The sequence below is a fragment of the Pseudomyrmex gracilis genome, unplaced genomic scaffold (genome assembly GCF_002006095.1).
Source record: "Pseudomyrmex gracilis isolate BER0280 unplaced genomic scaffold, ASM200609v1 scaffold_13, whole genome shotgun sequence".
In the NCBI taxonomy this organism is placed as follows: Eukaryota; Metazoa; Arthropoda; class Insecta; order Hymenoptera; family Formicidae; genus Pseudomyrmex; species Pseudomyrmex gracilis.
Genome location: NW_018020597.1, coordinates 89,313 through 161,401, shown reverse-complemented (window position 1 = coordinate 161,401; position 72,089 = coordinate 89,313). Strand labels below are relative to the sequence as shown.

Here is a 72,089-nt window from a genome sequence, read left to right as displayed (position 1 = left end):
AAATTTGTCATATACGTTGGAAATAAAAAATTCTATAACGAAATACTTCAATCGTGATCCGCGCTCGAGTCTCTGTAACCGCTTCTGGGTTCTCGTTTGAGTTCTCTGATGACTATCGTCGTCTGGACTTCGGAATCCTCGTCGTCGGTCACGTGCTCGACGTCCCTCGACATCTGTCTTCGCTTTCTTCTCTTCGTGCTGGGAGTCTGCGGCCTCGGTCTGTCCTTGCCGCTGCTTGACTCGACGATGATCTCGTCGACGACGGCGCTCTGTCTTCTGGATCTGCGGCCGAGGGAAGTTCTCGAATTCTTGGATGGATTCGTGACGTGCGACTGGTCCGTCTCGCAGATGTTGCCGCTGGAATTGGTTCTCTCCCGTCGTATTCGCAGCTGTCGGCGTTCCTCCCTTCTCAGCAGATCGTCCTCGCTCTGGGTTCGTTTCCGGGGCGTGCGTTTTCTCGATCTTCTCTTCTTTACTCGTAAATTGTCCACGGAATTCACGGCGCGCAAGGTGTCGTTCTCGACGGAGATCTCGTTCAGAGCGTCCAAGGAATGAACCAGTCTGGGCATCTGGACCGCTTCCTCGTAGCTAGGCGGACCGACCAATTCGAGAGGATTGATCCTAGGTTCCGACGGTTCCTCTTGCTCGACTATCTCTTCTTCCGAACGATAATTCCTAAAATCACGTGTTTAAAAACAATTCAAAAACAAGACTATTACATATCGTAACTTTCTTAATATTGTAATACAAAATTTATATAAATGTTCGGAGACAAAAAGCATTTGTGTGATAATTTGAATTTTTATTTGACAACTTCAAATAATACGATCGAAAAATCGCAGCCACGTCGATAACGCGTTACAACTGCTCGTGCTTTAATATCATCTCTGCAAAGGCTATAATTAAATTAATGTACCGACTTGCGAAATTGCAAATTGCGAACGTGAATCTGCGCTTTCGACTCTGGATAGGACAGATACCTGTCTTACCTGTTGCAAGTACTGACGCATCCATTGTTTAGCTTTTTAATCAAACATCTTCGCTGTGATAGTATTTTTTTAAATTTAAAGAAATCAAAAAAGAAAGCAACTACATCAAATTACTAAACTGTCAAATTGTGCACTTAAATTAAGTTTATCACAATTATATATGCATCAATAATAAACTTGGTATAATAATTTATCGTAGTCTCAAAGATTCTTACCTTCTGTGTAGAAGTCTTAATCTTTCTCTCTCTTGTGCTAATTCGAGTTGTCGCCTCTGTTCGGAGGCTCGTCTTTTTATTCTCAAAGTGTGTTTGATCGATACCACGCTGCCGCTGAGAACGACCAGAATAACCAGAATGACCATTATTATTCCCCACGTTCTGTCTTTGCTGTGATACAAGTCGTTATGCCAGTCGTTGAAACACGCGGCCTCCCACGAATAACCGGAAACGTTTGACGGGCTCTGGCAAATTAAACTCGACGATACAATTTTGGGAGGAGGACTCGTTAGATATTCAAAAACGTTGTAAATTTGCTTGCAGTCGCAACGCCACGGATTGTCCTCCAAACGGACTACTGCCAGATCCGGATTGTATTGAAACACACCGGGATCCATTGCTTCCGTCAAACGATTTCCTGTGAATTAATTAAAAAAAACAACGAACATAACGAAAAATGCTATTGAAATAAGAAAAAAAAAAGAAAAATTAGAATTGCGAAAAAAACGTTGATTTTGAAATTGCAATAATGGGCGAACATTCAGAGAAGTCACATTATCAGAAGAATAATGGCCAATTAAAGTGTCTGATGTCTCGATTCTATTATCGTATCGTTCGCAATCGAGCTGTGCTTCAAAATCAAATATCTCTGCGTCTCGTATTTGTCTCAGCTTCTGTTCTAATATTCAGTTAGCTCTCGTGATCTTACCTGACAAGTCGATTTTTTGCAGAGACGGTAATTGAGTGAAACTGTCGTTGCGCAGCTCGACGAGTCTGTTTCTCTGCACGTCCAGTATCTTCAACGTCGTCGATTTCAAGCCGCGCGGAAACGATTGCAGTTGATTATCTCTCAAGATCAGACTTCTGATTCTGCTCGTGTTCTCCAGAGAATCCGCTCGGAAGCGGTTGATTAGATTGACGGACAGATCCAGCAACGTGACGGCGGTCGACAGATCCGGAAAGTATTGCAGAGAGTTGTAGGAAAGATTCAGAATTCTGAGATCTATGCTCTCGTGAAACGCTTGACCGTGGACCTGTCTGAGACTGTTCACGGACAGATCCAGCACCTGGAGCTTCACCAGACCGTCGAACGTGCTCGCGTTTAATTGGTCAAGACCGTTCGCGTTCAGATACAAATGCGTCAACTGTTTGTTTCTGGCGAAAATGCGATCCGGCAGAATGCGAATCATGTTGCGAGAGAGACGTGCGTACGTAAGCGAGACCAGACCGTGAAGACCGGGTCTGTCGAGATTGCAGCTCGACACGTCCAGTCTCTTCAGCTTCAGATGCTGCAGGGTCGAACGTCTGCAAAGACGTTGCTTTTTGTTATGTCTGCGATTATTATTTTTTTTAACAATTAAATCTTATTGAAGCTCGATAAGTTACTAAACTAAGAAATAATACGGTCATCCGAGCCGATCGCAGGATGTTGTGCGGAAACTGCGTATATATATATATATATATGCATATATATATGTATTTGTTCGCGTGTAAATTTTCCAAGTGCCTCGGTAGCCTAACAGGGAAGGCGACGGCCCGGAAAGCTGGAGGTTCCAGGTTCGACTCCTGGCTGAGGAGTATTTTTTCGCAATATTTTCAAAATTAGTTAAGGGGGTAGATGGGATCTCTCATATATGTGATGCAAATCCAGCATCCTATATGAATTTTAAGAATTGATATTCAATTCAAAAACTCGCGTGTAAAAATTTACACGCGAACAAATATATATATATGCATATATATATATATATATACGCAGTTTCCGCACAACATCCTGCGATCGGCTCGGATGAGTATTATTATTTTTTTTTGTTGATGTAATTATTATTGTAAAGTTACCAGTTAGTGCAGAATTTTTGCATTTGTTTGTTTTCTTATATTGTTTAGTAAGAGTTTTGACATTTTGTTGTTTACAGTGAACATACTTATTCCGTAACCGCAAGTAAGATTTTGTGTAGGTTTCATTACCGAGTGCTGTACACTAATCGAGGATTATTGACCAGTCGCAGCTCCTCCAGTTCCGGGAGTTCGCTAAAAGTATCCGGATACAGATAATTTAGATCACAGTCAGACATGTCCAACCATCGCAGTGTGTGACTGACGGGTGTTCGAACATTTTTCAGCGGGTTTCCCACGAGACTCAGTGTGACTAGCCCCGGCAATCCGTTTAAGGACGCGTTGTCGAATGCTTGTATTACTGAAAATACACGAAGAAAAATGTCTGTTTAATTTCTTAAATCAAGATTTTCAAGTATATTTTCTTTCATAATGCGTTTATAGTTTATTTTAGTGCTTTTTTTTAAAAAAATATCTCATATTTATTGTAATTGAACTACGCACAGCAATGACCCGCATGCACCGCCTGAAGCGTCTCGCTGGTTAACCCTTTCAAGTCGGCTAATGGATTCCTTGAGATGTACAGAATTGCGAGAGCCGGCAGCTGGCTAATGGAAGCAATGTCTGCCGTGCTTTCGATATTGTTCTCCGACAGATCTAGTCTTCGCAGCTGTATTAATTTCTCCAGATTGTGCGGCAGGAAAGCGAGTTGATTTTTCGCGAGGTTCAGGTACTGTAGCTCGATCAGTCGATTGATCTCGTCGGGAATCTCGTTCAAGAGATTATTCGACAAATCCAAGTGCTCGACCTTCGTATTTTCGTGCGGACAATTAATTTCAAAAATCAAACATTTAAAATCTTATCGGGTCTGATTGTTAAAGGAATTTGTTAAAAACACATATTTGTTTTTCTTAACAACTTAGAATAGAAATATAGAATAGAAATTAATACTTGCGCACGTATATGGTAAAGTGTGAGCGCGTGCTACAATATGATTCACTCTTATCTCGATTACGTATCTTTTTTATTCGTACACCGGGTACACGTTCATTTCGTTATCGAGGCGCAGCTATTTTACTTTAGTTATTCGATAAGTGTTTCATATCTCACGTTTTTGATATTTAGCACATTGTGTTCTCAATCGCGACACAATTTGGAAATCGAGAGAAAATTATTTATTGAGGTCATTTTGTTTTAAAGTTGCGTACTCACAATATCGCTAACGTTTTCGGGAAACGTCAGTAATCCTTGCTGCGAACACTCGACAGTCCTGGGCACTTGGCTGAGATAACACAGACACCTGTCGGGGCAGGCGCTCTGACATCCTGCAATTGACAAAATTACCAGCCAACACGTGATCAGAAGTCGCACGCCGCGTTGCATCATCGATTGTTCCTCCATGTTCGTTTTTCATCACCGTAGTGAATCAGATCGAACGCGATCGAATTCACACACACACACAATCTCTCACAGCGATAAATTCACTTCGCCACTTGCATCGAGGTGATAATCGCGAGCTTCTGATCACGCAGTGCCATCGTCGTGCGATTTACCGCGCCGAATTTCGCATGACGAAGAAAAGAAACTTCAAAAAAATCGATCGCCGAAAAGTTTTTCACCGCGAATCGAGCCGCAGTACTCCGTGTCAGACGTGTACTGAGTTACTAGTTATCTTTGATAAGTAACGCAGGGTACGCCGTCACGATATCTCCGTAAGATAACTCGTGCGATGCCGCGTCGCGAGGTGACAAGCACGAGATATTCCGTACAAAAGGGACGAGAAAAAAAAAAAAAAAAAAAAGATCAGACGGAGATACAGTGGTGAATGCACCTTGCACAATCTGGGCTGCTCGACATTGGCTTTATTGCATAGACGCGAGGCGCGATATCAGAAATGTCTGTCTATTTATCTCGACGTTTCTGCGAAGAATAAAATCAATCGCAAGTAATATATCGAGAGTTATCTGCTAATATATTTAGTCTCTAACTTTTTCTTTGACTTTTTTAACGATAATACTATAGAGTGAGGAAATAATTCTTAATTAATAAAAGAAGAGAAAGAGAGAGAGAGAGAGAGAGAAACACGCGATAACGTTTGATCGAACGTTAAACTTGTATCTGTTTGATCTCATAATTTTTTTATTATTATTAATAAATTAATACATATCGCTGAATTATTGAAGCGTGGATATTTTAACGAACGCTTTTGACGTACAGTTAGAAATGGCGATCCGGGAAAACGGGTTTCTCTCTCTCCTCTGGAAGAGACATGAATGGAAATTTGAATGGGCAATGCCGCGGAAAATGTAAGACATTAGATAAATATCTCAAGTATCCCGAAAGCCGATATTGAAGCGAGCATCTCCGCGGGTCTAAAGCCTCTCTCGGCTGACCCATGCGGATATTTTCCCCTTCCTCGCTGCTGTCGTCGCATTACGATCTTTTTCTTTTTCTTTTTTTTTTTTCCTTTTTTTTCCCATCGTTTTTCCGATCCGACAGAAAACCCGTATCTCTCCGAAAGCGACATCCAACATAGAGGATTAGGTCAGAGATGCAAGAGAGTTCGTTAAATTTATACCACATTTCTTCGTGCGCGCGCGCAGAATCGATTACAAAATGCAAATTTGCATGTGCGGAGAACGCGTTTTCGCGCATTCGCTTTTCGAAATAAATAAATTTTATACCAATTTGTGAGAACAAGCAATTGACGCTGATATTTCGCGTGAATAACACGAGAATGAGAGGAGAAAGCTCGACCGAAAGCTCCACCCCTCTGGTAAAAAAAGATTTAAAAAGACCTTATCCGCGCAGGACTGACTCGGCTCTCTTTTTCACACGTCCGGCCGAGCCAATAGCGAGGGCAGGTCACACCCTCGGGAGGGTGCGAGAGGTTTAGCCAGCGCCGGCGCTTAGCCCTGAGCTTATCCGGTGGGGAAGAGGACGTGTTCTACCTGTTGATACCTAAACCAACCCCTTCGTCGCGATTTCGCAAATCCGGAGTTTCACGTAGCGTTTGTAGTCACGCCCTCCGCGCGCGGCTCAACAGATACATCCGCGATATGATTCGTCTAAGTTTTTTCAAATCTACGTGTCGCAGTAAAAAAATATCATACTTTTTTCAAAGATGTGATAATATATCATATTATGTATTTTCTGTATATTTAGAAAAAAACGTGAACGTTTTAAGGTTCCGCGTGTGTGAGAAATAAAAAGAGTATAAATCGCTTTCTCTCTGTCAAACTAATTATCTTTTCGATCGAATCTCTTATGTTTATATAGTTGCAGAAAAAAGAGACGGAGGAGAAAATAATATATTTCCAGTATGTAACACACACAGATACAAAATAATACATCCTTTTTCCTCCATTTACCTCTGATGATATTCTATTAAGTCGAGAGAATAATTTCTTAAATTATAATTTCACAAACCGAACGCGCGAAATCTGTTCAATTGTTTAACAGAAGTGTAAAAACGAAACAACTAAATCTCTATTTCTTGTACATTGATTTCTCGTAAATACATATTCATTTTGTAACAGCGTATTGAGCGAGTTTTCTTCTTCTCTCTCTCTCTCTCTCGCGATAGGATCTCGCGTACTTTAATCAATACAATTAGGCGCGCGATAGCGCGGTTGTGAATATTCACGTAATATCGAATTCGTATTAGTTGCAGTAACCGCCGCGAAATGAAGATTCCCCAACCGCGGCAATGGCTTCGGAATCGATCATCTCGGGACGCACCACCGATTCCTCACCCCGTTTACCCGTGCGCGCATCGAACACCAGCAAACCAGGTACGGCAGATAGCTATAATTAACACGTTCCGCGTGGGTCGTATACGCCCCACTCTAGACTTTCCGTTTAGGCCATATGCTATTTTCGCTAATGAGCGTGACATTATCATAAAATATTTTCTAAAATCATATCGATGCCTAAATATCATATACAATATAGTTATTACATCGTGGACAATTTAACTACTTTTTTCTTGATAATAAATGATTTCTGCAATCGTAGAAATATTATGAAATACATATGTCATGAACAAAATTGGTAGTCTCGAAAGCGTGGGATGCGTACGACCCACGCGGCATGGAACGTGTTAATTATAGCTATCTGCCGTACCTGGTTTGCTGATGTTCGATGCGCGCACGCACGATGGGTGAACGGGTGAGGAACGAAATCATCGAAAATCGGACTGGCACGGAACGTGTTAAAAGTCGATCAGGCCCTCGCAGATAAAGAACGGTGCGGTACAGTACGTGCCAATAACGTGATCATCTCGACAATCTTTGACTGCCGCAACCTCGAAAAATAAGAGGCAATCTTGAATAAATATTTCAACAATTTTAACAATTCTGCATTAAAATATTCTCAACAATTAAAGATGTTCTATAAAGTTGTTAAAAACAAATAAAAAAAGAAAAGATTTTGCAGAATCTCTCGAAGACAAGAGCATAATGACGATTTTTTTCAGGTTTGTTTCATCTTCGATATCTGTCATCGTTTCTGCTACAACAAAAAACACAAGATAATTAAGCGATCATTTGCTGTGCTTGTTGCAACAAAAATGAGATGATTAAAATTGTTTACTGTTTGGTCGCTTTGGTGCTTTCTTCCTCTTTCTTTCTCTCTCATTTTTATCGGAATGAGCTGATATAGTACCAAACCCTCGGTTCCCTCACATCGCGAGACGTTTCGCGCCGGTAGGATCGGTCTCTTCGTTACTATTGAGGGCACCTGTACCGGCGAGGATATAATACCGGCGCGCGCTATCTGGAGTATATTTTTAACGCCTTCATTTCCGGCCGCGCTGGAACACCGGAAATAGCGGGACGATACCTCGCGGTGTTTCAGGTATTGATCAGTTCGAGGAGCCGGTGCCATCCGCCCATCCCCGGCTCAGATGAGGAAGGGAGGTGCACGGCTCTGCAGATTCGAAGCTTCTACCCCCTCCCCACGCGCGCAACCCCCGTCGCAACTCTCCCTGCCGACCCCCGCCGCCAACGCTGGCGTCCCGCTGGCGACGCCCCTGGTCCGCCACCACCCCCAACCGCCGGTAACGGCAGCGGCGTAACGTCGAAGACGGATCTTTAGACATCTCCGCCGTCTGCGCTCGGATCTTCTTCGGACTACGCTCCGATGGCTCGCAGCGAAAGGGGGCGGATGTGCTAGCGGGGTGCGAGTTTTTAGGGAAGAAGCAAGAGACAGAGAGAGAGAGAGAGAGAGAGAGCGACGGAACGAACTTTGTCCGCTTCGCGGTACACACCCGCCGCGACATGTACGCGCGAAGGAGAGGGTAAAAGGGGAAAAAGGGGTTGTGGTATCGATGGCAGCGTCGATGACCGGAATATGGTTTGCCGGTGGCAAAGTCGCTGAAAGCTACGCGCGATGAAAAGGCACCGAACGAACCGGAAAGAATGCACGGCGATTGCATTAAACTCTTAGGAGATGTGAACGGGAAAATATTCTAATAATTCTGTCTAATGAGATTGCGCGCTGTACGAATGTTTAAAAACAGTTTTTTTTAGACATTTATAACTTATATAACAGTAAATAGAAATATACCGAAAGGAATTACGAGTTTAACGTGTTTTGAAAGAGAAAGGCTTCGAGGCAGTGTTACGCGTTCTCGAACGCGCACAGCTATTTCGTTAGAATATACCTATGAATGTGTGTGTGTGTGTGCGTGTGTGTATGTGTGTGAGCATTTATATAGATGTGCTCACACAATACGCAACCATTTCCGGGAAATATACCATTTTCGTATTACTCATACGCGGCACAGGTGGATGAAGACATGAGTTCGGCGTTATGGGAGTAACATGCTCCCGAGGTTTCGAAGTGATTTTATTTTCCCTAAATTCGTCCCCCACCCACCGTGACTGTCCTTAAGCCGGGTTATAAATAACGGCTTATCTTTTGTCGGCTTCAACGCCGCCGCGACGACCCCGCATAAAGCACAAACTTTTATCCCTCCCGGGCGAGAGAGCTCTCTCTCTCTCTCTCTCTCTGTCTCTCTCTCTCTCTTCCCGCCACCTTCTATGTAAGGGGTCGCGCGCAAGAAGACGTCTCTTGATACGTGCACTCGTAATTGCTTTGGCGTGTCCCTAAATCAAATCCTGCGGTTTTTCCGCATGGAGAACATTTACGTTTCGCAGAGAGAAATAAGACTGCGATCACACAATGAATTCGTTTTCGTTTCTCCTCTTTCGAATCGAAGCGTGTCGAGATTATCTCGAGACTTCCCGTGGTCGTTCAGAGCAATATATTTTTTACTCGTAATTTGCGTTTGTGAATTTTTTTGAATAGAAAAACTCGCGCGATGTATCACGTATGTAGACTTCGCTCGAATTGCGTAAGTCGCGAAGACCAATCGGTGATTTCAAATATTCGGCGTCAAATACACCCACACGTTTTGCACCGCTACGACGTGCGCGACTGTGTGTACACCGATTCGCTCGGCGCGTTTTATACCGGAATCAATGCGATCTCCGCGACAGGCATTTATCAAGTTGTTGTTTAAGCGGGTTGCGTCGGTTGACGGCTGCGCGATGTGGAAGTAGCTTAAGTAGCTGGATTTCTCGCTGATATTTGAATGGATGTCGGCTATTTGTGGTTCACTGCGTCCTTAACAAGATCAGGGACATTGAGGCGCGACACCCCCTCAGGATGAGATGCACGACCCCGCGTGTCTCTGCGCGTGTACGTGTTTATGTGTGTGTGTGTGTGTGTGTGTGTACTCGGTCTTGCACATCTGTTGGCGCTCCCAAACCCCGGAAGAGAAGGACTCGTTCTCTCGCCAAACCTCAGCATCCTCAGTGTTCTCGTCGCATTGTCTAATCGTCTTCAGATTCCACCGTCCTTTACTCTTGTCTTCTCTCTCTCTCTCTCTTTCTCTTTGTCTCTTCCTCCTCTTATTATTTATTGTTTTGTCTCCTACTTAAAAATATTCTCAATTTATACAAACTTCGCTGACGTGCATTAAATTTATATAAAAAATTGTATTGATTATATAAAGTTAAAAAACGAAATATATCTACGTCATACGAGCCGATCGCAGGATGTTGTGCGGAAAATACATATATATATATACATATATATTTGTTCGCGTGTAAATTTTTACACGCGAATTTTTTGATTTTTTTGCATTTCAATTCTTAAATTCATATCGGATGCTGGATTTGCATCACATATGAGAGATTCCGTCTACCCCTCTAACTAATTATTTTTAAATATTGCGAAAAAATACTCCTCAGCCAGGAGTCGAACTTGGAATCTCCGGCTTTCCGAGCCGTCGCCTTCCCCGTTAGGCTATCGAGGCACTTGGAGCTTGTCTCGCAATACTCCGTACATCTATCGGAGAATGAACCGATAGATGTACGGAGTCCTAAACGCTTATTTAGATCAGCGTAAATTTTAACAATTAAATCTTATTGAAGCTCGAGAAGTTACTAAACTACGAAATATATCTACGGTCATACGAGTCGATCGCATTTTTCCGCACAACATCCCGCGATCGGCTTAAAGATTTAATTGTTAAAAATTAAAGAATATATGATGACAATAAAACGATTAAACAACGATTTTTGAAAACTTACGGAGCTCTCTGACAAATAAAAATATCAGATTGAGGATGTTGAAGACCGCGTCTCTTCCTTGGATACATTATTTCTTCGTATGCGCCTGATGACGGCTTCATCGTTGCATAGAGGCATGAAAGATTGCTCTCGATGGATCGCGAAAGCGAAGCGCGCCTAAAGAGAGCAAAGAGAGACGGCGGTGCTGTACGACGGGCAACATGCCAATCTTGCGCGATGCTTTTTATTGTCGCGATAAGCGGCTATGTCGTCCTCTCCATCTCAACCTTTCCCTTTCCCTCTGCCACGCCGGCAAACTGGCGTGAAACGTTACGAATGTAATCTTTACTTCTGCGCCTTAATGGACATTTTCTCGCCCCCCGTCACGGCGATCCTCGCGACGTTTGACAGAAGGTGCCTTCTTTATGGCTCCGGAGGAAAAGAAACGCGATAAGCTGCTGTCGTCGCGGCCGCTTCGCTCGTGTACGAACTGTATTGCGGAAAAACGACGGCGCTATTTAAAATAAATATTGACATTTTGTTCGATAATAATTTTATCGCGAGAACGGTTCACTTTCTTACGTTCGATTTGCCAAAACGTGATCCGAGATTCTTTTTTTTTTTTTTTTCACGCGCCGTTAAACGTTTATCGTTCTCGGCTCACATCCGGTGTTGTTGATTTCTTGATGTAATAAATTGTAACAGAATGTTTGAGAAGTAAAGCGCAACGAGGCTTAAATTACACCGAGGTCTCGTCAGTTTCCGGAGACTTAAAAACTTTGATCCATCTCTACCTATAAACCTCGTTCGGGACGGAACTTCGAGTTCAGATAAAACGCGGCTTGGCCCGTCACCCAGGCAAAGAATTTAACGAGGTTTCAGTCAATCTTGCTCAAAGTATCTCCCTTTTGTGTTAAGCAAAATTACTTACACAAATGTCGAGATAAGCTGTATTGTATGTATATATACGGTGATAGAGGAAGAAACAACTTTATTATGTAAGAGCCATTTGTTTATGTATTAATATAAACACGTTAAGCAACATTGATTTTCTTTTTTTATCTTTCGATTATATACATATGACGTAACATCTGATATTAATGTTGATCGGTAAGTATGTTAATTACAGAAATGCGATAAAAACGTCAGATACGCGAACAAGGATTTCTGCGGACCCCGTATTTATCAATGGCCCAATGGCTTAAGTTATGTATATAGATGCAAATTAAATCGCTCATTTATCTTATGGTAATTACACGGCTGGGATTTGCAAATCCCGTGAACTTTCTTCCAACTTTCTCCTTCTGTCTTTGGTCTGCTTGTGGCAAGCTCGCAACACGTCGTCGTAACGTTGCAAATTTAAAGAGATATCGTTTGCACTTAATTTCTATTATCGCGCGGGATGATACATTTTCATTCATTCAAGATACACTTTCACTTGTACTCTAATACCATGAGCAATACACAAAAATGTTATATTCGAAAAAACGAGATGCAACGAATTTACAAGCTCGCGGCAACTTGGATGTTTGTTGTCCGCACATAGGCGGGAAATCGCGCGGAGATAATCCCGCTGGTTTATCTTGATTTGAGAAGGGATTAAGATCCCGCGCCTTCTCTCTCTTTTGCAGGCAGCAGTTATTTTCAATTATCCTTCCTGCCCCTTCAATGCCGCTTGCGTTTTCCTACCCCCGCGCGTTGTAGCCATCCCCCAAGTCCGCGCTCTCGGGGGGTGTGTAATGTATGCGAGATAAAGGCCGAAGAGGCGCCGTCGTAGACTAAGATATTACAGGGAAATGGTATAAGGTGTGGAGAACGCGGGCGGACGTGGTGGAGGTGGTGGCTGGCAGGTTCTTCGCGCGGTGGAGAGGGCAAAGGGGTGCTCATAACTTATCGCAGATTTAAGGCTCTTAGACTTAAGGGACTCTAATAATAATATAGCGCCATTCCGACACCGTTATAAGGAATACGCGCGTATAGCCGGAATTGTGTACTTCGCCGGAGTCTCACGGATCGTCTATATATGTGTGTGTGTGCGCGCACGTATCCTTCGGTGTGGTAACACATCGGCGACCATTACCGGAGAAAGTAATTTTTATGACATTGCTATTGTAATTTCACAATGTCACTTAATTACCCCTATCACAAAAGAACACAAAATAATTATTATATATTACAAGAGAGAGAGAAAGAAAGATGGAAGGAGAGAGAAGACAATGAGAACCACGTTTATTAGTTCTAAACAATATTCTAAACAATGTTTTGCATCAAATATAATTTCTGTATCACATATTCATACTTGGAAATATGACATATTTTGTAGTGCACTTGGAAATCTTTGACTTTGTTTTACGTCTGTGTGTGTTTTCAGACTTGCTAAATTCACAGAAGCGTGTAATAAATACGGAGCATTACAATAAATTTCCGAACGTGAATTTCCACCGTGTTTCTGTACATGTTTCAAGATTTTCACATAAGATGCTTCCTCCCCAAGTCGGCCTACGGCAGTTGCAGTAACGAAAGGTACGGGCAAGATAATGCAAAGAAGGCAGAAGAAGAAGAAGAAGAAGAAGAAGAAGAAGAAGAAGAAGAAGGCCCGGCAAGCAACGGAGGGAGAGATTTAAGATGGCGCGGCGACGCGGTAAACAAAAGCCGCGATAAATTTCGTAAGTCACCGAATTAATAAAAGATTACACCGCGGTTACTGCGGGCACCCGCGAGATAAGGAGACTTCTCTTGGCGGAGCCTTGAGACCGCAGCTAAATCATCGGATATCTTGCCTCGCGATACATAAACCACCCTTCAGGCTTACTACGTATACGTTGTATACAACCTCCCCCGCGCGTTATCTCCTCCGGGGGTAGGAGGCGATGTGCTTTGACTCGATTCTCAAAAAGAAATCCGGATGTAGGTTCTCTCACAGCGCTTTCGCGGAAACACGGAACGATGCGCGCCTCAGGTTCGTCAGTTTCACGTAAATATCCCATCAAGTAACGAGAATCATAAAAAACTTGAATAGGTTCCCATTAAAAAAAAAAACTACAAAAAAAGAGAAAAAAGAAAATATTTTGTTATTAAAAAAATACATGGTATTTGTACTGTTTACTTTACTTTTTTTTTTTTTTAAAGAAAACAGTAGAACATAAGTAATACTTTTCATTGCGTTTGTAATATATTAAATTTTTTTCTTATCATTATGTAACTATTTCACGTACTACGCTACAATCAGAACAGAGATCGATTTATTCGTGTGTATAACGTTTCGCGGGATCTCTATATTTACTTACTATTACGGGATAAGACGTCGCAGGAACTGATGGACAAATATATAGGTCCTTTATTAATTGGCAAGCAGGACACTTTGACAGACAGCTGGGGTATGGGCGGAAGACCGAAAGCTTTGCTTTGATGTTCAAGGACCGCGGTCCATTTCGTACTGCAAAGCTCAATTAATTAATTGAAGAGAGAGAGAGAGAGAGAGAGAGAGAGAGAGAGAGAGAAAGGGAGAGAGAAAGAGAGAGAGTAGAGCGCGCTTATATAAGTTCGATAGTTCCAAGACAAACCTTAAATTGAATCTTTCTTTGCGGCATTAAAGTACGAACCCGACGGATGGTCTTCAACTTTGCACAATAGGGTAACGCCAAGGCAATAACGCGCGTGTAATAATCGCTAAATAAAATCTCACAAATAATCTTTAAGATTACAGATCGTGGAAGAGCTTTTGAGATGCTAATCTTTCTTTTATGGAAACCTTAGAAAACCGAAGATCCGCCGACTACTTGTTTGCGCGCGACTAACTTACGATGATAAATTATTAAGGAAGTCAGTGGGAGAGAAACTCCGGACTTATGGTATAGAAGTAAAAGATATATATGCGAAGTTGGCACTTGGGCGATTATCCTCTTTCAAACTGACTTCGCGACATCGTTTGCAATTAGATACGTCGAAGTCTGATATTTCTGTGTGAGTTTCTATCAAATGGATAACTACGGGATTTTATGTAAAGAAGAAAAGAAAAAAGAGAAAGAGAGAGAGAGCCTACCTCTTAATTCTTTACTTGACAAAATTATATTCACTTTTATCTTTTCATTATTTGAAACACTAAATTTACCGAAACAGAGAGTAGTCAAGATTCGGTACCCATTCTTTCTCTCGTTTGCTTTTGATTACATTTTTTTTTTTATCTGAGACGGTGTCGCCGCGACGTTTTTACGTACAATTTTTGACACGTTGAATTTTCTCGCACGCGACATTATCCAAGCGATTGTTCATTAAGTGTGAATTGAGTTTACGGTATTATTAAAAGACCGATGTGTTCGAAATGTTACGAAGAGCGACAGCAAGAAGAAGGGGGAAGTCGCGGCTCGAAGAAGGAAGAAGAGAGAAGAACGAAGGGTAAAGAGCAAAAGCGTAGCGGAGGAAGACGAAGGAACGGAGCTGAAGGCACAGTGGCGGCCACCAGAAGCGGTGATCTATGGTGGGATTACCGGTGGCGGTATTTCTTCATAACCGTTTCTCCAGGTCGTCTCTCTCTCTCTCTCTCTCTCTCTGTCTTTCTCTTTTCTCTTCTTTCTCGCACTTGGGCCGTTTTCCTCGTCTCTTCCGCGACGTTCTCTCCTCCTGGCTGGCCCCTGCAGATCTTACCGCAAGAAGCTCCTCCGGCTTCTTCGGCACTGCCTATATCTCTCTCGCCAACGTGGTATATATACCACGACGGTAACGTGCACGCCCCCGCGCGCGCGAGCGTTCAGCTCGCGGGGGGTTGTATCTTAATAACATTCATGAGCTCAGATATACCCGCCAGATTTATTGCCCCGGCACCCGCGGATTCTGCAAAGACCTGGAGCCAACCAACCCCTCCCCTTTCGCCCTCGTGCGCTTCCTTTCTTGCGTTTCCCGGTCCTCGCGGCCTCGCTTTCTTCGTTTTTCTCTCGTCCTCCGAATCACTTCTCGTCTCTCTCTTCGATCACGCAATCAACCTTGCACGATAGTTTTTACCGTTCGACGGAGTCTCGTTATCACGTTTTGGAAACGTCGTGCGGAAAAGGGTTACGATCTTAGTACGAAAAAAAAGTAATTGTTTGCGTATGTTTACGAACACACGCACAACTCTACGTCCACCCAACCGAGAGTATGTGCAAATAAAAATATATTATTTAACAGATCTGTTACTAAAAAACAACTCGTGCGAAAATAAAGCGCGTTCAATATGTTACGGTGACTTTTTGAATAGTAATTTTGATTAATACCACAATGTTCTCTAGATGCTTTTCAAAGCTTTTGTCGTTACAGAGCTGAATTATGACGCGAACAATTTAGCGAACGCTTTTTGAACAAGTCGGTTCAATATTGGTTTATAAATGCCGTTGCGCGAACCATTAATTAGGTCAAACGCATGGACGCGGAGAGAGAGAGAGAGAGAGCTACGTGTTGTCTCCGCGTGATACGAAACCACTGTGTGTGGCTTCGGCTTTTATCCGTTTATCAATTGAGAGAGTCTCTCCCCCGTGAGACACTCTTACTATACCGCCCACCCTCCGCGCCATGGCAGACGCCGTCGACGGCTCTGTGTGTTTTGATATTTATGGCCTGCTGTATATTACACATGAAACTCCACATTTCTGGCTGTGCCGTTGTGTATTCAGCATTAAATGTATAGCATTAAGAATTATCGGTTCGCGATCGATTTGCGAAAAGCGTTGCGGCCGAACGTGGTTTATCTTATTCTCGCGATTTTTGCATGATAAATTGATTGTGTCAAGTGCGCGAAGAGGCAACACGAGGTCGTTTGATGAAAAATAAAGTTTCTCGTTGACAATTTTAGACGTTGCTATTTTTATTTTTTATTATCGCGGAAATACTCTCCAAGTTCTTTTCTCTCAATGTCTTTTTTTTTTCTCCAAGTATTTTCTCAATCATTTTATTTCAAGTATCTCTCCGAGACATCTCTCTCTCTCCGCACAGAACAACAAAAAGAAACTACTTCCGGTCAAATTGTCACTCGATGCGGGACATTTTTCCTTTCGGGGAACAAGCCTCGACGCGGGTTACACTCGCGTTTCCTGCGGGAGTTTCGTCGCGGTCTTTCAGCGTGTGCGTGAGCTTGCGTGCGTGTGTCTAGATGGGTGTGGAGAATAAGCTCCTCTCTCGTGCTGCGCAAGGCAATACAGATTTATGTAAGTATTTAGCACGGGCTCTTTGCTTTATCGCGAGTCGCCCAGCCAAGACGGTGGCGGCCTGATGTGTACCCGCCACTGCGGCCTGACCGTCCGAAAATTTTCAATTATTTTTTCCTTCCTTCTTCTTTTCTCAAGCTTTCTCCCGTGGGACGATGTAGGTTGCTTGACCGTTGCTGATCATCCGGACGTCTCGACCGTGAAAAAAAAAAAAACTTAAATCGCATTGATACAGCTCTGTCCCTGCGATCGCACGATAATCGGTTGTGGAGATACGTCTTTTATTGGAATCTTACTGAAGATTAAGAAAAAAACAAAATAAATTCGCAGATACATAGAAGTTATTTTTTTAATTTTAATTTTCACACAGAGATAAGTTTTTGTTAAAAAGAAAAAAAACCGAGAAGGATGTGACAAAATAAGATTGCATAATATTAAACAATAAAATCATTGTTTCAATGACTAAACGTGTAACGTATAAAACTTTATCAGTACGATGCGATCAATCATCGAGCCGAACATTAAAATGGTAGTGTCGTCTTGACGGGCTTCACGAAAATATAGTCAGATATTACACGTGTACCGTTAAACCCGGCAATAAATAAACACGGGGGTAAGAAAGATCGCCCCGAGTCAACCAGCGAGGAAATATGTGCGCAATATCCTGATCCTTTCCACAGTTAGCTCCATAGTCGCGTAAGGATACGAGCGGCGGATCAAGAGGACGCGAGAGAGAGAGAGAGAGCGCGCGCGCGCGCGCTGGTAGGTACGAAAGATTCTGTTTGGCCAACCATGAAAAGGCTAAAAGCCATCGGTATCGTATCAACCAACTCCCCTTCCGTCAAATCCTGATCTCCTTTAGGAACAAAAACTTAAGCCGTATGGCATTTCACCTGATCCTCGTAAAAGAAGAACTAATCAGTGTGCTCGAAGTTGTCGGAAGCCTCCGGTGCGGTACTAGTGACATTGATCCTCTTGCGATGCTCCGCGTCGCGGATGTGGTATTCTCGTTCAATTCGAAACATTTGCGAACATGTTTCAATACTTAGCTCTAATCGCAATATCGCGTCGAATACTTTACGTTACTGCTCGTGTTGAGAATGAAAAACAATTCAACGTAAATAAACTCAAGTCGAGAGTAATTTCTGCTTGATGATTCGAAAATGTCTTGATCCCCTTCGCAGAACGGTTTATGTTAAGTGTACATATGCTTTACCCATTTTACACATCCCTCATATACGGCGCATTCACGTTCACGAGCAACCCCCAACCCATCCGGGGGTGATCTATCCGCCTGTGAAGCGAGCTAATCGCCGGGGCCACGTTGGTAAGCGCTTTCTTACCACGTGCAAATAACGGTCATGCGGATGCAGGGCACCGGTAGATCCCGCACAACGGGGACGGAAACGGGGAACGGGGGGTCGGATGTGGCGGAGATGTTGGTGCTCGGTCGATCTTAATGCTGTCTTAAGCCCACCGGAGCGCGACATAAATTATGTATCGTCCGGGCGTAAGATGCCGCCAAGATCCCAGGAGCACCTGGTATTCCTGGTTCGGCTCACGGTTTCTCTCCAAGACTACCCACTCTTCCGCTCCACCCGTCCCCGAAACCCCTTTCCTCTTCCTCGTCTTCTCTTCCTTCCCCCCTCGCGTTACGCCGGTTTATATACGCATCCCTACTCCCTACTTCTACGTACAACCATCGGGGGTCCCTAAATTTTCTCGAAGTCTATAAGGGTTAAGGAATTAACTGCCACCGGCCGGACCGACCGTTCGAGCCTACGAGCTTCTGATACCGTCGGGATGGGTTGCCTCCGGGGCTTAATAACCGGGGTGAGGATCGCCAGGGGTGGGACGAGCGAGGATGGTAGGAGGATCTTCGCCAAAGGCCATTACAAGGATTTCTTTTATTTACGGTCGCGAAAGGAGCTCCTGCGCCAAGCGGGCTAAGTGGTATGATCTCCACTTCTTGGACTGTACTCCCGCGATAGATCTTGGCCAATGACCGACTAAGCGTCCACTCTCCGAGGCTTAAATGCCTCTTCCCCCGTCCAGTCGTGTAACATTCGGCTGTAGATCAATTAAGACATCGTCGCTGTGACTCCGTCCGGAATCACAGGCGTACAGCGAATCACGATTTCTGTTCTCTCGGGCTAAACGTAATTGCGTTTTTACTAGCTCTATCATTAGCGCGATTTTTTCCTTCACAAATTTTTAGAGATATAAATATAACTCTTCACGGAAAGTTCAAAAAGTTGTAACATAAAGTATCAAAAAAAAATTAGAGATAAAAAGTAATTTTGAAATTTTTACTTATAAAAATTATTTCGCACACATAAATTGCAACGTATATTTAAATTATCACGTATGTTAGTAGATTGCCAATTAACGAAGTAATTGCGGCTAGAGAATTACATAAACAACGTGCGCTTTATTTCTCGCAGAAGCAAAGAAAGATTCCGCGTTTATTCTTTCTTCACACGTGGTTCGTTACGATGGGTGCCGATAAATTAACGGGATTAATTATCCCCGGATTACTCACAGCGGAGAATACGGCCTTACCTACCTACCTACCTACCCCTTGGCGATTTTCCCTCCACGGCTCATTACTTTCAATCGCTGGTCTTCTCAGCCGTCTTTCTCGGTCTTCTTCTCTACGATACTCGTAATTCTTAGTATAGCCGCGCGAGTAGGAGAGGGTAGGATTAAAGAATAAGACGAGGAGACTGAAGTTCGTTTATACGACCTCATCAGCCGCCCTCGCGAAGTAAAAGAAAGAGAAAATGGTGGAGAGGGTAAAAGAGAAAGAGAAAGAACGAGAGAAATGAGAGCGAGAGAAGAACAAGAAGATGGAAACCACGTCGCCAAGCATCCCTCAAGGATTATAAGGCCAATCCTGCGGCTAATTTGCGAGCTCTCGAATTCTCAAACCCCTCCGATATCTCGTGACTTCATCCAAACTCTGTTCTCTGTTTTCTCCCTCACGACTACGTCACTGTTGTTCTTTCTTTTCTGACTGTATCGAAAAGAAAAGTTACCAATCTTTTCAGAAATGTGTCAAATTTCTTGCAATGTGAAGGATATGGAAATTTGGGAGGGGGGAGAAAAAAAACGAACGAATTCGCAACAAACAAATGTTCGAAGAATATGTCAATATATCTCATTGACATTTCCAGCGCATTGACATTTTTAGCGACGATTTTATGGAAGCACATATATTAGATCTATATGTGCCTGTCGCGGCTATGAATGAATAATTAATAGGAAACGACGTTTTCTCCCGTGCGCGGTCGGGCTGCTCTCGCTACGCACATTCCGTTACAATCCGATTCAACGGCGGGAGGGCATTTTCGGTTCTTATCAATCGCATCCAACACACAATCTAACTATCCTGGCCAACATTATCTACGACGAAACGTCCGGCAGCCGCATGGAAACAGAATAGTTAGGCATATCCTAGCTCTGCGGCTGATAGCAGAAGCGCGGCAGCCTCCGCCTCTCTTCGTCTCCGTCGTTTCTCTCTTTCTCTCCTTTCCACCTATAACTTCCTCCCTCTCTCCCTCTTTCTCCATCTATCTATCTAGCTATGTCTCTATCTCTTTCTCTCTCTATCTCTTTCTGTCTTTCTCTTACACAAGCTCTCCGTTATTATTCAGGAACTTTGCTGACAGCTCTCCGGATAGGCAGATAAGAACGTCCTCTGAATGCCAAAGCACACACAATGCTCCTTTAGAGCGACGTGTACCCACGTCTCGCGCGGATACTTTCGCGCGCGGGAATGCACGGGGCGCCAATGTCTACCGACGTGTGTTGCACGGCACGGTGATCCCCGAATTCTCTCCTGCCATATCGTTTTCGCAATTTGTCGAATCTAATATACTACTTTGGTATCGCGAGTTACCAGCCAGCAAATCAGATTTATTTCCTTGTTTGCTCAATAATAAAATGATTGTTCGCGCGTTATTATTCCGGAGCGTTTCTTTTTCAAAAATTTCCAAAACAAAGTTTTTATCTCTAACGAAAAGATTTTAGACGCGCTTGTAAGAAAATTGTTGAAGCGAACGTAGAGTCTTTTGACGCAATTATTTAAGATATAAATACTCACGTAATTAATTAAAACATAATTAAACATAAGATTATTTTTATCTTTGAGAACTTAAGTATATAAAAAAAAAAGATTGTACGGATCTTTATCGCGAATATTTTATTATACATGTCGATGACAGCGAGAAGCCAATTTCAGCCAGACTGGCCATTTTTCATAAACGATTTAGTGAGGACGATGGTGTGATATCTAAATTGTCTGCGCGCGCGCGGCCTGACAAATTAAGATCAGATAGAGGGATGATCCTTCGGGCTGCTGACTCTCAGATTTTCATAAGACGTTGCTCCTCCTTCTCTCGCGCCGCTATCACACTGTTCCTTCTTGAGATTCTTCACACTCTTCAGCCTAGCAGCAATTTTCTTATCCGATCGTCCAATCTCTGCTCTTTTCTCGCTTCCTTCGGATTCAAAATCTTTTCTCAACGTTGAAAAGAAAATTGCACGGAACAATAATAACAACAAATCGTTATTTAGTTTCGTAGCTTTTACACGCGTCAAATTTACGAGAAAATCGTAAAAGTAATGAAGAAATTTATTACATTTATATTTCTAAATTTATCCTCGAGTCATTTTGTGACTCAAACAAATTTTCAGAAACGACGACGTACCAAGAATATATCTTTGACTGCGACGTTTGTCTTACATCTTGATGATGTTTAAAATGACGTTAAAAATTAAGATAACATTTGTTTGTAATTTCAACATGTCAATCAATCCGCGACGCGTCAGTTTTAAAACGCACTTTTCCTGCTGTAAACTCGAATTTATTCGAGTTCCGCTTGCTTCAGGTTGCGCGATTCGATGACGCCGTGGAATCCGCACGATTCTCGCGGATTCCGGCGGCAGTTGGAAATAACTTTCCATAAATCCTTGTCTGTCTCGTTGTTGCTCCCCGAGCTGATTCCCCGCTCGATTCGGAAGGCGGAGCCCGATAACGATAACGAGAGAGGGATAACGGGTAGGCAGGGGGGTTGTATATGTATATACAACCTGTGTATAGCGCGGGGATAAGAAGTGGCTGGCTGCGGCAAAGTCTAGATTCGATGTTTTGCGAATGAGCGCCGAGACCCGGATGGATCTTTGTAAGACGTTTTAATTGGACAAATCCGCCTATCCTCATTAAATCCGGGACACGACCCCGGTGAGCCCGCCAGAAACGACGGGGGGGTACCTGTGTGTGCACTCGCTGATGCGCGCGCGCGCGCGTGTCGTAGATGACAACGATATTCCTGCGACATCATCTTTGCACGTTGCTACGTGCTTAAACGCGAGAGTCTTCTATTTCTCGAGTCGACTCGTCTCGAAAATCCGCGACGAAGCTATTACAAGGATCCGATCGTCTCTCTTTTGCTTTCTGTTTCGCGATTCTACATTCAAGCGGAACGCGCGTTCTCGCGTACATAAGTGTACGTACCACATGATAACACGTTTATTAAACCGAGCAGAATCAACGAAGAGAAAGTGTAAATGTCGCGACGCGCGCGAAAACTTTATTTTATCTTTTATCAAACTTACGCGCGAGAGAGACGCGCATCTCTCATGCAAAATATTGTCTGATACAAATATTGTGATTAATATTCTACGGATCGATTAGGTTTTTTTATCATATATTGCGCGTTTTAAGAATTTATACGTTTCGATTTCTATTCAGTCTGTCGGGTCTCGTCGTATTACGTCGCGTCTGCGATCTTAATGTTCTGAAGCTCTAGTTGAGTGATGCACAGACGCGAGTAGATACGTGGCGTCGCTTTTAGAGGAGAGAATTCATTGACTATTGTTGACGTTTGAGTTAGGGTTGACTCGATGACAGCTGTCTTATCTTAGCTACGAGATTTCGGTCGGGAGAGTATGCGTTGCTTTGTACATCGGCAGACTTAGAGACAGTATAGACGTCGTCGTGCGCGCTTTTATACACACGCGTGCGAACACAGACGTACTATACGCGTCGTATAGACTCTAGGAAACTCACGAAATTCTACTTGGCGATTTGTTGAGAATTTACTTCTTGCCAGACACGAGTGCAAACACACAATATTGTTTTTTTTTTCCTAAAGCGACTGCTGCGAGAACTAATTTGATAATAAAAAAAAATAATACGTTTGACAAGTTGGTTGTAATTAAAGCAATAACGAACGTATAAAGTTAAATAATTAGGTAATAAGAGAATGGTTTGTTGTGTGTTAAAAAACGGACTCTGAACGTTAGGTTTGTAAATCAATATTTATTTGTGTAGTTTTATTGTTATAATAAACCACAATAAATAGTTTACAGTCTTCTTGGTTTGCGATGTGGAGAGGAAAAATAACAACAACAGCTGTTTTTATTGTGACGTATATTTTTTATTCGACATCATCTCGTATTTACATTCATGGAAGTCCATAATAATTATGTTAATTGTTTACGTGATAATTACAATGAATATGCGGCCGGTAATTGTTGAAGCCGCTGCGTGTCAACGATAGTAAAGAGTAACAGGTCGATTAACGAATTTTTTTTTTTTCTTTATTTTTGCGCGCACACGTCTCCCACGTTTGATTTTCGTACTTTTTTTTTTTTTTTTTTGTCCTAGTTAACGTTATTTTACTCGGAAATTAACTAGTCCGCGTGATATGGATGCGGTTGCGGCGACTCGCCCTCGAACAAAGCCATCTTCAGTCGCTTGTTCTTGGCCCGTCGGTTCTTGAACCAGAATTGCACGTTCTTCGGCTCCAGACGCGGAAATTTCTGACGATACGGCATCTTGTTCAGCTCCTCCGTGTACGAGAGAATGAGCTGTAGAAATCGATCACAAAATAAAATTTTCTCACCGAATATTCTGATGCGAGATAATTAGAGCGCAAAATTTCTGGCGTGATCAGTGATAACAAAACTGTACACGTATCTTGCGAAGAATCATAAAAAAAATTTGCTGCAAGCAAAAAATCTGACAAACACGCTGTTAATCCGAGAATCTCGTTAATTCCCGGAAGGAGAGACAAATTAGCGCGCGATAACGACGCGTTGCGATTTGTATACGTACCGCGTGGCTCGGATGAGTGCTACGCTTGAACCAATACTCCAGTCTCGGCACTTCCGTCACGGGATCGATAAACGTCCGGTTTCTCTTCCTTCTCTCGTCGGCCAACATGCTCGTCGGACAGCCGGTTGGTCCGCGCGGCGGCAGGTAATGCGACATGTACATTATACCGTGGCCGAACATCGGGCTGGGCACCAGGGAGAATCCCGGCGGGATGGGGCCCGTGTGCCGCGTCTCGTCGTCCTCGGAACCGGAGGACACTCTCGCGTCCTCTTGCTTCACCGAGGAGGGCGTCGACGTCGGCGGCTGCTGCGGCTGCTGCTGATCCTCGGGTCTGGTGGTCAGAGACAGGGGACCGACAGGTGGACTGTTCGGCGGGCACGGTGACCCCGAGGTTGACTGAAAGCAACAATCGAAGACTTAACACGTAAGATGTGAGGTTTTGTAGAAATGTAACAATGTCGCTTCACGTCTCGGAGTTCGTGTTTGAATGTTCTTTCAGACGACGATCTCTCATTCGGCGACGATCGTTCCGTTAAAAATTTTGAGACTTTAAAACCGTCACTTTACCTGCTGCCTGGTGTCCTCCTCCTCGTCCGTGCAATCCTCGCTGACGATGCTGGCGCCTCTCGGACTGAGTCCGGGCGGGCTGCAGCCGTTCATGCTCGCGCGTTTTTGCGCCGCTCGCGCGTTCTTGAACCAGTACACGACGTTGTTCGCGTCAAGCGGTTTTCTGCCCCGGCGCGACTCCAGAGAGTTCAATTCCGCGACGTAGTGCTGTATCTGTTCGCGCGACGGGTGCTGATTCTCGGCGAACCAGCGTTGCAAACGCGGCAGTTCGAGTTCCGAATCGAAGCTGGTCCTCATCCTGGTCTTGTGCGAATATTGGAGAAGCGCCGGATGCGGCGGACCGATCGGGCCGCCACCGGGCGCGATCGCGCCCCCGCTGTCCGGTTGCGGACTCTGCGTGTGATGGTTGGAAGTCGGGGCGATCGGATTCATACCGAGTCCAATCTGCTGCTGCTGCAACCACGTCTCGAAGTTCCGCTTTGTCTCCTCTGACAGATCGTTGCCGCCTCTGCAGAGGGACAACAGGGTCATCTGCGAGCAAAAAGCAATATATTCCTTTTCAAACCAGAGAATAATCGAGACGTTTTTTTTTCAGTTATTTTTAATTACAAAGTAATTAAAAGACTCAATAACTCATTGGTAGTCAAGAAGAACAACGAACATCTTCGTATTATCTTTCGTTATTATGTGTCTCAAGATAAGACGAGAAAGTTGTGTGCCAAAACGAGAAGTTCCCGAAACATTTATTTATTGCGTGGAGAACTCAAGTTTCTTCAACGATTAACTTCGTTAATTGGTTAACGCGAGACGTTGCGAGATGTCGTCATAAGCGTTGTCGTCATTACGACAAGCGAGATGACAGATTGTGGAAAAATTTTTCACGCCTCAGGAAGCGGTACACAGACACGGTCTTATCACGCGGTCGATGATTTATACGAACAAATACATATCTCCGTGTCGAGAAGATCAGGCGCTCGACGCCACCTTAATAACACGGTAATCCGTCGCGTATATCCAACGACACCTTCGCAGCAAGACGACGACAATTATCCGGTGCGCGCGCGCGCGCGCGCGCAAGTTACCTTCTCGAATTCTCATTCGTTACAGTTTTACGACACCGCACTTAATCACTCCAGGTAGTCAGGCGAGGCGCGAGATCTTGACAGGCGCTCTCGAGGATTTCAGAAATCGTTTGACAAACAACGGGTATGCCGTCGAAAGGGGGGACGACCGGCTTATCTGAAGACATTGCGTTCTCGCGATTCGCGCCTGATTTACACGTATTTATTATTCGAGAATGATTGCGCACGGCAATCGGCTGATCCATAGAACAGTGGTAAATCAATCGCGATCACGGGATCCCTTATCAAACAATTCGCGAGGTTGTCATGAGCGCCTGCGAAACACGCACGTATCGGGAGCTGTTGCTACCTGTGCGTCTTTCGTTTTTCTCTTTTGTTCGTTTTTATTTGCCGTTTACGTAATAGTATTTTTTTTTTTTTTTTTTTAATTGCGCGCAACGCTCGCAGCGTTAGCATCAATTTTTTTTAGCAGTTGCGACCTCATCCGTGTGTCTCTTTAAAGCTACACACGTCGAAATTATATATTATTATGTAAGTATATTAATATTATATAAGTGGTTTTATCGAAGATAAAAAATATATCCCGCAGTCGAGAAAAAATTGTTGTTAAAATAAATTCCACTTTTTTTTTTCGTTACTTTGCAACACTTATGCGAAATCACGTCAAAATATTTATGTTAAAAAAAAAAAAAACCTAACTCGAATTTTGAGATATATGTGGAAAAAAAAATTGGCAAAACTATGCAGTAGATAAATCACAAAATGGCGCTGCGCCGCAATAAATAAGATTAAGCCCTAATCCTGATATATCAGGTGACGTCTGTTACATCACTGTTCTACATTTCACAAGCTGAATAGGATCCAAAACAGATTCCGCTGTTTTTTATCGTCTAAAAACTGCGCGGACGATTTATATTTGCCGATTCCGAATTAATGCGAATTTCGCACCCGAGTCCCTCCCCGTGTTTTTGAAACGTATTTATTACCGGTTTCGCGTAACTTTCCGTTATCCCGAAAGAATTACAAGCCCCGTCGTGCTTTTCGAAAATTCATGTGTACCTTGGCGCTCTCCCGCTTGTGCACGTGTGTTTATTTCTAATTTCGATATACATCATCTCCGAAAAGAGATGTACTGAAACGTCACACAAATCGCACACACAAATAATACCAGACACAACCGGTTCCAATCTCGCTGCGAGGATAGGTTGCATGCAGAGATAAGCAAATAAAATTAACGAAGATAATTAGCAAAAGTAGAAGAACTTCTCTATTTAGCTTCGTCATCTTAATGACAACGCCTATTTATGATTCAATTTTTTATTAAGTTTACTTCAAATTTGATACACATTGTTCGCCGATAAACATACACCGCATATAAATTCATTTCTTAAAAAAATTTAATTGTGCAAAAAAGCTTTCGAGCAACGGAGAATAAAATTGTTCTTGCGAGCTTCGAAGTGTGAAAAAAAAAAAAATTTATAAGTGCAGAAACGGTAAAATAAGGATTTTTTATCTCTGGAAAGAGATCGCGCAGAAGAGCAACATCGTGACGAGCCACGTACGATGGGGAGAAACGTGAAGAGAGAGGGAGATCTCGCTCGGCGTGGCGGCACGTCTTCGTACATCATCGTCAGATTAAGCCAAATCTACGCGAGAGACGTCGGTTCTCCATCACGGCGCGGTTCGCCATTAGCCGTCGGGCTACGAAACTCAAGCAGGAAACGTTTGCCAGGGAAAATTGGTAATCATAGACCACTGTGAGCGGCATTAAAGTTCGGGGATGGGCGGGATCTTCAAAGAGAGTGCACTTAGATAATACCGGTCTGGAGGAGGCGGCGGGGATGTACCTCTGCCTCTCTCCCTCCGCCCGGGTGATGCCCCGATATCGAGGGGGCTTTTGATGAAGGCTGCGAATTTGGTTGAGTAAAGGGTAATCCTATCACACGCCATGAGATCCTCCGCTGTCGGAAGGGCACGCCTGCGCTTGAGCAAGCTCGGCTTCGAAAAATCGCGCATCTATTTCAATCTCGCGGGGAACGCAATCGGAGAATATCGCGGCCAGAGGATAAACCCCACGAAAAATACTCGCCTCGTCTCGTCGTAGCTGGAGATTTGAAAAAAATTAATCCGCGTAACGTTAATAATTTTTTTTTTTTTTTTTTTTTTCAAGTCGCTGCGTCAGTGAAATGTTGACATTTGTGATAAAAAAAATCTCTTTATAATGAGAAAAATATAATAATCATATTCTTTATCAAGATCCTGTGTAGATTAAAACAATTTCACGCGCGCGCGCGCACGTACACACACACACACGGAGGTTGATATTCTTCTCTTTGGTTTTCAAAAAAGGAATTAAAGTAACAAAATAGAGGTAGCGAAAGCAGCGCAACTTGATCGAGGGGGATCAACGTTATAAATCTTAACAATTCGGAATTATAGCTAGTATTGCAAAGTTAATACAAACAATGAACGCGCGCGCGCGCGCGCACATATATTTTTACAGAAAATTTCGCGGGAGACCAGAGAGAACCTCTCAGATTTAAGGAAATCTGCATTCACTCGCGCTTTTTGATTCGGGAACGAAAGCTCACCGGAAGCGCGGTGACTTTCCGAGCGGTGATTCGAAACCAAGAAAGCATTTATTCAAGGTGAGGATCAGCGAGCTGCGAGCAAGAATCTGCCGAAGATTACCACTTGCCGTTCTTGCGGAAGGTACAAGGGTACCGGGAGTCAGAGGACTTCTTAATGAGATTAAGTGCCCCGACGACAAACACTCTCCGGCTAGATTTACATTTTATACATTTTTAAGCGGTCGTCTTACTACGAATATTCCCCTCTCCCCTCCCACCGATCCCACCTTGAATGGCTCTTAAATTCTGCGTTATTTAACCTTGTACTTCTCCAAATAAACGCGACTTTACACACAGCTTTCATATATTTATTTTTCTCCTTGCGGGCCGCCATCTCGCTTCAGATAACAATGAGATGTAGAAGAAACGCGATATTAATCTTTAAAAAAACAAATTGCAACATTATTTTCAGATTCCGTTCTGTACGAAAAGTGTTTCAATTCGTCAAACATTTGTACTTGAAAGGATTTGTTTTTTTTTTTTTTCGGCAAGATACATGCAGTTTTGTTTACATCTTCTCAGCTGTTGCAATTATGTTTTTATATAAAAAAAAAATAAATGAGATATAACCATACGCAAGTCGAGAAAGTGCAAGACGTGTCGTACCTCGTCCAACGGACATCCGGCGGAGACGAGAAGCGTGTGGCTGTGCAACAGCAGCAACCTCAGCAATTTATTTCTGACTTCCGCGGCCGGACTGGGAGGTGGCGGTCTGGATCTGTACACCTGAATTTTCAGGGTTGCCACCGACGTCAATTCGGCCAGAATGTCACCCACCGTCAGCAGCGGTCCGTCAGCGACCTTTTCCATCGGCAAGGGCTTCCAGTTCCGTATAACGATGCTTCCTCTGGCGCTCGGTATCAGATCGCTCGAATATCCCAAGCGAACGAGCGCTTCGCCTACCAAATCCTGTTGACACAAATCGATATTTTTTAATTGCGAGAGATATGTTTCTGACACAACATTTTTCTCGACGCAAGTAAATTAGATAAAAAAAAAAAAAAAAAACGGTACAGTTTTTATCCGAAGAAAAGAAAACGTGACGATAATCGCTCGAAAATATTGATCTTTCGTGTAAAAGAAACTTTTTACAATTCTCTTCTCGGAACAAATGTGCGATGTGTCAGTAGAGCTAATAATAATTTTCTAAAAGAGAATATACAATCCCCCTCTCACCTGAAAAGGCATAGCTACCGGAATGATAACGTAAGAGTCCGTTTCCACTTGGGGACTTCGCCATTTTTCGCGGCTGTGGCTCACATGACTTTCCACGATATTGTGAATCGTCTCCACCACACAATGCACCGGCAGATTTTTCGCTGCAACAGACAAAGGAGAGTTTACGTGAGGAGCCAACGCGCTCGGAGCAATCCTCTTATTATGAGCAACAATGGAGTGACGAATTTACTACAAGCACGAAATTAGCAAACAATTGCGTCACTTTATGACGTGACGTTAACTACATGTAATGTGAAGAAAAATTCTTATTCTATAATTGTCTCCGGATTATAATTTTACGTAAACAAGCAACAAGTGAGAGTTTTACATAATCACTCGGTGGATTTTTCGCTCAAGGTGACTACAATTGAACGAAACAATGAACTGTTTTCGTTATCGTTTCAGTTTTTTTTTTCTTCATTATCCTCTACGCGCATATTTTTCTCGCTGTTCATTCTCCAAAAGACGGCATAAAGAGGGCATAAAGCCCGTCTAATTAACGAATCTTAATTTGATTTGAGAATCGAAGGTGGCTCTCTCGCGCGGGAGTACTTTGGTGTGCGAGTACTTAAACCGTCTCCGCGGCTTCGACTGTGAAGCACCATTCTTGTACATCCGACCGACAATAGGTATAGTCTTCGGCAGCGTTCCGACATCCAAATTCGAGGGTCGCAGGATGATTCGCGTTGCGCAGCGCGCTGAAGATCGGGTCGGGAAGAAGAAAGAGAGAGAGAGAGAGAGAGAGAAAGACGGCGCGGAGAGAGAAAGGGGAGAGGAGGGAAAGAGAGAAGTTTAACTCCGGCGCTAAGCATATGCAGATCCACTCGTCTATCCCGAGACAATAGGACCTGCGCGATGGCACAATAGCTGCGATCCTTGTGTAACTCTGACTTAAGTCCGGGAGTCTATCCCACTCCAGATCATAATCCCAGACTTCTGCGAAATCGAGGAAATGGAGTGCGAGATGGAAGAGAGAGAAAGAGAGAGAGAGAGAGAGAGAGAGAGAAAGAGATAATGAAAGAAAGACTGTGAGACTTTACTCTCCTCGCGAAAAGGTAAAGAGAGACAACTTCTGCCACAGTTCCAAGCTCTGCACTTATATCTGTTAAAGAAATCGCGTTGTCGAATTCTCGATTATGATAATAAATATTCTCGTTCCCAGAGAGAGCGTGTTGCTTCGGTGTTTTTTTTTTCGCGACGCGTGAACTTGTCTCACCGTTACGTATTCGTTACACCCTCGAAACCAGGTTTTATTTGCAATACATAACTCTTCGTCACGCACAAACGGTCCCGTTTTGGAAGGAAACGAAAGAAGGAAAACAAGAATCGCGAAGCAGAGCACCCTCCAGAACCTTTGCTGCCGAGAGAATGCAAAAAGGGAATCAAAAAGCGCAAAAAAAAAATGCGCGAATCCAAGTTTATTTACCGTTTTGTTTTAAGAAAACGTGTACCCCGTGAATGTAAAAAATTATCGAGTTAAAACGTGCGGATTTCCGCGAACAAGTAAACGTTTTAACAGAAAGCGAAGAAGAAGCGCGGTGTAACGTCAGAAATAACATTTTGTTTTGCAAAGTGCATTTTGTTAGAATGTAATGAATTAATCAAAATGCAATATCGGATTGTACGTCCCGGGATCGACAGATAGGGTCGAACGTCTCTCTTGATGCAAGGCAGCACTAAGTCCCCCCGTCAGAGATGACCAACAAAGGATTTACTGCCGACGGCACGATATTAGGTATTAATGGCCGAAAGTTCCATCTAATACGCCGAGCATCATAGAACCCGCCCCCTATGTTGCATAAGACAGGTCGTATCTGCCGCGGGTCCCAAGTCTGACCAACGTCCACCTTAATCTAGGGACGTATAGTTTTCATTAAGGCGCCCTGTCCTTGCGTCGTCTTTGTACCGGGATCAGCTGGTTTAAGGTGGGCTTTTACGCCGCAGGATTTAATCGCGGGGACACATCGTATTACGCGCTCTGTTTATTACCGACGCGTCCTCTCGTCGACTTGTGTGTCGGGCGCGTGTCGTGTTCCGATCCCACACATTCGCTCATTTGCGCCGTCAATCTTCTAATCGGTTTTTTTTTTTTAATAATGCGACGCAAAGAGATGATTTCAGTCATTTTTTATTTCCGTGTTCTTCTTCGAATATAATTTTTGCAACAACAAATTCTGTAAAAAACAAAAACGTTTTTTTTTTTTTTTTCATATTATTGGTAAAAACGCGTTTATAGATATCGTGATAAAATAAACACGTCAGGCGCGCGAGCTTGCCGCAAGAAGAAACGTATATACGAGAGAAGAGGTGGCAACCACTCATCCGTGAAATCTTTAATCTCTGCAACCGCAAAGACATTTCTCATTTCTGGTGCAGGTTCTATCGGGCTTCCGGTTATCTTCCCGCACGACGGAAGCGTCATGCCGCCTCGTCTTTGACAGCTCTCGTCGAAAGATAAGATTCATCCAAGGGGCAACCCTTGAAGAAACCAGTTTCTCTCGATGTTTTTCATTTACGTCGATCTCATCTTGCGTTTTACCTCAGCGATTTCTCGTATTGTTGTAAATGTTTTGTCGCAATAACACTAACATTTAACTTTGATTCGGATTCGCACAACCTTCGTGTGAATGTCCGTACTTGCGCACGCGTGCAATTTAATGTTAAAAAAAATTAAGAAACTTAAATAAACTGATTAGCAATATTTTTTATTTCTCGGCAAACAAGCACTAGATTTGTATTTTATCCAGAGATTCACATCCAAGAGACTTGCGCGTCGTAATCGAAATACTTTCGCGTCGTAAATATATTTTTTTTACAAATATAGTAACAAAACAACATTACAAAACATAAATATTTAAAAAAACAATAGTTTGCTGTTCAACGCGCGTTTGCGAGTTTTCCGAGCTTACATGGCAGACAGTTTCGCAAATTAACGAACTGCTCAGTTCTGCAGCGAGGCGGCGGTGCAGATACAAGATAAAAAGTTGGAACATATTTTTCGACACCCCCGCTATCGCCCGCTCCGCACCTCCGTCGCGATAATAGCCACGTTCGGCGCGAGCCGAGTGCGATTCGAAGGGGAGAACGTGGCCAAAGAATCTCCGCCGCGAATATTTCTTTTCGCGTCTTCGCGAACCCTCCTCTTCGTTTTTCTCTGCACGAGGCGAAATGATTACCGGCGCGTCCCGAGATTACCGAGGAGGATCTTTCTAAATCACTGGCGGGAAAAGTACGCGCCATTTAGATTCATCGACAGTGACGTTTCCGTTGCCATATCGGTATGCTCGAATGCGATTAAGCGGAATGACGAAGGGAGAAGTAAAATGAATTTAATTTCACGACGAAGTAAAATGAAGTCGAGACAGTAAGAGAAAATATTGTCAAACGCTTGTACTCTCTTTCTCTCTTTTTCAATTTAATCTCTCTTTATAAAAATATTGTAAATTTTCTTAAGTGTAATTTTTCGAAAATATGTAAAACGTTACATAGATAAAAAAAACTATCCGTATACGCCCGTCCTAAGGTTTCTTCTTCGTCTTACTGGTAACAAGTGCTAATCCAAGACGACTCCAAGCTTAATCTTTCGAAATCGAATCAGGCTGCGAAGCCACGTTCAAATCGTCCAAACGTTATTTTTTCTTCTCGCGGATTTACACTCGTCGATAAGGTCCGATCCAAGTGTGAAATTTCAAATCTGCGAATTCGTGCGTTAAAAGAAACATATAATTGGGTCGCACGTGTGTGATGTGGAATTCGTGATCTCTGAAAGACCCGGCTGCTTCCGTCCGTCCTCGGGAACTTAGCCTAAGCACGCAGAAGAAGGAAAGTGTGGGTGGTTTCAGTATCTGAGGCTGATCCGGCGGATGTCGGTCTTTACAGATAAGCAGCTCTTTCGAAGTCTTTATCTGCGACACCCGTTCTCCCTCCCCCCTGTCTCCTTCTCTCTTCCTCTCTCTCTTTCTCTCTCTCTCTCTCTCTCTCTCCTTTCGGACCGCTCCCTCCCGTCCTAATCGTGTCATTTTCATTTCTTTTCCGCTAACGAGTTATTCCAGTTTATCCCAGTCATCTGAGTTTCTCATTACGTCAGATTATTAATTAGAATACTTGATAAGAAAATTGTATAATTTAGAAAAAAAACAAATTATAAAAAAAATAAATTGTGGTGTTTTTTAAAATTATTTTTCTTACAAGGCACGTAAAATCTATTAGTTACTAATAGATAATCAAGTGGTCGAACTTCAGAACGAATGTCAGTGTGTTTTGAAAAGATTTTTATTGACGATGATTACACAAACGTCGATTACACATATTATATCTCAACTTTCGTTGAGCGATTTATGTTGCTTCAACGCATGCAAAGCCCGTGCTCGTAAGCTCGCGTGCGATTTAAGCTCTCTCAGTGTCGCTAAGCTTCACGTTCGTCGAAAACATTGGATAAGACATAATGAGATAAACTTCCACCAAGCTGGCGCAGCTTATGAGATCACCGGCCACGCGACGAAACCTTCTAAATCTGAATGTTAACCGATTCACTAGCGGCTAGATCACGCATCGCGGCCAACGACGTATCTTAATAACATCCGAGGCATTGTTTGTATCCCTTCGCTCGTACGAGCGAGCTGATAGTCGAGAACATCGAACTCGCTCGAACTCGACGTCTAACTCTATAGATATTATAAAAAACTAATAAAATGTGATATCAGAATCTATGCGGAAACAAAATTACACCCTTTGTATGAAAGGTCAGTAAACGCTGTCAAGTAAATATCATTTCTGTTAGTTTTAGAAATTGCTCTGTAACTCTTAACAAAAAGTAAAATCTTACCTCCTATAGTTTGTTTATTTTTTAAATAAAATTCTCTTCAGAAATAAATTCTTCTAAAATTTTTCTTGAAGAAAAAAGCTATTGACATCATATTCTTCTCAAAAGAAAGAAACGATCGCACCTAATAGTTGTCGAAACTAAACGCGTCAAAACTAAAGAATGCCCGAAGGATTACGTCCCAACTAAAACGAAAACGTCTTCGGTCTTTAAGAACGGATTCGGTCGATCCCTTCGCTGACGAGCGCGAATCACAGTGATCGCAGGTTCGGCGAGCGTACCGTTGCTCGCCGGAGAGGCAAGGGTGAAAACTTGCCCTAAGATGCTTAGAGGGTAAGCTCTTATACAACGTGCAGAATAAGAGAAGGGTGTAGAGTTCTCCGATACTTCACCGGCGTGTTCTCTGTGTCTGTGCGCGTATATATACGTACATGCATGTGCGTGCGTGCGTGCGTGCGTGCGTGCGTGCGTGCGTGCGTGATCGGTCCGTGTGCGTTCCGCGCCCCGTGTGCGGAAGATTAAAATTACTTCGGTAAACTGCCTTCGCGCAGGACGCAGAAAGGGGTGGCGCGAAGCGCGGCCCTTCCGCAGCGGCGGGCGAGGGGGGAGGAGGAGGGCGAACGTCTCGTAAATTTCTCGGCTAAGGAGCTTAATTTGGATTTTCGGTAACGAGTTATTGTGAGCGCCAACTCATTGGGGGATGATTTAGGTGGCACCAAGGACAGGTTCCGGTCGTCTATTACCGTCGCGCGATAGACGGATTATTCCTCCGGATTTTGAAGAGTAATATCTAGAAACTTCTTATCAACCGCGGGAGGAACGTGTACAACACCACCGCCTGTCACTCTGAAAAGTTTCTCTTGGCGGAAATCGCGCGCGAGCGGTGGAGTAGGAGGTCGCGCGCGCGAACCTCCTCGCGGTGAGAGCGCGCGATCTTCCTAATATTAACACCGGAATTGAAAGACCTCTATCTTCGAATTAGCATATTTATTACAGTCAGTTTAAGAACTCGTATCGTGAAGCAACTTACAGGATAATATCCCAATTTATATGCATATATGTGCAACGTGTGTGTGTGTGTGTGTGCGTGCGTGCGTGCGTGCGTGTGCGCACACGTACTTTCTCTTCAATCAATAACATTAACGTCTACGTTTGTTTTATTCACAACCAAACGGCAATTACAAAGACGTCTCCGATCCTTCGTCCCAAAGTTTATTAATCATTCGTTGCTAATAATCCTCGAAGCCGAAGTAACGGGGACGAGCCACTTTGCGAACGATAATTTAATTTAAAACATAATTTAATTTAAAACATAATTCACAATATAGATAACTCAAGAATATAAAGACACATTCAATGCATACTTTAAACGTTCCTCGGATTAACGCGATTAACCCGTTTGCGCGGGTTCTTGTTTCCGCAAAACCACGTTTCGCGTTTCGCGCGGAGACGCAATGTAAAATGATCGCCGCGCGACCGAAATAAGAAACGAAAACGGCGCGCGGCGCAATGACTCGGTCTGACAAGCTGATTTAGGAACAGGATGGAGTCCCGCGCGAAATCCTCAGAAGGAAGAGAGAGCTGATCCTTCCGGCGACCGGAGGAGTCCTGCAGAATGACGTAGTAATCCCGGGGGAGAGCCTCGGCCTTAGCCTTAGCTTAAGCCGTGAGGGTTTGCATACACGTGGAACGGGAGTATTCCAACACTAAGACATTCGAGCGCCGCGTGCACGCGTCCTTAAAACACAGATATGCGCGCCGTGCGCGAAGCGCCACCTTAATCCAACGAGAGTCTCAGGCAAAACCCAAATTCCCATTGGCCGAGGACTACTAACGGATTTGGCTATTCCGGTCGCTCTGACCGATCTGAAATATTTAGCCGGATTGACTCCGGTCTCCGAGAAGGGTCGAGAAGCGAGATCAAACAAGGCCTGAGCGAGACCGTAGTTCTAAAGATCTCGTCGTCTCGTTGATTGTATACGTGCAAGTCGCGCGTATATATGCGCGAAACGATATATGTATTCGCTCGCTTGTGACTTGCATCTTTCGCGGCGATCTGATAACGAACGTTACGTCACGTCTTCGGGGGCTAAATTGAGAGATCGCGTTACGTTATATAAACGAGTAGCTAATAACTCCCAGCGCGCTCGCTCGCTTCCAAGACGTCAGTCAACTTGTGTGACTTGATTTCGATAAGTTCGTTTTCTTTGATGACATTAATGAAGATAAAGAGTAAAAAAAAAAACAAAAAAAAAACAAAAAAACAAAAAACACGAGTAATCCACGTGGGTTTCTCGAAAACTTGTCTCGGGGTCGAGAGCTCGGATAAGGAGTTAATTGAAACACGGCGACGGACGATTCTTTTAAACAATGACGGCGTTTTAGCGACATTGTGCTAAGGTACATAATCTTCCGGGGTTTCCCGGGGAGTGACTAAGATCGAAGTGAGGAAGCGAGAGGAATGGGAGGAGCGGAGAAAACGGCAGAGCCACCAGAGCAGAGGATTCGCGATAGAAGGGTGAAGTTCTGGGGAAGGGTGAAAGGGGAGGGTTAAAGGGCTCCTTAGCGGAGATCTTAGGCAAATCCAGCGTGAAATCGCATCAGAACATCCCCTTGCCAAAACCACCACTTACTCCTACCATCTTCGCCTGGTATCTGCGGTATCCGCCTAAGGAAATTCTTGCTGCTACTTCTTCGATTCTGGCCACGAAGGTCGCGCGTGAAATTCGAGATATGCAACTCTTTCGTTTCGGTCTCGCTAAAAAAAAAAAAAAGCTCTAGAGTGCGCCAATCGTGCGGCTCGTGCGTATCAATTAGATTGAAAACAGAATTGATGACTTTGCAATTGGTGTCTTAGCAATTAAATCAAGATTAGATATGCATTAAGTATTCACTTTCTGCGTAAAATATTTCGAACGCTCTGAAAGACAATGGAATATTTTATATTTCATACATGTTTCAATTCCAACAATTTATTCATATTCTATTTTCGCGAAGCGAGCGAGATGTCATCAATATTAGACCGAAATTTAACGGTTTACTCTCGGCGGATTATATTTCAGAAAAATCGATTCTCTTGAATTCGTGATTCCGGAGAACGAATTTGAAAAAGTTTATCTTGATCTTTTCTCTCTCTCTCTCTCTCTTTCTCTCAGGTAGCCAAGTTCTGACGACCTGACAGTTACAAGCGAACAATTACTCAAAGCGCGCTCTCCTCCGCCTCCCGTCTTTTCTCTCGTTGCCGTATCTCGTCGTCTCCCTCGTCGCGTCTCTCCTTCTTCCGCGCCGCGATCGCGGTACGTTTCCCGAGCTTCGTTCTCTCTTAATCAAAACACGGAGAGAGAAAAGACATTAAAAGCCGCGGAGAGAGAGACTCCGCGTATCTCGCCTCGAAATAGAGTTCTAGCCGACCAGGGAAGATAAGACTCCCCCTCGGAGCTGCTCTCTTTTCCGGCGCTCTCTTATATAGAATCGCTCTATATGCGCGCTCTATTATTACAATACATTCAGACGCCTGGCAAGAGAGTCGCGTGCGATTTCCACGCCCGGTGAGGAGATTATGTCAGACCCCGGCGAAACGGAAAAATGTTTCGGCCCGTGTGATAAACCGTGACAGATCGGAATGGAAGGGCGGAACGCGCACACAGCGTCTTTCCACGCAATTTTATCCGAACGAGTAAGTCTCTTTCTCTCCCTCTCTCTCTCACTCTCTCTTTCTCTTTCTCTCTCGATATGTGCGCGGTCGGATCGTCGGGGAAAATGTGTCTAATGCAGCTACATCTAAAAATAGTTTTCCGTGTTATCGATTATCACACTATCTAATATTATCCGAATATAAACCAATTTCTCTTGTAATTAATCTAACAGAGAACAGCTAATTTCTCTAATTTTATTATCGTAACTTTCTTTTTTCCTCATTTCGACGTCAAGAGCGCTGTGCAGCGCGCGCAATTAAAAAATTAGGTGTATTAAAATCATATCTCTGAATTGCCGCTGCGATTTTCGATCGTTTCGACCTCGTTTAAACGCTTTCGGAACGGATATAGCTAAAAAGCGATACATACGGAGATTATTTTCGCTCCGGATTAAGAGACAGTATCGACTGATTTATCCACTCTCAAATTTTTTTCGTGCGCAAACTCTCGTCTCTCTCTCTTTCTCTCTTTCTTTTTGTTCAAATTCATATCTCTTCCAAAGCTCCGTAGTATTTTTTTTTTTTTGTTTTTTTTCTAAATCCGATCTCTTTCCTCATTTTCGCGAGTGCGCGAGTGTGTATGACGCAAAAAAAAAAAACCCTCCCCCGACGAGATTAACGATCCGAAGATCCGCAAATCCTCGCTGCGCGCGTCCACATTCCCCGTTTTCTTCGGTCCGAAATCGGCATCGCTTAACGCGAATTCTCTCAAATCGCTCACCGAGGGATACCGAGAGAAAGAGAGAGAGAGAGAGAGAGAGAGAGAGAGAGAGAGAGAAAGAGAAAGACGCGATCGTTACAAAACCGCGACACTCTCACACGCGCCGCAACCCAACTTGCGCTTCTTGCTTCACACAGCGAGAAACTCGAACTAGATCTTTCGAATATATCCAGGTGAATACATAATGTGTAATCCTCGGGGTATGCGCACTCGGCGTCTTAGGCTAATCTTGTTAGGTCTTGTAAGCCTCCGGCTGACCCTATAGAGCAGACTTTTAATCCCTTAACACGCTACGCGCACGGAGATTTTGCATAAGAAAGAAATAGGATTGTTCTGCCCTCGTCGAAGGCGACGAGACACGTCTTTTCCGCTTTCTCTCTCTCTCTTTCTCTCATTCTTTTGCGAAAAGGGAGCTGCTGCTTCGCGTCAGCATATGTACATCGCTTACGCAATGTTTTTGCAAATTTTTGAAATTGATATTCTTGCACGTATTTATATCTGATACATACAGCTCTTCGGTTCTTGATCTTCTCTCAATAATTTGTCGCTATGTTTGTTTTCTGTGTCCGTTCTCTTCTCAGTGTCAACAGCAGCAAATAGAAACCTCGTGTGAGAAAAACAACCACACGTCGTTGAGAAGACATTGTTTTTTTGTAAGTAAAATAAGGTGAAAAATGTTCTTTAAACCGATACAGTTTTTAGCCGTCGTAATAAAAGCGATCGTGATATTAAATTAATGAGAGAGAGAAAGAAAAAGAGATTGGTAATAAACGTAAATTTCTTCCACGCATTTCTTCCACGTGTTGTCCGATTGCAGTTCGATTCTTTCGTTCGATAAATATTCCGAAAGAATATTAAGCAATCGTATCTCGCGTCGACGATTTGCATCGACCGCGCGTTATGTGCGCAGCGAACGCGCGCTTCGCGATCGAGCGCGAAAACACGCGTGATGTTTCAGCAAGTGATTAATGCGCGTGCCCCGCGCTACTCTCTTTCTATCTCTCTCTCTCTCTATCTCTCTCTCTCTCTCTCTCTCTCTCTCTCTCTCTCTCTCTATCGTGATACGCGGAATTGAAAAAAAAAGCAACGGAAGAAACGAGACTATGCAGCTGTTGCGAGCGTGAAAGACAAATGGATTCCCGGAGTACCAATCGTCGCCGAGAAAACTTTAAATAATAATTAATGATGATTATACGGCGTAATGCGTCCGCGTTCGAACAATGCCGATAAGTAGCGGTCATTGTCAATATCATTTTAATAAGTTCTCGTCCGACGTCTCTCTCGCAAAACAAAAATCACGGCACGTGATGTACACGTCATCTCGCTCCGTCAAGGAGCCGAGTTCGAAGACGAACGTGATTCGAATAATCCAATTCACAAGCGTGTTGCTTCTTATTAATGACACGCGTACTTTCAAACGAGACTGAGAGTGAATTTTTTTTTTGTGAAATGTCAAGCGCGACGATAACGAAGAGTTTAAGTAAGAGAAATCTTTTCTGTGTTGTGATGATATCTCGGGATCGCTCATTTCTTCGCAAAATCTCTGGATGAGTGAACTAAAACAATAGCTTCCTAAAAAAAAAAACCAAATGCAAAATATCTTATTCTCGCTGAGAAAAAAAGTTTTTGCAACATTAACGAAATAACATAAAGTTTGTGCTGCAAATGTCTCCGCTGACTTCGTGACAGCGAATGCGACTGTAAAATTTGTTGTACACGCACAGCGCCGCTTGACAAATCCTATTAAAAATACATAGTACAGAAAGGGAGAAAAATAGAAAGAAAAAGAGAGAGAGAGAAAGAGAGAGAGAGAGAGGGAGAGCGTTTATGTTGCGCTGCTGCCTGTGTGTATAGGCGAAAGCAACTCCTTGTGATATACCGTCTTATATTTATATTTATAAGAGCCTTAGAACATTAAGGCTCCGTCGGCCATTATGAATGCACAATGGGAGTCCACCCGAATCGCGCGGTTTCATCCCTCCGCGATCCCCGCTGGGATAATTAAAAAAGGGAGCCAATTCGACAATTCGGCTTAAGAAAAGTCTCCCTTTGCCGCGTAACTTTTTGTCTTCTTATCCATTTTAGAAATGTATCCTTGCATCGAGAGAAGACGGGTAACTCCCATTAATCGACAAGTAATATTCTTACGTCTTTCTCTTTTTTTTTTTTTTCAATTTGATTTGAAGATCGCGAATAGCAAATTCGCGCTATTTGAATTAACTCGCTGTTTTGTCATAAATCAGAGACTGCGATTTAAATTGAATAATAAAAAAATTTCAATAATTTAGAATTTAATTTGAATTTTCTTATTTGTTCTTCGGAATATTATATATATACGTCAAATTCTTTTTTCTCTAATGTGTAATTCAAGACCCAATCTTATCTCTTTAATCTTTCATTTCAGCTCTCTCGAAAATTCCACCACTTCGATCAATAATCGCGCGTACTTATTGTCGTCAACTCTCGGCGAGTTCATGTCGACGTAATATAATTGTTGCGAAAATAAATACGTGCTATTTGTTTCGGGACTGTTCGGTCATTTTCGACGAAAAAAGCGGACGCTTTTATTTATTTTTTTTTTTTTAACGATTATTACCGGTCGGCCGGGAAGCTCCCCTCAGCGACACCACCTGCCCCGAGTCTGAAAGAGGAGAAAGATAAATCGAAAGCAGGATGCAGAGGCGTGGATTTTCGCGGAGGCCGGCGCGGCAGCGAGCGAGCGCACACACGATTTCGCGCGCGCGCACATACACACACACACACACGTAACAGAACGAACACCACACCATTCTCTCGCCTGATATAAACGAAAGAGAGAAAGAGAGAGAGAAGAGATAGCGGCCAGAAGAGAGAAAGAGAGACGCGGTGATACGTTGGGTGACGAGAACGGCGGGGCGAGAGAGGAAGATGAGGTCGGTGGGATCGCCGTATACCTACACACATCACGATATAACACGCCGGAGTTAATGCCACTAACACATCGCCGCCACCTTCGGGGATTATCCTACGGGGATATTTTTGATCGTGCAATAATCCCTAATACGATTTACACAGCTCGTGCTCGCAGGGACGCACGCAACGCACCAGCCCCGGCCAGCTCGGTATAACGATTCGGCCGGTTGCACCTGATCGTTATTTCCAGACGCGACGTTACGTTTTAATTATTAGAAGCATTTGGCGCAAAAATACAAACAACGCGCGCGCGCGCGCGCGTGTATCGAATCGTCGCGATTAATTTCGTAATAAGATCGCCCGCGTTGCTGTTTTTATTAACGATAACGACGCGAAGAGACAATGCCCTCCGTTACAAATCGAACTGGTATATACCGTCCGTGTGTTGTACGATCCATTAATATTGCAAAGCGGTAATAGTCATCAATAACGAAGGGAAACGCAAAATTTATGTATGAGCGACGTTACGTTCTCTTGCGAGAAAAATCAATGACTGACAAGTATTTGAAAACTATTTTTATCCGATTTGATTCGTAACAATCTAGTTAACCAATTCTACACGTTGTCAAACTAATGATGCAACAGCACTTACTGGCTTAATCCATACAGAGACGTTCGAAGTTCTATGCTCGGAATATACACACACAATTTACGTTCTATCGGTGCTCATTCCATTTCAATTTTGAAACAGATAAACGTTTAAATTACTGTGTAAAAAATCTAATCAAATATTTTTACCGTTATGCGTGTGTATGTTTTTATAATGTGTACACATATAAATTTGCATTAATTTATGTGTATCTGTGCAACGCGCATTTCTTCGCCGACACGTCGCAGTGTTTCAAGAAGCCCTCCTGATTATGCGCATTATAGGAATTATAGTATAGAATCGCGTGAGACCGTCACACATTCGATTATCGTCCTTGATTATCATCGGCGATTAAAAGCGTGCGTTCGAGAATCAAGAAAAAGAGCCGATATAGTGAGCGACACGCTCCTCGCACGGTCGTTACGGCGCCGGGGATAAAGATAAGTGTCGACCCTTCTCTTCTGCGCGTCTCCTTCTTCGTCTTCTTCCTTGGTCGCGGCCGAAGATTAAGCCGGCAGCCGGTGGGCGCTGACCCGTGAAGATAACCGGCGTGTATTCCCTTCTTCTCTCTAAAGCCTCCGTCGATCGGGGCTCTCTCCGCGCGACGACGACGACGACGACGAGAGTCATACAACACGCGCGCATCTCGCGCATAAGCCGCGGCTTTTTTATCAACCCCCAAGTTCGTTGCATCGTCCACGTCGACTTTCGTCGGATTTCCAAGGCGCCGACCGCCGTCGTTCGTTGCACTTTGATCCCTGGATCTGTATGCGCTCCCGTCCCGACTCCGGATAGGGAAAATCACGCTGGCAGATAACGCAGCGCGCGCACAGAAAGACGACGAGTAGCGGCGAGATCGACAAGAGAATGACGGATCGAGTAACGGATCGTTTCTCGCAGCACAACAGTTTCGTCCTTATCGAACGCGGATTACTCATCCGTCGAGAAGAGGCACGTGCATGTGGATTATCGCTTCGTTACGTCTCGTCTTCAATGTAGCAACGACGATTGTGGCAACGCACGAGTGTGTGAGGGAAGATCGTGTTTCTCGTTTCCTTCACGATTCGTTTTCTCATCGGCAACTTATTCGGGCCGAATATTCGACGAATAAATTGTTTGTTTGTAAATGTTCTCATTGAGCGATAAATAAAAATAAGTAAATAAATAGTTTACGTGATAATTTCAATATTTTTTTTAGTAGCTAACGCGCAACAATTTACGACTCTTCTTCGCAGGATCAGTAGGGCAAACAAGAGTTACGCTCGAGGTCCGCGATAATACGGTGCGTAATTGAGCGCGATAACGTCATTTATTGCCGCGCTCACGTAGAGAAATTAAACGCGTCACTAAACGGCAAAGATTTGGAAGATTGAAATTTTTCTCCGTGAAAAAATCACCCCGCGAGATTTCGTTCTCTAAATTCGCGGTAAGCCGCGGATCGTTATCCATTGCGACCAAAGAACGCGCGCGCAAGAAAAAGATTTCTTTTCGCTGATTTCCGGTTTCATCCTGATTTCGCTCGCAACCGAAAATCGTCGTTGGGAATCGTCGCGCGGAGAACGCAGCGCGAAATTAATTTAGCTCGCACCGCGCGTTTCTCGACATTCGACATCTACCGATTCTCACAATCGCGTTTGTCGCGTATGCACGTGCGCGCACACACATACGCGGCACGGTGGTGTGCGCGACGGTATAGTGTTACGAAAGTGTGCTTTTAATCCCTCCGAGCTAAAAATCAATAGCGTGCCCCCTTGATGGTTAAAACCTCCCCCGGGATAAGCCCGGGCTGGGACCGTAGTTAAATAAATCCTGGATCAAAGGATAAGTCCATACCTACCGTTCTTCTTTTTTTTCGTTCGCATATACTTTTTCCCCGCTCTTCTGTTTCTCTCTCTCTATCTATCTATCTATCTATCTTTCTCTCTCGCGTGATTCTTTCCCCCTTCTTCTGTTCCCGCGCTTTTCCATCCGCCGCGGATTATTGCCAAGATCGTAAATTATGAATCTTAACCAGTTCGGCCAAGTGAAATTATTTCCCATCTCTCTTCTCTCTTTCCTTTCCTCTCGTGGACGCGGTCCCCCGTCCCTTTATTTAGCCGACTATGCGACGGCTAAGCAGGAAGATCGAGATTTGTGACGGTCCCCTCCCCTCTCCCCCCCATTCGAGGGAATTAAGATCGTGTTCCCGTCTTTTTTTGCCATACGGTGACTTCTTTCTCTCGTCGCGCTCTTTCTTACTTCGGGCTCGATCGCGCGCGCGCGCTTCTCTTTCATCGCCGCCATCGCTCGCGAGCTTTAATCTCGGATTATTTCGAGCCATCTCCAGGATCGGGGGATTAATTCGACGAAGAGTTGACTTATTTGCAAATGCCAACGAAAGACGGCGCCAACTCACGAAGAACGATTACCGGCATTTGAGTTTACACGCGCACGCGCGCGCGCGCGCGCGATAAAAATTAACGTCTCATCTTACCCAAGGTTACACCGATTAACCGTTGAAACCGTCGCTTCGTGCTCTCTATGTTCTCGCTTTAATTGACATTTTCTCTTTCGAGAAGAGTGACAAAGGATCAGCCGAGCCGGGGAGGATCGCAATTAACGCGACGAGCGGATTCGATCGCGAAGAATACACGCGGTTTCTCCGGGATTTAATGGGACTTTCTTCTCGCCGCTGCGAGTGTGCCACTCGAATTTACGAAAGAATACACGAGTCCCCGAACGACCGTTTGAATGCGCAACAAGGGAGAGATAAAAGGGACGACGGAACGTTTTAGCGAGCTTTCTAAGGATACACGAGTCCTTAAGTCAGCAGGGAAACATAAAAGGAATCGAAAGTCCATGCCCCGCGCCGCAGGATCACTCGCTCGCTCCCGAGATTTCTGTTGGACTCGAAGGGCTTTTTGTACCAGGACCTCATAGAACGCGCGACGGGATCCCGGTGTGTATCATCTTGGCGGATGAGACGGAAGCCAGGATAACCGGCGAGAGACTATGCTGATCCTGGATTTAGACGGAGTACAGGGGGTTCTTGTATCAGGAGCTCATAATTGCGCACCGATGCGTGTTCGCGCCTTTGCTTCTAATGGCAGGATCAGCTCGGAGGATCATCCTGATTCTGTCTGTCTCCGCTAATTCCCATCTATGCGTCGGAGATGATGCATTGCAACGTAGATTTTATAACGTCGGAGCAGTTTGTACATTGTGTGTTTTTTTAATAAAATAAAGATAAATCCCAGTTAAAAGCATTGTTGATCTCGTTTTACAAAACGAGAACAATTTTGACGGAAAAGACATATATATATTCATTCACATTTTTATTCTCATTTCGTTTGGTTGTTTTTGTACAAAACCAAAGTTTCACTCGACTCTCGACTACACACTAGTTTTAATTTTTATAATTTGCGCCGTGCCAGAGAAATCTCTCGCACACGCTTTACAGCGGGCTGCGATAATCTTGCCCGCGAAATGATCGATGCAAATCGCGGATAAATCTCGATCATGCCTATGTAATTGTTCTTTTGTTTGTTTTTTTTTGTGTTTCGTTTAAAAATTGTCCGGAGGAATTTATGGGATTGCGTGACGCGGCGCTGCTGCGCAAACAAGAAATGAAATATTACAGTGTAATAATAAAAAGGACCCGCGTGCGCTCATATTTTAACATTATCTCTATTACATCGCGCGATATCGTGTATATACCGTTTGGGATGCGATTCGCGAAACAAAAAACGTTTCCCGATTCTTGACGGATACGCGAGACATGGGATTAGCAGGGTTCCTCATCCACGGAGAACTCGTCGGTCGCACGGATTCTAGATTTATCGGAGGTTTAGCCATCAGGATATTATGAAGTAATCTTCACCCGAGGCGATTTGGAGTCTGCATCAACCGCTCCGCGAGGAAATCCTGCTGAAGGATCGCACGTCCGCGCGCGTCCTGCCGCCCTGATAACGCGTCCTACGTATATCCCCTCTAAATCGTTCACGCGGCTTCTCTTGCCCTACACGCGCGCGAGACGGTTCTGGATTTCCGTCGTTTCTCCCATTCTCCCGTGCCTGTTGCCTAGATGACGGCGGGTCATCATCCCCGTTAGCTCCCCCACGATATCCCATGAGAATGTAGGTAAGGCCACCGTGTGACCTCTCCGTGCCAGGAGAGCATAATACGGGGGAGGAGATGGGGAAGGAAACGGACGGTGTAATGGGGGTGCTAAAGATTGAAAAGGTTTCGGGATTAACTATCCCATTGAGAGAGAGTCAAGTGTTTTCACAAGACAATAATATAGAATATATTTTTAATATCACGAGAAAGAGAGAGAGAGAGAGAGAAAGAACGCGTGTGTGGAACACAGAGATCTTATATATGGACAATTGACGGACACGAGAAGTCATTGAAGCGTGTTTAAAAATACATACGTCAACACAAATAAACAACCATATATAGTCATATATAGTCAGAGAGCAAAGTCAAGGTAAACGCTCTTGTCAAAAGCGTTTTCGTTGAAAATCCGTAACTGATATAATTATTTTTGGTATGCGGACAACACTGCGGAAGAGAAGAACGAGAGAGCGAAAAGCGAAAGAATTGATTTTAAATTTATTCTAACGAAGTGTGCTTATCCCGAGATTAAACGACGTCAACATACAAACAGTTTCACGTAATGAAAGTTGATCGGATATTATTGAGAGACTAATGCACAGAATTTTTGCTAATTAAGTGTACTTCGTTTATCGAAGAGAAAGAGAGAAAGAGAAAAAAGAGAGAGAAAGAGAGAGAAATAAATTTATAATAATATCTGACGAATCATCTTTCAAACGTAATTAATTTTTCCAATTAATTCATAATGCGCGGTAATTTGTTACTAACGGGTTTATTGATAAAAGGCTTGTTTATTACGATTGTTACATATTTATCGTGCATTCTTACATTACAGTTTTGTTGACTGTATACATTTTTCAACCGAACGTTTTTATTTATTAAAAATGCAGCTATATCGCGTATAAACAAAGAATTACATTTTTCCCGGGCAATTTACTACTTAATGACGAAGAGTGATTCGCGTCATGCATCGGTCGTTCGGCGTGGATAAAAGCGAAACGGGCTGTAATTTTGCGATAGAGAAGAAGTTCCTTTTAAAAAAATTATCGTGAGACTCGGTTCGACGACGGGAAGAGAGTTGTTTACCGAGGGACTAGGAGAGCATCGTCAACAATGTTATTGTTTGTTCAATAGCATCTGAATACAGAAGTAGCTTAAGAGACGTGTCTTTGTTCTCGGCATCTCGCTCCGTCGAAATGATCAGGATTTCATTTTTGGTGTTGGAGGTATAAGTTCGTCCGAGGTTTTCAGGAAGCGTGAGGAGCCGACGTGCTCACCCATTCACCTTTCTCGTCTTTATCACTCGACTCATTCTATGTTAAGTTCTTCTCTAAATAAAATGTGAGTAAATATAAATTTTTTTTCCAACAACAGTATCTAAAGTGCATCTCTGTGATTAGAATACTGTTTTTTTCTTATTATTTACAGGATCAAAATTATTCACTTTTATATTGCGCGCGCCTATGCGCAAAACTTAATTCAACACTCCGCGTGTACTTTGTTTTGTACGTGCGAGAATTTAATAAACTTGCAGCACAAATCTGACAGATATGATATATATATAGCGGTTGTAAAAGAATACGATAGATAAAAAATGTATTGAAACATGTTCTTCGTCCGTTCCGAACTGTCTTCGCTGTAATCCGTAATGAATTAACCAATCCGAGAGATTATGTAACCGTGGCGTTTTGTTTGGCGAGGCCGCTTTGAGGATTAGTAAGTCTAAGTCCTAAATGACGGGATTATATAATCCAGCCGGATTGCTTACGTTGGGCTTACTCGAAAGATAGAAACGTGGCAATTAATTTGTCATTAATATATGAATCCCTCATGCGCGTCGATAAAAGGTCAAAGCTTCCGCTTCAAACATCAATGTGCTTTTCAAATTACGTAAATATTTCTGTGCGCGGTGATTCCTTTTATTCCGAGTATTCATTTATTCAATAAAAACAATATCGTTATTTCACTAGACGCCAAAAATATGTTTAAATCTTTTTATTGTAAAAATTAACACACTGCGATTATATTTGTCGGAGAACATCTTCTATATATATATATGTGTCGAACCACTTTACGTCCAGTTGCGTTACGAATGTAAATCCGTAACGACAACTCGCACTCGGAGCAGGCTTACTTTTATTTATTATGCGATACAATACATCATTCTTAATATAAACCTAACCGCACTTGTCCTACCAGTTTTGTCTTCGCAGAAGTCGAACGTCATTTATTCGATTTGTCTCGTAAAACAATTAAACTCCGTGATGAGAACGTATGTGTGGATTCTGAATCACATACAATCCGAACAAGGAAAGAACGTAATTAAGACAAATTGATATATCGAGAGATTGCATTTCTTCTTACTATATCTACATTTTCTTCGTATACGTTTGTATAACAAAAAACATTTTTCGATTATTTCGAACGAGCAGGAGGAAAAAGCAAAAGAAAACAGATAGAGAAGAAAAAAGAAATAAAAGTAACAAAGAACCATACCCATAATTAAACTGCGACTGCAAACTATAAATAAAAAAATTGCGGTCTCGAAAGATAATGCCGGGATGCTGCGCATTTACGCAGCAGCTCATCCACGCATTATCCCCACCCGCTATCCAGCCACCGGTTGCTACGATTTTTTTCACGACGTTCGTGCGTAAACAACTAGCAGGCTAGCATACGCACCCTGCAAGAATCCGCGGTCCTTCGGGAGCTACAATTCGGTCGGCTATAGCGGAGGGAGACGGAGAGAAGAGGAGAGAGAAGAGGGAGAGGTGAGGGAAAGCGAGAAGGGCGGGAGGAAATCGAGGGGAACGGACGACAGAGCCTGGCAGAAGAACGGAGAAAGAGAGAGAGAGAGAGAGAGGGCACGTCGGTGCACAATGAGGGAGAGCGAGAGAACGAAGGGAGGAGCGACATGAGGGTGCGTGTGCTGCGGCACATGCGTAAGACTGCCACGTCCTGCCGTTCTGCTTTCCTGTTCCGCGGGGTCCTACAAAAGCCCTTATTTGGGTCACGGGGCATTTCCAAGGGTCCGGGATAGGATCCCAGGACACCTTCCTGCAGCTTCTGCTGTCCGGTCAGCGAAAATAAGGCGACAGGTATCGGACAAAGGACCTCATTTGCATATTTTTCGGCAAGATAGAGTCAAGCCGAGCCGAGCCGAGCCGAATAGGCGGTTCCCCCGTCAGGAACCCAAGAACGGGCACGCGGCCACGCGGCGCTTGTATGCGCTCCTGATACCAGGGACGTCTATTAGGCCTACATTGGGTATATTATCGATCGTGCGGCAGGTCGAACGGAGAAACTGGAAAGAAAAGAAGCGCGCGACGGAGAAGTGTTAATCGAGTTAATGGACGTGAACTTCCGACATGCAAAAGAGCGGTGCGTTTTGCGACAAAATCGTTAATTAACTCTTTCGGACGAAATTTTGCAAATCTTTTTTTTTTTGCAAACTTCTCGCGATACAAAAGACGAGAAAGAGATAACTTAATTTAAATGTTAAAACAACAAAAATGTGTTTATTATTCAGCAAAAACAAACATCAACAAATTACATGTACTACTGTTGCGATAAATTGCAAAACAGGTTACATTTACATTGCAGTTTCAATACGTTCAGATGTGTTGTTTTATAGTAAATGCATATCGGAGTCACATATCAAACGATCAGAACTCATCGGGAGCTTTTAAAGCGATGACCTAAATCAATGCCGTATCTTAATCCGATGTGAGAATAATCCTTGAAGCGGCTAAAGTCGATATATCTGTGATATTTTAGATTCAAAGAAAGATGACCCCATTACAAGCGCAACGAAGATTACTTGCGACTTGAACAGATATCTATTATTTAATGCTACTGTTTTAGTTACTCGACACATTTACAATACGCGTTTTTTACGTTTGTCAAGTTAAAAATAATAACAATAATAAAAATAATGAAATAACTTTATTGGAAACACAATTACGTGCAAAAAAAGCTTAATATTACAAAAGTAATATAGTTCGAACGCAAAAACTAGAGAAAAAAGTATGTTGTATATTTACTTCACACAAATATTACGTGCTTTTTATTTGTGTATCGAAACCGGTAATTTATTTTGTTTTTTTAAAAGACAAAATAAATTTTTTTAAAAAGTTTTTTTAAAATCCCTTATAAAGAATCAATATCGAAGAAAAGAGACGATAATGAACTATGTATTTTTGTTCTTAAGTAAAAAAGAGAGAGAGAGAGAGAAAGAGAGAGATAGAGAGCTTTGTACAGATTCACATGCAAATTTTGGAGAAGAATTGCGTTCGTTTGACACGGCAACGGTAACACGATCGATGAAGCGACGAATATTTCGAAAGATAAAAAAGGGTAGCGGGTGACCCTTTGGCATCAGGAACGCAGGATTCCGTCAAAGGATCTCGCGGTCCGGATGATCCGCGCGACCGTGTCGCTTTATCGACTTCGGGAGACCGGGAAGCCCAAAAATCCGCGAGGATCAGGCCTTCATATCCCTGAGTCGCGAGTGTCGCCGTCGTGCTTTCGCGTCTTCTGCGAGCCTGATTGCCACCTCCGCTCCTTATCCCAATTCCCTTGCGCGGGATAAACGCGATCCAGTCCCCCCCCGGACGTGACGATCCAGCCCTACTCCCTTCTTCTCCCTACTCCGCGCTTGACAACGAATCGCCCACACGACACGGAGAATCCTATATCGCCGCGTTCTCGTCCTTGAACGAGCAGAAACTACCGAGTCACGTGTGCCCGCTTCTTTCACAATCTCGCGCGTACAAGAGCAACAGGCTAACGCCGCGTCTTCGGTGGCACGCACAAAGGATCTACACGTGGTTGTGATCCTTCTCGATACCTCCTGCTATCCTAGCCCACGAAACTCGCGTCGATAACTCGCCACCTGGGAGGTTTCTATCTCGATCGCGGGGATGAAACGTTGTGTCGGGATTGCAAGATGCGATAATCTCTTTTATCCATGAACGAGTCGAAGAACGAATTTTCCGTGCGCGCGCGCGCACACACACACGTGTGACCGCTCGATATAAATTTTGGTTTTAGATAGCGCACGTTTCTTCCCTTCGTAACGACGTTATTCGAAACAATACACACATACACATATGGAAGCACAAATCAAGTAACTCGATTTAAAAGAAAAACACATAAGAATGTCCTTATTTCAAAAACACAATATTCAATACAACTGATGGCATTTTTTTCAAAAAAAAAAAAAAAAAAATACAGTACGGATTACTGTTTGTTTAAAGCATAATCGTCGAAAATTTGCTCGAAAACAGGCTACTACATCGTGTAATCGAGAGTGTAAGTAGTGAGAGAAAAACAATTTTAATAACTATAAAAAATTGTTTCAAGAAGTTTGTTTGTTTTTTTTTTTTGTAACTCTAATCGCGCTTGTTATATCGCTAAATTATTACCGTTTTCGCGACGCGGTCTTATTGACACGCGTACCGTTAATCCTGAATCCTCGACGTAACCCGTTATTTCTATGTTCGACGCGAGTTTTCGGCTTGTCGTTGCGTCGGTACATATAATTTATTTGACGCTATATAACGCGGTGCGCATAATCCGGGATTAAGCGACAACGGCGCGTGGTGATAATCAGAGTTTTGTTAATAGGAGTGTGCAAAAGGCTCGAAGCCAACGAACCTTGATATTACTTGTCGGTGATAAAGCGTTCGCGCGCGCGCAAACCCGAAAATCCTGTCTTGTAGGTATCTTTATTACAAGCACTCGCGCGCGGTCGTCGGAAAAATCGCTGAAAAGTCAGACGCGAAGACGTTAAACCTGTTTCTTTTAGCGAGTCACATTTATTCACACACAACGCGCGTGTATTCGGCATTACATAATCCAAGGTCAGAATCCGCAGAGATTTATGTCTTCGCGGAGGAGGCCGTTAGATTTTAGACTCTTTAATCCCAGGAGGTGCGCCGCAGAGACAAAATGGCGGGATTATACAAATCCCGTATATCGTTTAATCTAGGATTAAGATTATAGCCATAAACCAAACGACCCGTCCGTATCTTTCGGAATTTTTCTTTTATAAAGAGAACGTAGAGAGAGAGAGAGAGAGAGAGAGAGAGAGAGAGAGAGAGAGAGAGAGAGAGAGAGAAAGAGAGAAAGAGAGAGAGAGAGAGAGGACCGGTTGAAAAAAGCGCGCTCGGGATGCTGTACGTTCAGCGCAATTTTGAGGACGGAACCCTGTGCAAACATTTATTTAGATAAGCGCAAGTAGTAGTTGAAAGCCTTGTGCAAACTTGAGCAAAACAAAAAAGAAACAGTTTTTGTTTTAAATAAAGAGCAAATTTAACGAAAAATTTGCTATAAAATTTTAAGCCATATGTTTCTTTTCAATGTAACTCGACGTTCCCGCGATTTGTTCTCGAGTTATATACTCGAGACCGGTTTCGCCAACGCGAACGACGTCCGCGCCGCGTTTTCCCGTCATTCTTCCATCATCCGCGCGACAAAGCGCGCCTTGTTCCAGATCTCTTTCGCGCCGACCAATATCTCGCCGATGCAGCTCGCGAACGCGCGCCCATATACGTACATAGAGAGAGAGAGATGCTAACACACAGGCACAATATCTTTCGAATCGTTCGTAGAATTCCCGTCGTATCAGGACGGGATGTAAAGCTTCCCGGGGGATGAGCCGCTTAGCCTCTAAACCTTGTGTGCTCTGCCATAGTCCTCCCGCCGCTGCCCCCGGCAGCCTCTCGACCGCCCTTTTGTACGAACCATCATCCACGGTCCGCGTATGAGTGCGCGCGTACGTGTGCACGCATACGGGACAGAAAGCGGGCCGTATACGCGGCCCTGCACGGGGATTATCCGGACTCTGTATTCGTGGGGATTATCTTTGGGCGCCGCGTGTACGTGTGCGAGCCGCCCTCGTGTGTATGCGTGTGGCCAAATCCTTTAGTGGCTCCGGTCTGATTCTCTTCCTCTCCCTCTCGGCTCTCTCTCTCTCTCTCTCTCTTTCTCTCTCTCCTTCCCCCTTCTCTCTCTCTCTCTCTCGTGTGCTAGTGTATGTGTGTCGAAACGCAAGGGTGCTCGTACACACGTACGTAACATATACATACGAACGACTCACGTGTACTTGCGTCACTGGGTTTGACCGGACTGCACGTATGCGCTCGCGCGTTCGCGTCCGTTGTATGTGCGTATGTGTGTATATATATGCGCGCATATAGGTGAGTCCCGGGATTAATCCGGGATTATTGGTCGTGTGTGCGCCGCCCGCCGTCCAAATCCAAAATCCAACGCACACAACTCAGCTAATCCTAACCCCCCTCCCTCCCGCCTTCACCTCGCGCTTCCCTCGCTCGACGTATCCTGTGTGCGCTTCACCGACAGCGCCCGAGCGTTGTCTACAGGGTGTACCTGGAAGTACGCGTTCGTCAGCCTGGCGAATTCCTGCTATCCGATTAAAGCGCCGACTTTTAGCACCATTTCGATCTGGTTTGGCAGGGTGTGTTTTTTTCCGAAAATCTTTCTAAATTTTGTATAGAATCGATAAAATCTCTCTCTCTCTCTCTCTCTCTCTCTCTTTCCCCGTTCTTCTCTCTGTCTTTTTCTCTCTCGATAAGTTGTCGGCAAGATGTAAGCTTAGAGAGAACACACAGAAGTGCCAAACAGCGGCGATTCAAGGGGATATTACTTTAGTGAAACCGACAGTTTATATAGAACGAGTTTGTCGAAAATCAAAAGTTCGTCGAACAAATTTCCACATTATTTGTTTATCCATTATTTAGAATAAATGTTTCGGGCAGTTTTTTAAATAAATTTCTTGAATTTCTCTTTGTCGCGTTGAAGTAGCAATTTTGATCAAATTGAGAGAGTTTATTCAAAATTGAGCTCAAAGAGCGGATTAAAATGCAAAAGAGACCGTATGCGATATATATATATATATATATATATAATACAGTGACATATATTTTCTATACTTTGAGAAAATGGTTATACACACTTCGCCGATGTTCTTTGACTTGAGAGTAAGACTTTGTTATGTCTAAAAATCTCCCGCTCGTTATAAAGTAGTAAGAACTCAGACGTAAGAACAGTAGGAACAGGAATATATACGCGCGTATACTACATGTGTATATATATATATATATATGAGAAATATCCATCCGCAATATGACCCACGATTGCTTTCCGCGAGTTATGATATCGATTTTGCCTTTGGCTTAACGTGTGGTCAGGTTGAAAGCTAAAACATATACGGGGAGTCTCTTTTGAGAAAACTATTCTCGAATTGTGAAAGAAGATAACCGATTTTTTATGTGTTTTGCTACACCGATTTGCATTATATTATTAGAGAATATCAATCACAATATTTATAATAACATAAAACCGTGAGATTTTCTTATCTATCTTTCTTTCGTTTGTTTCGCACACATTTTCAAACACTGTTAAATGTTCAATTTCGCCGTGTATTTTTGCATGTACATCCTATCTGCAAAAATATTTCTCGATGCTTTGTGATCGGACACGCGCTCGCATCCGGATTAAAGAAAAAAAAGACCATTTTCATGATTTTTTGCAAATCCAGTTTAAAAAGTTATATAAATTTGTGTAAAAAAAAAAATATATGTTTGTTAAATATTTTCGACATTGCGTTTATATTATTATCTGTATTTTTGAATGTATTTTCTTCGTTGTATTCTTCTAAATAGAAAAGTAATTTTGAGCATTAAAACAAAGTTAAGCCGTTTTTTACACATAAATAATTGTTTCGATTTGTTTTGTGATGGACGCACAGAAAATAGGGTATGCGTTTGGATCAAAATAACGCAACATTTATACAAAAATCCGGCACGAAAATTTATGACACGCCGAACGCTCGTGTTGTAAGTGTTCTCTCCACTTGAAAGTGTGAACATAGCTTCCGATTGTGTGTTCAGACTCGAGTTCAGAGATCGCTTTTGTGCCGATGAACATCAAGATTTTTATACTCTCTGTCACTTCGTCCTTTGACGAGAACGAGAGAACGCAATTTAAAGACGATCCACCATCTAACAAAAGCCCGTTATCTTCTGAGGGGAGGGAATATCGCGTTAAATGGCGTAACGAGACCGATCGTATGGCGCAAGACGCCATGGTGGATGTTCGCAGGTCGCCTAGCCGCATAGCCAGGGATTCGAATTTAATCCGGATTAGTTCGTAAGGGTCACAATATCCTCCCCTCCGGCTGCACCTCGCGCCGTTGCCGCCGCCTTCCTTCCCTCTTGCCGTCTCACCGTGCACACGGATGCGCGCATATAGACGTCCAGGTAAATCCGTACGGAACACACGCGGACGATTATCCTAATTCCGAGCTGACGCTTACGGCTCTCAGACTAAAAGGGAACAAACAATCTCGTCTTTCTTCAGTTCACCTTTGTGTGATACACGCCGATGTGAAAATCAAGTTCTTTTTTTTTGTGAGAAAAAGCGAGACGTTGACTTATTCTCGAATACATGTGTACTTTAAGCTTCTTCAGTTTTGGGACGCGTATTTTTCACTCTGTGTACACACACACACACACACACACGTCGCTCGATCGCATCAGGAACGAACGTGGAATTAATAAACATCCACATTGTGCAAGATACATTTTTATTTTATTGCACTTTCAATAGTGTTTGTTATATTGTTCTACTCGGCATTTTCTTTCAACTCGAATCTTTATTGGGTAACTCACGAGGTGCGAAACAAGTAGGTCGCGCTTTTGGGAATTCGAAGGATTTAAAATACCACCGGGGTCGAAAAGAAAGGCGGAGATAAGAACCGGGAAGAGACAGAAAAAGGATCCCGTCCGCGGGATGGGAAAGGATTTAAGCGTGACGCACGGAGATTTAAGGAGGATTCTCAAAATCCGTAGATTTAGGAAGTGCGTGCTTCTGTCCACCCGCATCCCCTATCGCGTCGCGCCACCCTTCTCTCTCTCCCTCTCTCTCTCTCTCTCTTCCCTTTTCCGTTCGTGGAACGACGCTGGAAAAGCAAATATGTACTCTTGCTTCTCTCTCTGCATTCTTGCATGGTCCTCGCATCTCGTCACGGATCGACAATCTTCTCTTAAGAATTCCTAAACGGATTTCTCGACGAAGTTAGTCTTCTCTGAATCATAAAAGAAACGAACGCCGCCCGTTTCGGCAACGTGTCGTGACGCTACCGTATTTATTTTGATTTCTTTCTTTCCGCGGGAATATATTTCGGGATGGGGAAAAGCAAACAATGGATGAAATATATAGAGAAAGGCACACAAGTTTTGCGACACAACGCGCAACACAAATGACAGATTAGGCGAAGATACGCGTAACCGCGAATTCAATTATGATCGTCCCTTCGGCTTTATTCCCTGCGCGCGCGCGGGAATAAAGCCGAACCGGCTCTCCCCTCGCTTTGGTTGAAACTTCTCGTCCATTTTGCGGGAAAAGTGGAATACGTGAAAAGGAGGATACAATATGTACACGCCGTTTCGTGTTTGATACGTCTGTTATAAAATAAATATGCGCGCGCGTCGTAAAGAGCGGTTTGTTTTTCGAAGGAAATAAATGGTTACGGTTTATTGAATTTAGCTATATGTGGGACGAACTGAGTTGGTTTTTAGACAAAACTTCTCTACCGTTACACAATACCGATCGTAATTCAGTTATCACATCGTAATTTCGATAATTGAAGATAATTGAAAATAATCGTAGAAATTGATTTCGAGAGGAAATCCGACGTTTCTCTCGTTTTCGAGGGATATTAATAAATTGTTATTATCCGATACGTTGTGTGTGATTGTCAAAACATAATTGTGTAAATAAATTTGTCGTGACGTTTGTAAGGACACTTTTATAATTCTGTCTCGCGCGCGCGCGCGTTACCTTTAACCTTTAAATATTTAACTTTTTATCGATTTTGCTGAACGCGATGAAAAGCGTTCGCATATCCATTCATGCGCTTTTTAATTTGCACTATAAAACGGACGCGTACAAATTGTTTCCACCGCATTATCGGGGATCAAGGAAATTCCGCCGATAGTCTATCTCGTTTACGAGCTTTAACGATCCCTCTCGCGCGACCTCCATCGGGTATATACGTCTTCGTCATTCGAAACGGAAACAGACTTTATGCGCGACATTGAGTTGTTTCTGAACTGCGCGTTATAGAAATAACGAAACACATTTTTTTACATTCTTCGCATATTTTTATAATTTATTATTTCTAGACACATACAACAATTCTTAGTAGAAAAATGTCATTAACAAAGTATTTCACACTTTATTGTCATTCCGATCACACCGTATACCGCTATTTGCAATAAAAAAAATTGATAAAAATGCGTGTTCAGTTTTACACTCTGGATTTTGTTACTTTTTATTCGAGATAAACTTTAATCAAGAAATTCCGTTCGCAATTGTCGTTTTTTCTCTCACTTAGTTTCTTGTATTTATTGCACCAAAAGTCATATCGACCTTCGCCGGACGTATGACGGTGACGACGATTAATGCCACTTCCGTTCGACCAAGTACATTAACGGACGTGACACATCAATGCATCGTTACCACATTTTCCTTGCAACTGTCACTCCGGTAATCCCACCCCGAGTTTTAGCGCCGTATAAAGACGCCAAAGCTGTTTTCACACACAGGTCCCCGTCTCCCGTTAAAGGGTTAAAACTTAATTTGTCCGATCGATTTGCGGTCGCCAGAAAACGCGATTGTCAAATTGTCCAGAAACGCAAACCGAGGAGAGATAATGAGCAGAGTGTGTGAACTCGTGGGAACAAAACAAAGATTGAGAAAATGTAACTAATGTAAAACATATCGTATAAACATTTGAGAAAATATAAACGATCTCGGAGACAAGTGTTGTAATTATATGCAAAGTGCAAGAGACGCATGTTCCGTTGGAGATTAATGCGATTGCAAGTTCTGCCTCTATTTCAGAGAAATATGCTTGTGCGCACGTGTTTCTCTTTGGAGGTGAGAGACAACTTACCTGTGCTGGAGGCGGATTTGCTGAGATCAAAGCCCTCCTGCTTCGGACTGGCGCTGATTTCTTGCTTCGGATGCTGATTGTGCGCGGAAAACGGTGTCTGGGGTGCGCTGAGAGGTGTCTGCGACTGTAGCGGGTGCACCGAAGGGGGCTGTGGTGTGTTCTGCGGCTGAGACTGCTGGGACTGAGGACTCCTCGGCAGTGAGGACACGCTGCTCGGTCTTGATGGTGGCGAGGCCTTGTGTGTCAACGCCAACGCTTGACTCTGTAATTGTGGATTTAGCACATGATCAAGCTCATTTACTCTCCGCGATGAGATTTCGAACAAAATCTATAATAATATTTGCGTATATCGTATCAGTATTCATCAGTAGATATTGATGTCGATATTACGAGAGAAAGAGAGAGAGAGAAAAAATACAGAAAAAATGAAAAAATAATACACATATATATTACATAATTATATAAAGAGAAAGAGAGAGAAAGATAATAAATACAAAGCGAAGTTTTAATATCACGAAGCACGTGTGACTTGCATATATATATATATATATGTATATATATATGCGTATAGTGACAGATTACTTTTCTGCAATTCTTCTATGCGCCATCTTCAGTGAAGTTTGCAGAGCAAAAATTGTTTTCCGCGTACGAGAACGCATTATGTAAATTATTTTGATGCTTATTTCATCGCTCGTTTGTGCGTAATCCCACCTGAGTGCGGTAACTGCCGCGGGGTAATATAAATCCTACGCTCTCCTTAATCTCTGAAGACAAAATTCCCCGGCATATTCTGCTTCCGACAGCCGCGTTTTTTTTTTTTTTTTTTTTTTCTAAACATTTCCGCAGAAAAGCGACTCTTAATGCGAAAAGCGATAGCGTCATGAACAATTAATGTTTCGCGTGTGTTGTGTGCATTTCTTCAACTCTTAAAATAATAATACCGAGAATTACTCGGCAACACAAATAATAAATTTCCATCAGATTTTTTATAATTGTAATGTGTTCTAAAAGAATTAATTAATTTGTGTAGCAAACAATCCTTTCAACCTTTTCTCCCTCTCTCTCTCTCTTTTGTTTTTTTATAACAGTAATTTTTGCATATAATATTCACGAGAGAAGTAATCGTCGACAACAATTCGTTTTTTTTCGAAATCAAGCGCAAATTAAGTACGCGCTATTGGCACAGTAATGTAGCGATTAAAAAAGCCTTCGGCGTCAATTCACGGGTGGGAGCGTCGCCTAAACGCGGTCGAATCTGCGACGTTTCGGTCTGGCCCGAACGAGCCGGATGATCTAAGCGTCGTCGCCGATGAAATCTGAGCACGTGCTCAATTCCCCGCAGCGGCCAGGCTAAGGCATAAGCGCGGACTTAGATTTATGTATGAGTGAACTGAACTTAACACTAACGGCTAAGCCGTCCACGGTGTCAACTGGGGTCAACTGGGCCCAGAATGCGACAATCCTACACCACCGTCGCTGCTGATTCCGCCGCCGCCGCCGCCACCGCCGCCGCCGCCGGCTGCCGATGTGCGAAATGCACCGCGGCGCGATGGTTTTCGTCGTCTGGAAACTGGATCGGATCGTCGATGACGCCTCCGTGGAATATATATATACACGAGCGTAAGCGAAAGAAAACGAGCCGAGATGCGAGGCGGCGGCCGTTTAACCCTTCGTGATCCTTCGCGGCTTCCTGCCGCGTTCGTGTTCGCTCGCAATCAGCGTTTTTTCGCGAATAATTTAACCTCGTTATTTAATTACGAAATTACAGAATTTTATCAGCTGGTGTACACTCGCGTTCGCTCGCGCGCTATAGCGGGCAGCCTTGAATAATATATACCGACAATGACCAGGATTATAGTAATTGTCTCTTGTGTGCGCGAGATAACAATCTTAATTCTTATCCAAACAGATTGCGTAGCGCATTCGTTATTTTGTATTTAAATTATCTCCTTCATGAGTAACTGGATCCTGAACTCACAGCTTTTTCTTTTAATTGCGTCGGGAAATATATGTTTTCGAATATACTTTTTCTGTATAAATCTTTGTACGTGAGTCTAAGTTAAAAGAGAAACGACCGGTTTTTAATAATCTGTACGCGACGCGCTTTGCCGATCTAACGATCGAAGGATCGGTCGGCGATTTTTTCACTTGCCTGGACTGTACCGGGGGTACCGGCTACTGTTTCGGGAGCTGCTTCGAGGTATGCACTCGCAAAAAACACGTCAGACCGCTGAAGACCCGGGTCTGGAACGGGAGCGAGAAGAAGATGAAAGAGGAGGAAAGGAGAAGAGGCAGCGAAAGAGGAAGAACGGGATGTCCGAAGGTGGCGAAGATAAGCGAGAAAGAGACGGACGAAAAGGCGGGCCACAGCCGTCGGTGACGGAAGAGAGACGAGCGCAGTGACGGGGGCCCCGAGGGTCCGCCTGAATTGGACGAGGACGACGAGAGTCCCCTCGGCTCGTTTCCACGCGAGGAATGAAGATGAACGCCGGCAGGGCCGAAAGCGGGAGCGTGTAAGAAGGGGCAACAGGTGGATGGGGTTAGCGGCTTATCCGGCTAACGCCCCAAGTGATATCGCGGTAACTCCGCTGTGACGTGCGAGGGGTTACGACGCTCTTGTCGTAAAATCAGGAATTTCGGTTCGTTCATCGATCCGGCTCTCGCCGCTTCGCGCGCATGAAAATGCGCGCTTGGCCTTTCCGACCGAATCCGAAGATGCTGCCTCCGTATAGACCGCGAGATCCAGAAGTTTCTCTCTCCCGAGAACGTTGTATTCGCGAAATATTCGCTCGCGCGATTATCGAGCGAATGAAAATTGACGACCTCGTACATTTGCAACTCGCGGATGTTTGTTTTAATTAATTTTCGAACGATAACGTTAGATGTGTCATCGTCAAGTTTTTTTAACTGGATGTTGTGCGAGCGACTGAAATGTTTAATCGATAAAAAAGAAGCTAAGAAATAAAACGCGTAAAAATATTATTCTAATGTAAGCGCACGTGTGATTTTTCCGATGCTGCTAATAATTTCTGCACTTTCGAATTGCCAATCTCAATACAAACAATTGATAAAGTATTGTCAAAATAATTTAAAACACAGTTTATTGTATATTTTTTACAGCCATCACTACCGCGATGCGCGTTGTCGACGTTATCTTTATCTCGCGCTGCGAGAGAGACGGGCGAAGTTTCTGCTCGTCCGATCTCTCGAACGAGCGATTCGTGCAAATTCGCATGAACGTGTTTCACCGTGTCGTGTCTGAAATCGCGTGGACCGTGGGGAGACAGTAAAAATGGAATGGTAAATAATTAACCAGCGGTGCGACGCGCACGCCGGGCTCGGGCCGTTTATCGACGGATCAGTTTATCTACCGGGTGTAACGGAGATACGCAGCGGCGTTTCCTGCTAGTGTATGTTTCCCGTTAACGCGATAACCTTAATCGTTGACCAAGCGGCAGGATCCTCTCCGTATTCCCTCAGGGACGTTGAGGCGTTGTTTGAAATTCCGCACAAGTTAAACTGCGGATCAAGCTAACGCTGTCTCGCACAACGAGCTTACGTAAGGCCCCGAATCGCGATGACGGGGTCTTTTAATGTTCGGCCAATTGAACGCGTGGTCCTTTTCGGAGTATATATATCTTACGTCAGCTGCCAGAGTCCGCGCAACGTCGTTCCTCTTTGCGAGAGTTAATTCTACTCATCAAAAAAATCCGCGACCCCTTCGCACGAATAGATCCTACTCTCTCTCGCTCATCTCGCCGTCGTGGTTTCTGCGGCGGAGTTTGACGCGCGTAAATTACCGAAGCGCTCGTCTCTCGCTCTCGTCTTTATTAATTCTTCGAATGCCGCGTTAACCCCACGCGCCACGTCAGGAAAAACTGGCGCTCCGCGCGCCAGTTCGATTTGTTTCGCGCTTTTACAGCTGTACTTTTCGAAAACGGTCGATGCGATTTTTAATTTTTTTTTTTTTTTTTCTTACGAAATTCTTACAATGTCTTCTCGGATTGTGACCGCACAGATAACAACGTATTTACAGCGTTGTGTGTATTAATAACAATTCACAAATCTATTTAACCAAAATCAAAACGAGATCAGTTATCTGTTTTCATTGCGCTCGATAATTTCGCTATCTTTCGACGATCATCGCGCGAAACGGAATTAAATGTGGGCCACATTAATCTGCGACATTCTAATCGCTCTTATCAAAATATCAAACCGCGCCGCGATACAACCGTGCGATAATTGGTTACCTCTTTGTGACAGAGATAATCCGCAGATTGATGCATTCGCGATCGCGTTACGTAAATTGTCGCCGACCGTAACGTCAGATATCCGCCGTTCTTAAGTGCAAAACATGGTAAGAGCGAAAGATTAGAAAGCCACAGATACAATCTTGTCGCCGGGCAATGATCACCGATTTCGGTGGATTTGGACTTGGAGAAAGCCGCGAGGATACTACAAATTTACAATTCAATTGGCAATATGTGTGTGAACTTGCTTTAATATTCTCCAATATTCGATCGGAAAGAGAGTTATTTCGATTTGCGAACGCGTCGTGCAAGTTTACGTAGTGGGAAACGAAATATTTTGAAAAAACACACTACGCGCGTACAATTTTTTTTTTTTTTTTTTTTAAGTAAAAGGAGGAAATCTCTCTCTCTCTCTCTTTCTCTATCTCTGTTAAAGTTTTAAAGTTTACTTTATACAGGAAGTTTCAACTTTGTGACACAACTAGTAAAGTGCAAAAGTAAATTATGAATTATATATTTGGATTATATCAGAAATGTCATGTACCATTTAAAAAAAATTCGTAATATTAAGTTGTTTAATTAATTAAATGTGAAGTAAATGAGCACGTGGGAAGCGACCATCCGGATTCCGTAGGCGTGGATAAAATATGAATTTCAGTTGCAAAGAAAAAATGGGGCTTACCTCGTGCAATCTCTTAGCAATGGGAAGAGCGAAGTAACCCAGCGAGTGACGTGGCACGGCTTCTCGCTATCAGCTGATATTTGTTTTGATTTTTTGAAAATCACACGATGATTTTTTTTTTTTTTATTTAGTTTTACACACGCCTACAAAGCGCCGAATCGTCGCTTCTCACTTGCTCGCGTAAAATTAATCAATAAATTGTTGCAAATTTTGCAAAATGGTACATTTGACTTTTTGGTTTCAAACGACTACTCGCCAAAGTCCACCTTCGCACTTCGGCCGTGCGTCAAAAAGTTTCAGACATTCCTCACAATATTGACGGGAAAAACAAAAGACCGCACGGCATAAAAAGGTAACATAAAAGAGCGCGGAAAGAGGACCGCGAGCTCTACCTGCGTTTGATATATCGGCTTCGGTGGCCGGATAGATGGATTACAATCATTCCGGGAGCTGGGGTGGTCAAATACCGTGACCATGCGTGCTTCAAACGTGCACGCACACCTACACGAACCGACGCACTTTCGAGTACACACGTGGCGCCCGTACGTGCAGCGTTGCAAGGACGTGTTTTCAAGTATCAGAATGCAAGAGCCGCGTCGCGGCAGCATAAAAATTTTTAGATCGCGAGCTTTTTTTTTCAAATGGTATTTTTTTGTTTTTATTTATTTTTTTTTTCAACATCGACTAGCTTGCGCGCGGCTTAACGTTTGTGTAACGTGTATTAATTCGATTCAAAACTTCGTTTTGCCTCTTCGCGCTGGATCGACGTATCGATGGCGACAGAGGAAATTTCGTTCAACCTAAAATTCTATACGTAGTTTAAAGATTTTTTGTTTTTTTTTTTTTTTTGTTTCAGTCTTCACGCTATTTTGTCCTGTTTATTGTTACGTTCGTAATTGCTATTATTTCTGCGTATTAGTTTTGTTCCTTTGACGTATAATTTGAGCGGTGAGAATTACGAAAAGTGGATTTACATTTTTTTGCGTATCCTGTAATTCAATTCAATGTCCTTCCGCGGAAACAAGCTACGAAGATGAGTAATCGTATGTTAAAAGCCTCACGTAATTCGGAATAACATCCATATTATGGGATTAATCCCAGTCTCAGACTTCTTTTTTGAAATACATCTGTGCGGACAATGCGTCTCTGAATGCACGCAATTTGTTTTGTGTAGGACGTGTCCTCTTCTTTTAAGACATTGTTACGATTTTGCTGTGCACGTCGGCGAAATGTGTAACTGTGAAATTTGTAAAAACGATTCGCTTCGACATGGTTTACGATGAAATATAAAAGCGCGTTTTTTTCAATACATAATACATGTTGAGTCTTACTACTGTAACACAACGTAACACAACGGCAATGCCATTATCATTATTTTTTCACATTACTCGTAGGATATATCAAGTCGACACGTCTGTTCTTCTTGTAATATAAGATACGGGAAGAATAGAGAATATATATATATTCAATTTATTTAAGTTATTAATTAACAGAGATAAAAAAAAGGCGTTGCATTTACGTTAGTCCCAGTCAGATTTGATTATTTGTTATCGTATACTTCGGGCGAAGCGTGTATTTTGCGAATTACGTATTCGCGCGATAGTCGCTGTTTTCGTCGGTATAATATTTTCGATATATAGTCAGTCAAAGGCGACCGTGGATCGAGAGATCGGAGCGGTCAATGGAGACATGCGGTCTTATTCCGTTGAATGCCAGAACATGAACATGGTCGTGGCACAGGAAGAAGGCAGGGGCACATCCGTATCGTGGTCAGAACCCGTGACCCCCCGATACGTACACGTGCAAACGTACGCGCGTTCGTCCGCACAGCGCGCAGCGCACACACACGCGAACCGCGGCTTTGCCGGAGGATTATCCCCCGCCCTTCGGTGCCCTCGGTTTTCATTGTGAGATCGCGAGAAGCGTCGAAACGTATACGTGTCAGATCTGAATTCGAGTTCGCGAGAAATTTTGATACAACCCCGGGATCGGAATTGTTTAAATCCGCGCGAGCGCCCGTAAAACGCCGCGCGCTCGAATGAATAATTATTTCCGTCTTAAGCGATTACATCTATGCGATCGCAATCGGCGATCACAAGTTGGTTTTTTTATTTTTTTATTTTGTTTTTGTTTTTATTTTTAACTTTCGATATCGCAGGCACGTATGTGTTTTTTTTGTGTGTGTTAGTGTTCGTTCTGCGTTTTGTCGTTTTGATCATCGAGACGCGAGAACGCACACAGCTAACGACAACAAAGACCGGTCGAAATCTCCGGTTGGGAAACTCTTTATTTTTTGTAAATATAATTTTCCTTTAATCTTTCTTAAGAGCATGCGCTGCGACGTAAAATCGAGTAAACCTCGCTGACTTATTTTAGATGCCGGGATAATCGCACGTTACACGTGGAGTGACCGGGCGCTTTGAGATGCGAAAGAATGTGCCAAATTGATGACGAGGAATTAAGCGGACTGAAAGCGCGTCCAGAGAGAGGGGCGCAAGAAGCGGTAGGGTGGCCAATTGGCTGTGTAATGTCAGAAAGGGGTTGCTTTTCTCGCCCCTCGTGCTCGCTTACACCGAATATATAGACGCTGCGTTATTTTTATAAGTTCGACAGACCGAACGTCGAAAAACACGACGCTAGACACGCTAATTCACGACGTAAACGATCTCGGTAACAATCTTGTATATATTCTAACGACAAATATTTAAATTTTTAAATATGTACATAATTATATATAGGATTATATATATATAGATAATGAATTTCGACATACGGATTTGAGTCGCACTAATGACTTTGCACACATATCAAACATGTTTCCAGAGGCTTGTATTAAAATAAATTTTATTTCACAAAATCTAAAATAAAATTATAATTTAATTATTTATAATCTCAAATAAAACTATATACACTATGTAGTATATTCTGAAAAAAAAACATTCTATTTAATTATCTTCAGTTTCAATATTATTTTTTAAAACTAAAACAATTATATACTTTTATAAATTTTTAATGTATGTACATATTATATTATTATTATTATTATGATATTTGTTTTTACTCAAAATTTTATAAAAAATTGAATTTGTTTTTCCGAGACGTAACACGAATGACAAATAATATCAAACAATCTCTGTGAAAAAAAAAAGATTTTGTTCTGGGAGAAAAAAAGAATTAATGTACCTGTACTTGATCCGTTTTTGTGTTAGCAGCCATCCATGCCTCTACGAAAGTGTCCATTGCGCTCTGAAAATCCATTCCCTTCTGGGGCCTCAATAATTCTCCTGGGCCTCGGAAGTCGCCGCCATTCGTAACATATCGCTGTCGAATTTTCACAAAGTCATGTTGTCAACATCCGCGCTTTTCGAAAAACGAGTCGAGAGTCGAATGCAATTTAAAAATTTCGACGTTCGTTTCTCTTAAGATCAAATGTCAATGTTTTCTCGTCTCTTTCGGATCATCCGAAGCACCGTGTGTGTGTGTGTGTTTGTGTGCGTTTAAATATCGACAATATCGCGTAACAATTACATAAAATTCACGATCGAAATCACAGACGTTGTTGAATATAATTTTCGCGCGTGAACTATTCGGTGTTGAATGTATATATATATATATATATATATATGTATATAATGTAGGAGGTGCTATTATATTTCTCTTAATTCCTAAACTTCCGCTAATGATTAAACGTGGGTGATCATCTTTATTTTATTTTTATTTTTTTTCTTATCTCTACACCGAAACCAAGTTACACAATCGCTACGATCTTGCTCTCTAAGTGCTATTTGGTATATATGCGTGAAATCTTAAATACAATTAAAAACCCGCACGTGCTTTTCTGACTAGACTAGCGGAAAATCACACACATGTCCGCGATTACTGATTACGGTAAGTGTATTGTCCGTAGAAAAACTCGGAGTAAATAGAGCGATCTACGGTCTCGTCCCATTCGTCCGATCAACGCACCCGTGTCGTCGTCTCTGTCACGGAATATCACGTACCACTATTTCCGAGCACTATACATCAAGTTTATCGATCACAGAGTCTGATCACCGCTGTCAATCATCTCTCTGATAAAATCGTAACACACTGGTGGAAGCGTGAAGATTTTGTTCGTCTCTGGCCATCGGAGAACATGTGTTTCTCGAGCCCTTCAAGATGCTATTTAAAAATTTCGATCGATCTGTCTTTTGCCGGTCGTTCTCGGTCGTGCAAAACTCTTCTAGAGTTGATCTGAATCGCGAATCGCGCGTCCTCTTTTGTTTTTTGTTACGCTTCTACGGACAGCACCGAGTGAAATGTCATTCGCGCCACCGACGACGACGACGACGACGAGGAGGAGGACGAGAGAGTCTGATACGAGAACGGCACACGTTCGTATGGGACGGCGTTCGAGCCGCGACTGTGCGCGTTCAGGCGTCGCGGCGCTCGATCTGCTGCCCCTACGACGCCCTTCCTTCTCGAGCGCGCCGTCGGTATCAACCCCACCACGCCGTATCTCGCCGCTGCCGCCACCACCAGCACCACCACCACCATCTAGCACCGTGACACCGTCGTCGTGTCTACCGAACATCGGCGGCGAGTGCCTCCTCTGGTCCTCACTCTCAGCCCGATTCACCCTCTCGCCGATTCCGCCGGAACCACCATCGTCTTCCTCCACGCTTCTCGCGTTTTCTCCTCTTATCCTCCCCTGATTCCGCTCAGAAGTTTCCTCGCTCCGGATAAGGAGCGTCGTCGTCGTCCCTCTCTCGCCGTTTTACCGCCTTTCTCTTTCTTATTTTTCTTTCTTCTCGTCTCTAAATACACATATCGTCGATAACATTCCTCTATTTTTGTCTCTCTCGCACATCACATTTTCCAAAATCTAAATGTGCGCTTCTTTCTCCGTTTTATCTCTTTTTTGTTTTTTTACACTTTTTTAATTCTGATGTTACGAAGCAACTACCTACTTATCGGTTTTTCTCTGCTTTTTATCTAGATTTTTTTTATAACATATGTATCACATTGATATTCTTTCTCTCTCTCTCTCTCTCTTTCTTTTTGTCATAAATAGAACGTGATTAAAATAATAATGCGCTTGCGTGCGAGATTATCTCTCTTTTTTTCAATCACAGATACACATATTGTATTATAATCTCGCGCACACAACGAACTCGTTAATCGTATCGTGTACTTTGCATTTCGCGCAGTTCTCATTTTCCTATTCATTTCTTTCTCGCGCGTATAAATCTTTTTTTCGCGCATGAAAGATCCATTCTCTCAAATTCCGCGCTCTCATCTCATCTCTCTGCCCTCCTCAACTTTTTCTATCTCTCTTTCACAAATTCTTCCTCCGTCGAACTCTAACTCTACCTTTCCCACTCTCCTGCGCGTGGGCATCCCCACTACGAAAACGTGTCGAGGGTGTGTCTAGAAATAAGGTGCACGTACACCTGTCCACGCGCGCCTGTGTCCGCGAGAGGTCCCACGACTGACCGAACTTGAATGCGCCAACAGCATCAAGCCGATATCCGTGCATCGATTTTTCACGATCCTCGATTGCGAGGCATTTTCATACACTTGGAAGCAGCCTTTGTGAATGTGTTTGTAGCAATTTATTCGCAAAGGCGCTTTTGAGAACGGAGGTTTTATACACAAACATATTTCCCCGCGAGCTCAACAGAAAAACCGAGTTGCGAACCGAAACGCGTAATTCAGCGTGAATTGAATTATAGGATTTATTAATAATCGTATTTTGCGAATATATATATATAACGGCAAATAATCGAGTGCAAAAGAGCCAATGCGTTCGAACGTTGCTTCTCCGCACGCGATGAGAAGCAACAGATGCGTGGATTTGGATTAGAAATTGATTCGACACACTCATTATTCGGCCTTCGTATTTAAAAGCAATCAAGATTCGAGATCTCGTCGCGCGCACGTAGATAAATGCACAGATTAACGAGCTAATAAAAAAAAAAAAACCTGTTCTCATATCTGTTCGCGCAAAGACATACGATTTGTCGTGATAAAATTTTTACATTTGAAAATGTTTTCGGCTGAAATACAAAATAGCGTGAAAAAAAGCAGCAATAAGATGAACGAACAAACGCAAATGTATGTAAAAATATGATAATGCACGGTATATAATAAAAATTTCAAGTTTTACATTTTTTAAACTTGAGAAAAAAATGTTTCTTTTTTGTCTTTTACTAATCAGAAACAAAATCTGTTCGATTTTATTACTGCAGCAGTAATTAACGCAAGAGAAGCTTTCCTCCGATATATATATATATATATATGTGTCAACTATTCCTGTCGCGCTGTTAAAATGTGAAACGCGGTCTCAAATCAGAGACCGTCAAAGGAAATGAGTATACACATATGTAACGTATACTCGTACGTGTGCTCGTAGATTCCTGCAAATGTCGTTGTCGGATTAGACAATCTCTGGGAATTAATTTCCATGTATACGACGAATAAGTATAATAGTATCGTTACCGATCCTCGTTAGCGTATCCACGAATTTCCGGTGCTTCGCGAGTTGCGGTCCTTCTCGATTACATCCTTCTACGTTTGCGTGTATGTGCGGATGTGTGTGTGTGTGTGTGTGTGTTCTATACGCGTTTGCGATACACATAAGGCTTCATCCCGACAGACGTGATACGAAACGGTGTCGACACATGTCTGAAAATATGAGCACGTTATTATCATGTGATAATCCGCCAAAACTGGATGAATTCGAGACTCACTAAATAAATCGAATATCGTGCCGTTTTATCAGCGGATAACAATGTGAAACGAAGTAAGTATAAAGTATCTGTGGTGTCTAATCTACAAGAATCGTGCGACAGATAATGAAACGATTACGTAACCCAAGTCAATTTATCCGAGAAGTTTTTATCAACAAAAAGCCACCTGATTTGATATTACTTAATCCATCCATTTTGCCAAACACGCGTTGTCGCTTTTTTCTCCTCGTCAAACAATGCCGACAATAATTTACGATATTTGCTAACGATCGTTTTGAATTTTCCGTTAAGCGATACGTACTACGCCAACGATTGTAATATTTGAACCATTTTAATAAAATAATTTTTTTCATAAAATTTTATTTTATATATAAAAAAAAAAAAAAAGAAGAGAATTTTTCCAATTGCGAGTTTTTGCGAGAATTAATGGGATGAAAATCAATGAGAAATTAAATCGCAATAAAAATCTGTTCTTCCATCTGTAGTGACTTAGTACAATAAAACATTATCCAAACTCTACAACACATAAACACATAGCTTAATTTTAGCATTTGATAGCGTTCGCTTGACAGACTGGAAAATCCTGAGATTAGCCGAGCGCTTAAAAGATAATGCCTGATTCATCCGGTGCGTGGTAAATATTACCACGTAGCGGAGCTGTTTATTACGTGTTTATATATCACAAAATTTATTTCGTTACAATTTGAAATAATAACAAACGAACATACACACGCATGTAATTGTGTTTATATAAAATTGGATTGATTGTAAAATTTTTGATTAAAATTAAATTGTTTGCGTAAAACAGGATCTTTAAAGCTTTATTGTAATGCGGAATTATTTCATCTATACTTGCTGCGTGTATTAAAGCACACGTAGCTCTCGTTGTGCACGGTTTCGTGCGTATCTCGAGAAGCCGCGTGTGTAAATCTCCAGACAAATTCGCCTCGACAGACTAAGAATCTACTAGCGAAATTTCGTTCGGCGCGTTACAGCATTTTACACTCGCCAAATCCGATCACGTTATTTTGCGCGGATAGACGGTAACCGAACGCGTCATAAGCGCATCTTATCCCGTCGTCAGATCTTAATCCATTCTGATCCACCGTATGGTTTTTATAGATTTCGAACAACCAAACAAGTTTCGCTAATGTAATCTTCTGTGTGCCGCAAAATTTTGATAAGTTTGTCGAAATACATTCAATTTGCAACTTAAGGTTGCGGATCAGATATTGTTTTTACTGTCGCTCTGACACGCAATCGCGTTGTTTTAAATGTTGCAAATGCGAACGCGGAGTACCAGTCACTCGCGCGCATCAGTCTTTATTAGTAAAACTATCTGTTCTCAGAATTAAACGTATACTCAAACAAGATTCAACACCGTATATATCGTATTTAGCGCGTGAGTCATTCGTTCTTGCGACAACTTAACGTTCCAAGCTGACAGTTCTATTTCTCTAATACGCGCGACGCGCAGCGGCTGATTACAATATTGACGCCAAAAGTAAGAAGACATCGCCGAGACCAAGAGACACCAAATTTCTCATCGTCATCACCGAGCGATGCACTTTTCATTTTGCCGAAAGCGTTTCGAAGGCGTTGGATGTATATTCTTTCGTTACACCCGAATACACACGCGCGCGCGCGCATCCCGAGAAAGACAGAGAGAAAAGTGCGCGGGGGATGGAGACATGACAGTGGGGTAACGATTGCATCCGCGGATGCCTCCGATGCAATCTGTGTGCAAAGCGGTCTGAAGTTGCAACTCCTACGACGGACGGAGAACCGCGGGTGGGGTGCCGTCGCCGAACGACGCGAGGCGCGAAGGGAGTAATAAGAAGAACGGGAAACGGGGGGAGGAAGAAGGGGAAGTGAGAAAGGGTCAGGGGGGGGATCGTATCGCGGGTGGAAGGACGTGCGTCGTGTTTGAGGGAAGAGGGCGAGTGAAAGGGAGAGAGGGTTACGTTATCGGGCGCGGTGGTGGCCCTTGGCAAGGGTGGTTTGCCAGGGTCGACGAAGTGCGCCCGATGGCAAAGCTCTGCTTCCACGGGGCGTGCCACCGACGGAGCTTGCGGGCGGAGCTTGTGCGACACGCCTACTCTGACGGGACACAGGAGTAGCTTTCGCGTCGAACCACGAAGCCGGCGCGACGCT

The 72,089-nt window shown here is 43.2% G+C and overlaps 2 protein-coding genes across 2 annotated transcripts in view; both read right to left on the bottom strand.

The window, feature by feature from the left end:
* The window catches only part of LOC109863791 (leucine-rich repeat-containing protein 15), a 5,076-nt gene extending 393 nt beyond the window's left edge, over positions 1 to 4,683 (bottom strand). Inside the window, exons 1-6 of the mRNA XM_020444350.1 lie at positions 4,253 to 4,683; positions 3,545 to 3,848; positions 3,173 to 3,401; positions 1,914 to 2,509; positions 1,205 to 1,622; positions 1 to 675 (exon numbers count right to left, since the gene is read on the bottom strand). The exon at positions 1 to 675 is cut by the window's left edge and continues 393 nt beyond it. Of these exons, the coding sequence (XP_020299939.1) occupies positions 48 to 675; positions 1,205 to 1,622; positions 1,914 to 2,509; positions 3,173 to 3,401; positions 3,545 to 3,848; positions 4,253 to 4,441 (2,364 nt within the window). The 5' untranslated portion in view covers positions 4,442 to 4,683 and the 3' untranslated portion in view covers positions 1 to 47. The remainder of the gene's footprint in view (positions 676 to 1,204; positions 1,623 to 1,913; positions 2,510 to 3,172; positions 3,402 to 3,544; positions 3,849 to 4,252) is intronic.
* An 18,761-nt stretch (positions 4,684 to 23,444) lies between these two features.
* Positions 23,445 to 67,608, bottom strand: LOC109863830. Its single transcript, XM_020444428.1, has 7 exons — positions 66,388 to 67,608; positions 58,273 to 58,534; positions 29,375 to 29,517; positions 28,805 to 29,107; positions 24,487 to 25,017; positions 23,920 to 24,315; positions 23,445 to 23,672 (listed from the first exon to the last, which is right to left on the bottom strand). The coding sequence occupies exons 1-7, from the start codon at positions 66,460 to 66,462 to the stop codon at positions 23,496 to 23,498; spliced, it is 1,887 nt and encodes a 628-aa protein (XP_020300017.1). The 5' UTR covers positions 66,463 to 67,608; the 3' UTR covers positions 23,445 to 23,495.
* Positions 67,609 to 72,089: the final 4,481 nt, after the last annotated feature.

Coding starts and splice junctions, on each gene's coding strand:
- LOC109863830 (XM_020444428.1), bottom strand. CDS start 66,462: ATGGATTTTCAGAGCGCAATGGACACTTTCGTAGAGGCATGGATGGCT. Junction 58,535..66,387: donor CAAAAACGGATCAAGTACAG/GTACATTAATTC, acceptor CCACAATTACAG/AGTCAAGCGTTGGCGTTGAC. Junction 29,108..29,374: donor CGGTAGCTATGCCTTTTCAG/GTGAGAGGGGGA, acceptor TTGTGTCAACAG/GATTTGGTAGGCGAAGCGCT.